Source organism: Dasypus novemcinctus, chromosome 8 (genome assembly GCF_030445035.2).
Source record: "Dasypus novemcinctus isolate mDasNov1 chromosome 8, mDasNov1.1.hap2, whole genome shotgun sequence".
Lineage (NCBI taxonomy): Eukaryota > Metazoa > Chordata > Mammalia > Cingulata > Dasypodidae > Dasypus > Dasypus novemcinctus.
In genome coordinates, this window is record NC_080680.1 from 16004363 (window position 1) to 16076451 (window position 72089).

At 39.7% G+C, this 72089-nt stretch overlaps 1 protein-coding gene across 5 annotated transcripts; it reads left to right on the forward strand.

The window, feature by feature from the left end:
- The first annotated feature begins 2834 nt into the window (after positions 1–2834).
- On the forward strand, positions 2835–46366 carry LOC101427525 (zinc finger protein 565-like). 5 transcript variants are annotated; one of them, XM_058301488.1, is made up of 5 exons: positions 2835–2913; positions 28872–28941; positions 29812–29938; positions 30206–30301; positions 41306–46366. In XM_058301488.1, exons 2-5 carry the CDS (start codon positions 28933–28935, stop codon positions 42544–42546), a joined length of 1473 nt encoding a protein of 490 aa, XP_058157471.1. In that variant the 5' UTR covers positions 2835–2913; positions 28872–28932; the 3' UTR covers positions 42547–46366. The 5 variants fall into 5 exon arrangements, with proteins under 5 accessions (XP_058157471.1, XP_012378315.2, XP_071072708.1 ...); XM_012522861.3 differs by having other exon boundaries at positions 2839–3051; XM_071216607.1 differs by lacking the exon at positions 2835–2913 and adding an exon at positions 2932–3051 and having other exon boundaries at positions 30203–30301.
- Positions 46367–72089: the final 25723 nt, after the last annotated feature.

A 72089-nucleotide genomic window follows, 5' to 3' on the forward strand; every position in this document is an offset into this window, starting at 1 on the left:
TATGTGTCTGACTGATTTCAATCTAAGTGGTCTTAAAGGTTCATCCATGTAGTAGCATATATCAGAACTTTATTCCTTTTAAAGGCTGAGTAATATTCCTTTGTATGTATATACCACATTTTGTTTACCCATTCATCTGCTGATGGACATTTGTGTTGCTTCCACCTTTTGGCTATTGTGAATAATGTTACTATGAACATTGATATACAAATATCTGTTAGAATGCCTGCTTTCAGTACTTTGGGGTATATACCTAGAAGTGGGATTGCTGGGTCTTATGATAGTCCTATGTTTAGCTTTTTGAGGAACTGTCACTGTAAAATGGCTATGCCATTTTATATTCCTATTAATAATGTACAAGGGCTCGTATTTCTCTGCATCCATGTTAGCACTTACTATTTTTTAAATAATTGCCATTCTAGTGGGTGTGAGGTGGTATCTTACTGTGATTTTTATTTGCATTTTCCTAATGGCTAATGATATTGAGCATCTTTTCATGTGCTTACTGACTATTTGCATATTTTTTTGAGAAATGTCTATTAAAGTCCTTGGCCCATGTTTTAATTGGGCTGTTTGTCTTTTTGTTGTCAATTTGTAGGGGTTCTTTATATATTATGGATATCAAACCCTTTCAGAATTATGTTTTACGAATATTTTCTCCCATAATGTTGTTTCTCTTTTCACTTTTTAAATAATGTCCTTAGATACACAGAAGCTTTTAATTTTGCTGAAGTCCCTCATCTATTTTTCTTTGGTCACTTGATTTTGGTATAAAGTCTAAGAATCCATGACCTAAAATAAGGCCCTGTAGATGTTACCTTATTATGTTTTCCTCCAAGAGTTTTATAGTTTTAGCTCTTATTTTTAGGTAATTTACTTTGAGTTAATTTTTTGCATATGGTATGAAGTAAGGGTCCACTTTTATTCTCTTGCATGTGATATTGTTTTTGTAACACCATTTGTTGAATGGACAGTTTTTTCTCCAATGAGTGGACTTGACCCCTGCCCCTTCAAAAATCAGTTGGCTGTAGATGTGTGGGCTTTTATCTGCATGCTCAGTTCTACTCTATTGGTGTATATGCCTGTCCTTGTTTCAGTACTATACTGTTTTGATTACTGTCTCTTAGAAATAATTTTTGAAATCAGCAAGTGTGAGTCCTCCAACTTTGTTCTTTTTCAGGAAGATTTTGGTTAATGGGGTCCCTTGCCTTCCATATGAATTTGTTGATTAGCTTTTCCATTTCTGTAAAAAAAAAAAAGACTGTTGGAATTTTTACTGGGACTGCATTAAATCTGTAAATCACTTTGGCTAGTAGTTATATCTTAGATATTATCTTCCAATTAATGAGCACAGAACACCTTTCCATTTTTTTAGGTTTCCTTTAATTTCTTTAATTAATGGTTTGAGATTTTCTATATACAAGTCCTTTATATCCTTGGTTAAGTTTATTCCTTGATATTTTTAGTTGTTATTGTAAATGGAATTGTTTTCTTGACTGCCTTTTCAGATTACTCATTGCTGGTGTATAGAATCATCACTGATTTTTTTTTTTTTTTGCAATTGATCTTGTCCTCACCACTTTCCTGAATTTGTTTATGGGCTCTAGTAGCTTTCTTGCATATATTTTTTTGGATTTGCTGTATATAGAATCATGTAATTTGCAAAAAGCGTTAGTGTTAACGTGTTCCTTTCCAATTTGGATGCCTTTTATTTCTTTCTCATGCTTAACTGTTCTAGGCTAGCACTTCTGATACGGTGTTTAAAAGCACTGGCAATAGTTAGCAAAAGGCAGAGACTTTTAAAACTAGAATTTAATCAAAGGAAGAGAACAAGTTAGGGTATTTGCAAATGAGTAAATATAATGACTGACCAAGAAATTTAAAAAGGGATAAGAGAAAGGGCTAGGTAAGGGGCTCTGAAAAGGTCAGATCAGTGCATTGGAGGTCTGGGGTGGGTGGTGGTGGAAAGACTTTCAAAGTCTGATAAAGTCCTAAAAATATAACACTAGATATAAAGTATAGGAATAACAAACTAAACCTACATGTGTTAACAACGGTTAACTCAAAGTTAGTGGGATTATGAGAGATGGTTTTCTCCTTTTCCTTTAAATGAACTTCCTAATTTTTAATCAGCATACATTTTCTTTAGGAACATTAACAAGGATGAAAAATTTTAAACGAAAAGAGTCCCAAACAGACGGGGAAATAGATACTTTAATTGACTGATATCAGATTCTTGTGCAGGACTGAAGGGCCTATCCCCTTTCCCAGGAAACTTCTCTCACTGGACAAGGCAGAGAGCTGGCATGGGTTAAAGAAAGATTGGTAGTGGAGACAGTGGTGTGGCTGGAAATTTTGCCTCGAATTCCCCAACGTCCCTAGGCCAACATTTCATCATTTAGAATCCAGGACTTGTGGCTGCCTAAGTCTGGGCCTCTTGATCAGAGCCACACGGACTTCCTGAAAAAGCCGTAATGAACATCGACAGGAACCTGCGACCTTCGCGAGTTTCCTCCGGAGCGGTGGCGTCCGGGAGATTTCCTGGGACGGCGCCCTGGGCGGCAAGTCCGAGGCTTTCCAGTCTCCGAAGTCAGGCCAGGCTCTCCCGGAGAGTGCTCCGGACCCTCAGGGACTTGCAGGCTGGAATCACCTGAAAACAGGGCCGGGCATACGTTACGACCTAGGAGCGGTTGGCTCCAGCTCAGACTGTGGAGAAATTACTTGGCTCTGACACTCCCCCATCACCCCCAACCATCTCCGACCATCAGAGACTACACTTCCCGGCATTCCCCGCGCCCTGGACTCCTTCCGCCCTGACTGGGCCTCCTGCCGCTGATTGGCTGCTGCCGCGCCTGGCGGAGGCTCCAGGGCTCAGAGATGGCGTGGTAGCCGCTTGTGTGGGGCTCGGCGCAGGTGCGGGCTGAAGAGCGTGACGGTGTGCGGATGACGACCACTTTGCGTCTGTCTGTAACTAGATGTGCGCGTGTCTCTCTGAGGCTAGCGGGCTATGGCAAACTGCTGAAGCGAGGTGTCGCACGCCGGCCTAATCAGGTGGAATGAGGGGCGGGACAGGAGGCGGGCCCTAGCACGACAGGGGGTGGGGCCTGTCGCTCGGAGACTGAGAGAGGAGGTACCGCGCCGAGCGAGCGGGGCGGGGCCTGGCCTCGCGGAGGAAAGCGGGCGGAGGGCCCGCGGCTGGCCTTTGCGCCGGGGAAGTGCTGGGGCCGTACCGTGCGCTTCCGCTGTGGCGAGCCTTGGGGCCACTGGTCTCTGTTAGTGAGGCCTGTTGGGGCCACATCCTTCTGTGGAGTTTGTTTGGGACTTGTATGGATCATGTTTTAAAAGGTCTAAATGTTTTCAGCCTCTTTAAGTAATGCCCAGGTGATCCTCGAAGTGATTCTTCAAACTCCCATAGTCAGAATTTTTAAATACTGCCTAGTTGAACGGGTATAAGAACTGATTGTGATTTTAATAATTTTAATCTTGCTTTTTCTAGTATATTTACGCACTACAGAAAACTGTATGTATAATTATACAACTTGATGAATTTTCACAAACAACACACCCTTGTAATTAGTACTGAGACTGGAAACAAAAATCCACAGGACGTTGTCAGAATGCCGGTTCTACTGCGCTCCTGCCCGGTTTACTGCGACCATTAATCACTATTCTCACTTCTAATATTATAGGTTTCCTTATTTTAATTTTATCTAATGGATGTTCACAGTAATACCATTTTCTGTCTGGCTTCTTTTGCTCAGGTTTGTTTGTGAGATTATTGTTATTGCTATTGGTGGTTTATCCATTCTCATTACTCTTGAGTAGTCGTCTTTTGGGTGATATAACCTAATTCCACTGTAATGTGCATTTGCATAGATTCTAATTTGTTGCCAGCAGTCACAAGTCTTACTCCAGGAACATTTCAAGAGTGCCCTTCAGTGCACTTAAATGTGCATTTCTGCTCGGTGTATACAAAAGAGTGAAGTTGCTGGGCTATATGTATATACGGAGTACATATTTTCTATTTTATTGGATACTGCCAAGCAGTTTTTCAAAGTAGTCGCACCAATTTACACTCTCGTCAGCAGTGTAATGAGAGTTCCAGTAACTTCGTAAACTCACCAATATTTTGTATTTTTCATGTTTTCATTTCAGACCTTCTGGCGGGTGTACATTTTCCTAATGACTAATAAATTTATCATATCTCTTATGTTTATTGGCCATTTGGATAGTTTCTTTTGTGAAGTGTCCGTGTTTTTGCCCGTTTTTCTGTTGGGTTTTCTTTTTGTTACCGATTTAAAGAGATTTAAAAATATATATTCCGGAGATAATTCCTTTGTTGGGTGTCTGTATTGTAGTAAATACCTAATTCCAGTCCGTGACTTGCACTCGTGGTATTGTTGCCGGATTTTCTCTAGGTTCCTGGCTATGTTACAAAAAAAGAATTTTAAGTACACGCCAGTTCAGTTAGGCCAGTAGTTTATTAAGAAAATGAGAAGAGAAATGGGAGAAAACAAGAAGATTATGGGTCTCAGGTATACTTGCAGATTAGTCCAGGCAGAGAGAGGAAAAGGGGTAAAAGGGGTAAGAAGGGCTGATTTACAGACTAAAAATCCCCATTATAGATTACAAATCCCCTGGTCTATTTATGTGCTAATCCAGGCAGGGAGAAAAAGGGCAAAAAAACAGGAAAAAGGGTAAAAAGGGATGATTTAGCTTCTGCGTTTGCTTTTTAAACCATTAATTACCTTGCACCTTGTTAATGTTTGGGGGAAGTGTCCCAGCTGTTTGTAGTTTTGATTGGCTACCCACATGACGATTCCCCTGGGGGTCCCAATGGTAAGGCCCCTTGAGAATATCTGGGGACTTTTCTTTGATAATGGTGGAAATTCTGTTCTGAATGGGCGTTCTCGTGGGGCTCTTCCAGCAACCATCTTGTGGGTCTCTCCACGGCCACATATTCCACGGCCATGTCTTTCTGCCAGGTCCCAGATTGTCTCTTTATTCCCTAATCTAGCCTGCCTCAGTATCTTTTGATTAATGGAAGTTCTCAATTTTAATATATTCAATTTTTCTCTTTATGGTTGGTGCTTTTAAACAGTGTCCTGTTTAACACATTTATATCTGCAGCTACCTGGAATAGAGTTATGCTTTTCCGTCCCACGTAGATATTAATCGACCCAGCACCATTTATTGAAAAGATCATGCTTTCCCCAGTATATGAAAATGAATCGGTAAATTCTTACAGATTTTCTATGTACACAATCATATCATCCATGAAGTTAGTTTACGTGCTTCCTTTTCAGTGCTTATGCTTCTTGTTTCTTTTTCTTGCCCAGCTAATGTAGATCTCTAGTTGAATAAAAGTGGTGATTCTTTTCTTTTTACCAATTTAGGGGGAAAGTTTTCAGTAATTAATTATTTAAGTGTTAATTAGGATATTTGAGGCAGCAGTTTTAGATATATTTTGTCAGGTTGATGAAATTCCCTTTTATTTTTGGTTTGCTCAGCTTTGTATTGTTTTTAAATCATGATTAAGTGTCAAATTTTGTGAAATGATTTTTCTGCACCTAATTAGATGATCATGTGATTTTCCCCCCTTTTCTGTGAATGATTGATTTTTTTCAAATGTCAAATAGCCCTTCAAATAAACCTGACATAAGTGTGATATATTATCTTTTTTATATATTACTAATTTTGATTTGCTGAAATTTTCCTTAGGATTTTTGCAGCTGTGTTCATGAATGAGATTGGTTAGTAATTAAGTTTCTAATGATGGCCTTGTCAGATTTTGGTATCAATGTTATGCTGACCTCATAAAAAGATGTGGAAAATATTATTTTTCTTTTCCCTAGAAAGGTTTGCTTAAGATTGGTGTCATTGTTTTCTTAAATGTTTGGAAGAAGTCATCTGAGCTTTGGTTTTCTTTGTAGACATTTTCAGTGGCAGGTATCTTTTTTTTTTTTTTAATTTTTTTATTTTTTATTGACTTTGTAATAATATTACATTAAAAATATATATGTGAGGTCCCATTCAACCCCACCCCCCCCACCCCCCCTCTCCCCCCCCCCAACAACACTCGTTCCCATCATCATGACACATCCATTGGATTTGGTAAGTACATCTTTGGGCACCTCTGCACCTCATATACATTGGTTCACATCATGGCCCATACTCTCCTCTATTCCATCAAGTGGGCCCTGTGAGGATTTACAATGTCCGGTGATTACCTCTGAAGCACCATCCAGGGCAGCTCCATGTCCCGAAGACGCCTCCACCTCTCATCTCTTCCTGCCTTTCCCCATACCCTTTGTCCATTATGTCCACTTTTCCCAATCCAATGCCACCTCTTCTATGTGGACATTGGATTGGTTGTGTCCATTGCACCTCTATGTCAAGAGGAGGCTCAGATTCCACCTGGATGCTGGATGCAATCCTCCCATTTTCAGTTGTAATCACTCTAGGCTCCATGGTGTGGTGTTTGTCCTTCTTCAACTCCATCTTAGCTGAGTGTGGTAAGTCCAATAGATCAGATTGTAGGTGCTGGAGTCTGTTGAGGCTCAGGATCTGGCTATCACATTGTCAGTCCAGAGATTCAAATCCCCTAAATATATCTTAAACCCCAACATTAACTGCACCTCCAGCACATTAGCATGAAAGTCTTATGAAGGGAGATCCCATCTGAGTCCAGATTCATCACACATAAACACCATTTCCAAAGAGGGGCCATCTGCCCTGGTAGTTAACCCCATCGGCCATGACCATAACTCCCATGGGTCTCTTTAGCCCTCAAAGGAACCAATATCTGGGGGTTGTATCTGCTTTATCTGTCTCTCTGACTCTAGTGGCAGGTATCTTTAAGACATAATGGATTATTCACATTTTGTATTTCTTGTTTTGACAGCTTTGCTAATGTTTCACATTGTCTTAAAGTTGTTCATAATATTTTCTTATTTTCTTTTTGATAATACCTATGTTTTCTGTCTTTTCTTAGTAAGTCTTATTAGGATTTTTATCAGTCTTCTAAAGGAACAGATTTTGATTTTGTTGATTTTTCTGTCACGATTTATTTCCTTTTCATATTATTTTTCATTAGGTTCCTTTTCTAGTTTCTTGAAATGGAAACATAAACACTTGATTTTTAGCCTTATTCTTTTCTAGTGCATGCATTTAAGGCTATAATTTCCTCTATGCAATGAGTTCAGTGCATCCCATAAGTTTTGTTACATCATGCATCATTATTTTTCAGTTCATAATATATTGTAATTTTTGTTTTGATTTCTTCTCTTATGCATGGATTATTCTAAATGTACTGTTTAATTTACAGGCAGTTGGAGATTTTCTGGTTTCTTTTCATTAATGACATTTAGTTTTCTTTCATATAGTCAGAGAATATACTCTGAATGATTTCCTTGTTGAAAATTTTAGAGCCTTTCCTTAGGATGCAGATTATGACCAATTTTGGTAAAAATACCAAGTACACTAGAAAAGAATATGAATTCAGTTACTTGATTATACTGTGCATTATGTCAATTAGGTCAACTTCATTATTTATGCTTCTCAGCTCTTTAATCTTTACTGATTTCTTTTTCTACTTACATCAGCTATTGAGACAGATGTATTAAATCTTCCACTATAAATGAATTTTTGTCTATTTTTTCTTTTATGTCAACTTTTATATTAATTTTATATATTTATGTATTTTGAGGTTATGTTTCTGAGTGCATATAGATCTAGGATTTTGTGATTTTCTTGTTGGACTGACCTCTATGTTATTATAAAATATTACTGTTTAAGGCCAGAATAATTAGTATACATAAATTCTATTTTTGCCTTTTATTTCTGTAGTTACACCTGATGTTTTTTTGTTTAGTATTTACATGCTATATCTTTTTCTATCCTTTTACTTTCAAGCTTTCTCTACCTTTATATTTAATAGACGTGTTTTGAAAACAGCAAGTAGTTGGGTTTTGTTTTTAAATGTACTCTGACAATTTTAGTATTTTCATGGCTTATATTATCATGTTTATATTAAATATATTTATTTATATAGTTGAATTTATATTTACCCTCTTATTATTTGTTTTCTATTTAGTACATTTGTTTTATGTTCTCTTTTGCCTTACTTTGGATTGATTATACTTTCATATTTCCATTGTTTTTCTTCTATTAGTTTGTTGTATATTAGTTCATGTTTCTTTTTGTGTTTACCCTAGAGATTATAACATTGTCTTCGTTTGCCACAGGGTTGTCAATAGAAAGTACCAGAAATGGGTTGGCTTTTATGAGTGGAAATTTATTAGGGTAAACGCCTACAGTTTTGAGGTTGTGAAAATGTCCAAATCAATGCATCATTAGAGATGCTGTCTTACTAAAGCCAGGTACTGGTGATCCTGGCATCCTGCAACATGGCAAGGCAAGATGGCAGCCAATCCCTGCCTAGGTCCCTGCTTTCCACTTAAGACTCACCATCTCTCAGAGCTCACTATGGGTGATCAGACATGGTTCATCTCCTCACCCTTAAGCTGCACTGTGGGCCCAGCCTCTTGGGGGCTTCATGCTTCAGCTTCAGCTGCTAGTGATCCTCAAATCCTCTTTCATATGTCAGGGTCAAAATGGTGGCTTCCTTTTTCTGCTCTCTCTGTGTGTTCTCAGTTTATAAGCCCCAGCAAGAGGACAGAGATCCAAACTGTGTTGTGTCTCAGTGGTGCAGTCCAATCAAAAACCATCTAATCAAGTAATCTATCTAATCAAATTCCCTTAAATGAATCTACACAATAGACCCCATCTGTACCGCATTTACAGGCACAGGAATGGGTTAGCTTAAGAACAAAATATTCTGGGGTCCACAAAAGACAAACCAAGACAAACATGTATCTTTACAGTATTCCAGCTGACTACAAATTATTTTCACTATTTCCCAGTAGTACTAGAACCTTGGAAATTGTTAAACTCCATTTTCTAGCTTCTTCCAACCCTCCTTACTCCTGAACATTTCTTGGTAATGAACTTTTTTTAACTAATTTTTTTTTAAAAGAAGCTTCAGATTACATAAGTGTTATATAAAAAAATATAAGGGAGCCCCATATTCCCCATTCCCTCCCCCTCCCACACGTTCCCCACATTAGTGTGGTTTATTTGCTACAATTGATGAACACATATTGAAGGATTGCTACTAACCATGGACTGCAGTTTACGTTATAGTTTACACTCTGTCCTGCACAATTTTTTAGGTTATGACAAAATTTACAGTGGTCTGTATCCATCACAGTAATGTCATGCAGGTCACATCCAATGTCCCTAGAATGCTCCATATCATACCTATCCTTCCCTCTCCCATCCCTCAGAACCTCTGGTGGCCACTGCCTTTATGTCAATGATAAGAGTTCTTCCATTGCTGGAATAATAAGTCTATAATATAATTTAATTCTATATTTACTTAACCATGCAAATTTGTGTCTCATAATCATGTATGCTTTTTTGTCTGGTTAATGCTGAATTAAATTTACCCTCAAGGTTCAACAGGGAGCCCCTGAAGCTAATGACTATACTTGTGAGCTGATAAACCTAAAATAAGAACAAGGCCTAGAGCAACATTGTGCCTGGGAATTCCCTCCTGTCAGCCTTCATGTTACTCAAATGTGGCCAGTCTCGAAGCCAAACTCAGCATGTAAATGCAATGCCTTCCCCCCAGCGTGGGACATGACACCCGGGGATGAGCCTCCCTGGCAACGAGGGACCACTATCAACTACCAACTGATGATGCAACTGGAAAATGACCTTATACGGAAGGTTCAATGCGGATCGGCAGAATATCCATGTCTACATAAAATACCATGACTTTAAAATGCTGTTTGACCTAAAGTAAGGGGGAAATGGAAAGGAGAAATGAGTTTATATGGCTACGAGTTTCTAAAAAAGAGTCTGGAGGCTGGCAGAAGGATTGCCCTCATGCACAACTGAGCAGAGTCAGAGAGACAGATAAAGCAGATACAACCCCCAGATATTGGTTCCTGTGAGGGCTAAAGAGACCCATGGGAGTTATGGTCATGGCCAATGGGGTCAACTACCAGGGCAGATGGCCCCTCTTTGGAAATGGTGTTTATGTGTGATGAATCTGGACTCAGATGGGATCTCCCTTCATAAGACTTTCATGCTAATGTGCTGGAGGTGCAGTTAATGTTGGGGTTTAAGATATATTTAGGGGATTTGAATCTCTGGACTGACAATGTGATAGCCAGGTCCTGAGCCTCAACAGACTCCAGCACCTACAATCTGATCTATTGGACTTACCACACTCAGCTAAGATGGAGTTGAAGAAGGACAGCCACCACACCATGGAGCCTAGAGTGATTACAACTGAAAATGGGAGGATTGCATCCAGCATCCATGTGGAATCTGAGCCTCCTCTTGACATAGAGGTGCAATGGACACAACCAATCCAATGTCCACATAGAAGAGGTGGCATTGGATTGGGAAAAGTGGACATGGTGGACAATGGGTATGGGGAAAGGCAGGAAGAGATGAGAGGTGGAGGCGTCTTTGGGACATGGAGCTGCCCTGGATGGTGCTTCAGAGGTAATCACCGGACATTGTAAATCCTCACAGGGCCCACCGGAAGGAGTGGAGGAGAGTATGGGCCATGATGTGGACCATTGACTATGAGGTGCAGAGGTACCCAGAGATGTACTTACCAAATCCAATGGATGTGTCATGATGATGGGAACGAGTGTTGTTGGGGGGGGGGAGAGGGGGGTGGGGGGTGGGGTTGAATGGGACCTCACATATATATTTTTAATGTAATATTATTACAAAGTCAATAAAAAAAAATTAAATTAAATTAACAGAAAAAATAAATAAATAAATAAATTTACCCTCATATTTCCCTTTATGTTTCTCTTCACTCATATCCAACCAGTATCATTTTCCTTCTGCCAGATGAACCTATAAAACTTTATTTTATATGGGTTTGGATCAGCAGTTGATAGAATATACAAAAGCTTTCAGTACCAACAAATGATAATAGAGCCTTTCTAGTGGACTGTTTACAATTCCTGTGTCAAAATTTAAATTTTAAAATACATAGCTCCTCACAGTGCTACAAATACATTTGTACATGTATAATAAAATATAAATAACAAAAGCTTGGGAACAATGTAAATATGGACTTTTTTTTAAGATTTATTTATTTATTTTTATTTCTCTTCCTCTTCCTGGCCTCTCCCTACTTGTCTGCTCTCTCTGTCCATTCACTGTGAGTTCTTCTGTGTCTGCTTTGTATTCTTATCAGTGGTACCGGAAATCTGTGTCTCTTTTTTTGCGTCATCTTGCTGCATCAGCTGTACATGTGTGCGGCGCCACTCCTGAGCAGGCTGCACTTTTTTCGCGCTGGGTGACTCTCCTTATGGGGTGCACTCCTTGCGCATGGGGCTCCCCTACACAGGGGATGCCCCTGTGTGGCACGGCACTCCTTGCGCGCATCAGCAGTGTGCATGGGCCAGCTCATCACACGGCTCAGGAGACCCTGAGTTTGAACCCTGGACCTCCCATGTGGTAGGCACATGCTCCATCCATTGAGCCAAATCCGCTTCCCATAAATATTGGTCATTAAGCAGCTAATTAAATAAGTTATGGCTCATTCTTAAAATGGAATATTTAATAGCCCATAAAGTTACTGTTTATGTACATATAAAATGATGTCCCCCTCTCCAAAATATATGGTTAATGAAAAATAAAGCAAAAGAAGACACTTCTGTATCTTGTAATAAGGGACTAGGAAATTATAGCTAATATTTAAAATTAATTATTGTGGGATGCTAAACAGAGTTAAAAACACAAGTATAGAAACCTAGATTTCAAGAAATTTCCTGTGGGGAGGTTAGAATTAAGACTTTTTGCTACAACACCTGAGGAAGATTGTGTCATTCCAGCTTTAGCAGAATTCTTAGTGTTTTCCTTAAATAAAATTTTATTGAAGTATATCATTCATACATGAACATTCATAAGCAATTTTATAGTAAAAGTTGTGAATGTACAAAACAAACATACATATCATCATAAAGAGCTCCCATAGATCACCCCACCATCGTTTGTTAACAACTATGAAAAAGCATTGTCAAAATAGTACTACTAACTGTAGCCCATACCTTATATTTGGTGTATTTTTCTCCAGCCCACCTGATTATTAACACTATTAGTATTATGTATTTGCATTAGTTTATGAGAGAGCATTCTCATATTTGTTCTGTTAATCACTGTTCATCTTTCGCCATTGGATTCCCTGTGCTATACAGTCCTATGCTTTGTACAGTCCATTCAAGGTGAACATTTAGTTGCTCTCAATTTTGTTCAGAGTTGTGCTGTCATCACCTCAGTCAATTTTAGAACATTTTCATTACTTCAAGAGGAAAATCCCATACCTGCTTATACCCTTGTATTCTTGCACCTTAGAATTGATATATCTTCTTTGCCATTGCTTAAAAAAATTACAGTATTATCGTAAATAAGTCCATAAGTTACATTAGTTGTAATTTTCCTATGTATCACCGTATTTTTAGCACTTTGTAAAAGAAGAGCATTCTTATGTTTATAGTATTAACTGCACTCTTCACTATGTTATGCATTCCCTAGTTTCCTCTCAATTGACATTTACATCCACCACCCTTTCAGCCACAATCTCATTTATAAATCAGCAGTGTAAGTTATATTCACTATAATGTGTTACCATTAATTCTCTTCATTTCCACACTTTTACAGTAAACCTTATTAAAAATTCATATATTAAACATCAGCTCCAATTCTCAACCCACATTTTATCTCCTAGTAGCCTATAGTCTAGAGTTTACCTCCAAGGGTTTACTCATCCTATTTAGGTCATATTAGTGAGACCATACAATATTTGTCCTATTGTGTCTGGCTTATTTCACTCAACAGTGTCCTCAAGTTTCATCCATATTGTCATAAGCATCCCAATTTCACTTGTTCTTACAACTGAAAGTATTTCATTGTATGTATATGTCTTATCAGATGATGGACACTTGTGATTTTCTGTATTTTAGCAATTGTGAAAAATGCTTCTCTGAACATCAGTGTGAAAATGTTAGATTGCATTTTTTGCTTTCAGTTCTGAATATATTCCTTATAATGGGATTGCTGAATCATACAGCGGTTCTATATTCAGCTTCTTGAGGTACTGCCAAACTGTCTTCCACAGAGGTTGCACAATTCTACATTCCCACCAACAGTGAAGGAGTGTTCCTATTTCTCCATATCCTCTCCAGCACTTGTAGTTTTCTGTTTTTTTTGTTTGTTTTTTAGTAATGGCTATTCTATAATGTGTGAAATGATATTTCATTGTCTCAATCTACATTTCTGTAATTGCTAGTGAGAATGTTTTTTCATGTGCTTTTTGGCTATTGTATTTATTTCCTCTTTGGATAAATGTCTATTTAAAAATTTAAAAATAGACATTTGGATAAATGTCTTTGTCCATTTTTAAATTGGGTTCCTTATGTTTTTATTGTTGGGTTGTATGATATCCTTATATAACATTGATACCGAACCCTTATTGGATATGTGGTTTCCAGATAACTTCTTGCATTGAGTAGAAGTCTTGACGAAGTCTTTTGAAGAGCAAAAAGATAAGGGAATCTCTTATATTTTTTAATGTAACATTTTGTCCAATCTATGTATCTTTAAAAAAAACACAGTTAAAAATTTGCTGAAAAAAACCCGAAAAGGCTTAATTTTGAGGAGGTCCCATTTATCTATTTTTTTTTCTTTTGTTCCTTCTGCACTGGATGTAAGGTTTAAAACTACCACCTACTATAAGATCTTGAAGATGTTTCCTTAAATTTTCTTCAAGAGAATTTTATGGAGTTTTATGGGTGTAGCTTTTTTTTTTAAGGTTTATTTTATTTATTTCTCTCCTCTCTCCCCCATTATCTGCTCTCTGTGTGCATTCGCTATGTGTTCTTCTGCATCTGCTTGCGTTACCAGGTGGCACTGGGAAACTGCGTCTCCTTTTTGTTGTGTCATTTTGCTGCGGCAGCTCTCTGTGTGTGTGGTGCCACTCCTGAACAGGCTGGGTTTTTTTTCACGCAGGGCAGCTCTCCTTGCAGGGCGCATACCTTGCGCATGGGGCACCCCTACACGGGGGCGCTCCTGTGTGGCACGGCACTCCTTGTGTGGGGCAGCGCTGCGCGAGGGACAACTTACACATGGGTAAGGAGGCCCTGGGGATCAAACCCCGGACCCTCCCCTCCATATGGTAGACGAATGCTCTATCAGTTGAGCCACATCCACTTCCCTATGGTTGTGGCTTTTAGGTCCTTGATCCATTTTGAGTTAATTTTTGTATAAGGTGTGACATGGAAGTCCTCTTTTTTTCTTTTGGATATGGATATCCAATTCTCCCAACACCATTTGTTGAATAGACTATTCTGGCCCAGCTAGGTAGGCTTGGCAGTCTTGTCAAAAATCACTTGACCATAGATACAAGGGTCTATTTCTGAGTTCTCAATTCAGTTTCATTGGTCATTATCTTTATGCCAGCCAGTACCATGTTGTTTTTACCACTGTAGAAGTAATATTACTTAAAGTCAGGAAGTGAGAGTCTTCCAACTTCATTTTTTAAAAAGGGATTTTTGGCAGTTTGGAGCTCCTCATCCTTCCAAATAAATTTGATAATTGGCTTTTGCAAAGTACCCATTTGGATTTTGATTGGGATTGCTTGAATCTGTAAATTAGTTTAGGTAAAATTGATATCTTAACAATATTTAGTCTTCCAAATCAGGAACATGGAATGTATTTCTGTTTACTTAGGTCTTCTTTGGTTTCTTAAATAATGTTTTATAGTTTCTGAATACAGGTACTTTATGTCCTTGGTTAATTTTATTCCTAAATATTTGATTCTTTTAGTCATTATATGAATGGAATTTTTTAAAAAATCCTCCTTAGGTTGCTCATCAGTAGTATAGAGAAATGCTACTGACTTTTGTGCATTAATTTTGTATCCCACCACTTTGCTGAACTTGTCTATTAGTTCTAGTAGCTTTGTTATAGATTTTTGGGATTTTCTAGATATAGGATCATATCGGCAAGTAGCGAAAGTTTTACTTCTTCCTTTCCAATTTGGGTGCCTTTTTCCCCCTTTTTTATTCTTTATTTTTAAAGAAGCTTTAGATTACATAAATGTTACATTGAAAATACTGGGGATTCCCATATATCCCACCCCCTCCTGCACTCTTCCCTATTAATAACATCTTTCATTAGTGCTATACATTTGTTACAATTGATGAACACATATTGAAGCATTGTTACTAAGTATGGTCTATAGTTTACATTATGCTTTATACTTTTCACAGCACAATTTTATAGATTTTGTATAATGACTTGTAGCCGTCATTCCAATATCATGCAAAACAATTCCAGTATCCCAGAAATGCCCCACGTTACACATATTCTTCCCTCTCCCCCTCAGAACCTCTGGTGACCACTGCCTTTATATTAATGTTACAAGATCTTACGTTGCTAGAGTAATAATAAGTCTACTGTGGTCCATAATTGCATTCCCTCCTTATGTTTGTTCATTCCTCAACCTTAAGGATTTTGGGGTGATGATGCATACCTCTGCTTCCATTTGAAAGGGAGCTTAGATCCCATGGGGCAGATGGATGGATCTGTCTAGCTTGCAGTTGTAGGTACCCTCTGTTTTTTGGGATGACATTGTCCCCTATCATCCTTTTGCTAGTTTTCCTGGGTGAATCCATTGAACTGAGAGTAGGTGTTGGCTGCAGCTCTGCTAAGATTTGTGGCTCAACCTGCATATGAACTGCCAAATTTAAGTCTCTGGGACATATATTTAATGAGTATAGTGCTAATTATGGATTCATATAAATGGGGTAGAAGAACTATGTGTAGGAAAACTATAAATGAGTCTATCTCTAATACATTGGGTAGATAGGTTATCATATATTCCAAGGTAAGGCCCACCAATGCCAGTGTCTGAGCTGCCTATAGTGTCTAGATGTCTCTAGAGCCCTCAGGAGCTCCCCTGCTTGAGGCAGTATTTACTGTGGCAGTCAGTGAGATCTTCCTGAGATATGTATTAGTGTAACCTCTGGAATGACCTCCTAATTCACTTTGAAATCTCTTAGCCATCGAAACTCATTTGTGTTTAATATTTTCTCCTTTTGGTCTAGGTCTTTTTCCAAATGCATCGTTAGTTGATGCTTGGTTATAATTCTTCAGTGCCAGGAAGGCTCATCCCTGGGAATCATTTGTCGTGTTGGGGGAAAGGTAGTGAATTTACATGCTGAGTTTGGCTTAGAGGGAGGCCACATTTGAGCAACAAGAGGCTCTCAGGAGGTAACTCTTAGACAATATATAATACTAGGCTAAGTTTCAGTTTCACAGGAACAAGGTTCATGAGTATAAACATCAATATCAAGGGCCTGGTGTGTTGGTCTGTCTTTCTTCACTAGGCACTGCCCGTGTACTCTAGATATTCTTGCCACTCTATTAGAGAATGTAGCAGGATCTCAAGGATGGGAATTCAATATTCTGTTGGTTATTCTATGGGTCTCCACCCACTGAGACAACACTCCATGACCATATGAACTCATTCATATTCCATAGAGGCATGCCTCAGGTGCACCCCTACCCACACATCCCCCTTCCACCAATACCCTGCCCCAGTGATACACTCCTCCCACAGTTGCAACCTTTGTTTCCATCTCTCCTCCAGTCAGCCAGTTTCTCCTGGGGAATCCATCAAAAACAACTGGAGTTCCCTGCTTGCAGTCTGCCCTATGGAATTTGGACTTGTGTATCCCCACAGTTGTATGAGACAATTTTTATAAAAATCTCATAATATTTACAGGTATCTCCTGTCAGTTATGTTTACCTAGAGAACCTAACTAATACAACTATTGTAGCATTTTGATATTTTTATGAATTCCAAAAATAGATAATGGATTATGTTTTTAAATGGGTCTGTTCCACTGGGCATATTAGATTGTATTAATTTCAGAGGTTTTACTTTTACTTGATTAAATTATGATTAGGGCTTTGACTGGGCCGCAAGAGTAGAACATTGAGTCCCCACCCCCTTAGTGGGAGGGGACTCACAGAAAATGAGATGGCAGAGGAGAAAGTTGAGAGATGTTTTGATGCTGGAGTCCTGGGAAGTAAATACACAGAGAAGCAGATATGTGAGGAAAGAAAGAGGGCTCTATTAGATACTGCAGGAGTCCCAAGAAGAGAATGAGCCTGATAGTCTACAGCTGACCTTGTAAAGGGAGCAGAGCAGCTGAGCCTGGAAAGAAACAAGCCTTATGCTAACCTACAGCTAAGGAAGGAAGGAGCTGGGACCACGGAGCCTTAAGAGGAAGAGGAAGTCTGAACCCTCCCAGAGACTGGCAGCCATCTTGCTCCAACACATGGCAACAGACTTTGGTGACGAAAGTAACTTAGGCTTTATGGCCTGGTAATCGTAAGCTTCTACCCCAAATAAATACCCTTCACAAATGCCAAAATAAAATAAAATAAAATAAATAAATAAAACCTCTCCCAAAACAAAGCCAACAACAAAATAATAATAAAAAAATAAAAGTAAATAAATAAATTTTCTTTGCAATGTTCCTTTCATCACTGTAAGATGTTGTCTTTTATGTGTATTGACAGTTCTTTTGTGTGATTCCCCCAGTGTTTTTTTTTTTTTCACTTTATTTTCCAAAATGCTTAGGTTACAGAAAAGTCATATAGAAAATATAGAGGATTCCCATATGCCTCATCCACTCCCCTCCTATATCTTCCCCTGCCAGTAACATCTTACATGAGTATGGTACGTTTGTTACAATTGATAAACAAACATTGAAGAATTGCTTCTAACCATGGTCAGTGCATTACATTATGGTTTACCTTTTGTACTGTATGCTTTTATAGGTTCTGTGTAATGGCCTGTATCCATCATTAAAGGTCATGGAGAATAATTCCTGAGCCCCAAAAATGTTGGGTGCCTTTCATTTCTTTTTTTTGCGTCTAGATAGAACATCTAACAAAATACTGAATAGCAGTTGTGACAGTGGGTATCCTTGTCTTGTTTCCATTCTCAGTGGGAAACTTTCAGTCTTTCACCATTGAGTACAATGCTAGCTGTAGGTTTTTCATACATACACTGTTAAGAAACCTTCCTTCTATTCCTGTCTTTTGGAGTGTTTTTATCAAGAAAGGATGTTGTATTTTGTCAAATGCCTTTTATTCTTCAGTTGAGAGGATCATGTCATTTTCCTTCTTCAGTTTATTAATGTGGTTCATTACACTAATTGATTTTCTTGTGTTGAACCACCCTTGCATAACTGGGATAGAACCCACTTGATCATGGTGTATAATTTTTTTTTAATGTGCTTTTCTTGGGATTTGGTTTGTAGGTATTTTGTTGAGGAATTTTACATCTATATTCATTAGAGAAGTTGGTCTGTAATTACCCGACTTCATAGTATCTCTACCTAGTTTCGTTATTAGGGTGATGTTGACATCATAGAATGAGTTTGGTAGCTGTAGTAGTTTGAAATTATTTATGACTTCCAAAAAGAAGGATTATGTTTGTCAACTGGTCTCTTCCTTTGGGTGTGATCTCCTTTGATTGTATTAGATTCAGCTGAGATGTCTTTATTATGTTAAGATTAGGGCTTGATTCCCACCACATCAGTAGGGCATGACTCATTGTTTGAGTTCCCACCCCTTTGATTGGCTCTATAAACAGACAATCAAGAAGACACACAGAAGAAAATACAGAAGAAAAGAGAACTTTGTCAGTTTTGAGTTCTGGAGAGAGATGAGCCATTTGCCTGATAGTTTACAACTGACCTTGTGAAGAGAACAAAGCATCTGAGAAGCCCTGAGAGAAGAGCCCAATATCAGCCTACAACTGAGATCAGAAAAAGCTGGGCCCATGGAGCCTTAAGAGGAGGAAGGAAGGAGAGACCAGGTGAGATTGCCTGCCATCTTGCTTTAACATGTGGCAACTGACTTTGGTGAGAAATCAACCTTGAGTTGGACTCTTTAGGACCTTGCAACTATAAGCTTTTACCCCAAATAAATACCTTTTAAAAAAGCCAACAGATTTCTGGTACTTAGCATCACCATCCTTTTGGCTGACTAATAGAGTTGCGTTCCTTCCTGTTCAAGTTTTTGGAAGAACTTGAGCAAGATTGGTATTAGATTTTCTTTAAATGATTGGTAGAATTCACCTGTGAAGCCATCTTCTCCTGGGCTTTTCTTTTTAAGAAGGTTTTTCATGACTTTCAATCTCTTAACTTGTGATTGGTTTGTTGCCCTCTTTTTTCTAGAGTCATTGTAGGTTGTTCATGTCTGCTATCTAGGAATTTGTGCATTTCATCTATGTTGTCTAATTTGTTGGTGAACAATTGTTCATAGTATCCTCTTATGATCTGCCTTATATTTGTGGGGTCAGTGGCAATGTCCTCCCTCTCTTTTCTGATTTTGTTTAATTGCATCTTCTCTCTTTTTCTGTCACTCTAGCTAAGGTTTGTTGATTTTGTAGATCTTCTCAAAGAATCAAATTTTAGTTTTGTTGATTCTCAATTTTTTTCTTTTTAGTGTAGGCAAGTGAGTAGAGTTTATTAAGAAAGAACAAAAAGGAAAAGTACATACCCCAGACATGACTGCGGGCAGGCTACAGGGTGAGATGCATGTGTGGGCCCCCAGGGTAGGACTTTTTAAGATCTTTCCTTCTCCCCTTTCCCCATATTAAGGAGGGTTTTCAACTTTTTGCTGTCTTGATTAGTTGCCTTTCTACCTTCCTCTGTCAGCTTTTAGGGAACCAATGGGGAGGCTTTTCTGTTTGGAGTTATCTGGGACTTATTTTGAGCTCAGGAGTTCAATGGGACCTCATGACTGGAGTCTTTTGCAGGCTTTGGGGCTGCAAAAAGAGACCAGTTGACAAACATAATCCTTCTTTTTGGAATTCATAAATAATTTCAAACTACTACAGCTACCAAACTCATTCTATGACGTCAACATCACCCTAATAACAAAACTAGGTAGAGATACTATGAAGTAACAGTTACAGAAGTAACTCCCCTCAGGGGGGTTCCAGGCAGGGTCTCGTGGCTATGTTCTTAACAGGGACGTCCTAACTGTTACAGCTTTTTTTCTGACCAGCTGCCTTCCCTGCTAGCTATACTAACCTCTCTCAATGCCACCCTCAGGATTTTATACTCTTATTCTTAAGGAGGAGCTGAAGTGCAATGGTCATTATTCGTAGCTGCCTCCTGCTGATCAGGGTCAGTACTACCTGCCTGATGGGGTGTGAAACTCTCTGGCTATTCTACTGAGGTTGAGGGAAGGTGGGTCCAGCACCATGGTTGGAACTGGATGAAATCCCCAAATGTCTAATAGCTTTTTTTGGAAGGCACTGATTCTGGAAGAAATAAAGTTAGTTAGAGTTTTTAGTATACAAGGTCCTACTAAAATGATAAAGAAGATGGTGGTAAGAGGCCCCAAATGGGGGACCAACTATGGCATACTGGACCATGGGAGTGAGAAAGTCCAGATAGCTCCAAGAGGCTACATCCTCCTGAAGTTACTGGGCTTCATCTTGTAAATTTCAAATGCTGAGTAGCTGTTTGCACAGAAACAGCATTTCTCCTTGAGGAACAGGCAGGTTCCTCCCTGTGCTGCTGTTAGCATATTCAGGGTTCTGCAATTGTGCCGCACCGTGGTGACCAGGGAGTCCGTTTGCTGTCTAAGAGCTTCTAAGGCATGGCTAATTTCTTCTATGCTGTTGGTTAACTCTAGGGTGAGACTGTGGTAGACCTGCTGCATTTGGTATAAATTGCCAACCCCAGTTCTCACAGCAGTGGTTATGCTCAAGACAGCTAGGAGAGGTATGCGAGGCACTGCCCTAGACATAAATTCACAAAGACATTATAGGCAACAACAAGACAAGCAGAATGGCAAGCAAAATAAAGATAGTACTTAAGAAAGCCATTCTTTTATCTTATAGGCGTTAACTACTTAACTTGTTACCAAGACTTTTAATAGATTCAATATTTCTCTGCATATGTTCTAGAATAGAAGATATTATGTTCACCAGGTATATAGGTACAATACTTAATGCACAGGTTCCTCTTTGAGCTGAAACCTCAATCAGAAACCTTCGGCTTTATTCCTCTACGGAAATCCCCAGGCAGCTGCTAGGCATGGAGCTGAGCGATCTAGGGAATCCCTGTGGCCATTGAGACACTAATTGGGTCTGCATCCCCATTAGCTACCTCTTGCAAGGGGTAAAGTCCTGCATGTTTTTTTTGCTGGGAGGTATGGAGTGTTGCAAGGGGTGGGCAGGGAACTAGGAGGCCATTTTCCGGGAACTTTTTAATCATGAACTGGAGGCCTTTAACAGCTTCCTCCTTGAGGGGATACTGCTTGATTGATGGCTTATGAGGAGGTTTTTTTATTCTATAGGGGAGAGGTTGAGTAAATGGCCTAGATCTTGATTTCCCATTTACTCCCCTTTTTAGGCATGACAGAGGCTAGAGAGGTCCAGAGTGGCAGTTCATGACCAAGTGTTTGGTCATGAACTGGCAGCAGTCTTACCTGCCATGTCAAGGTCATCTAAGGCTCCTCTGTAGATGGTTCACAGTGTTGGCCAGGGAGCCACACTTGGCTTCAACCCCCTCCATCCTTCCCTGGGGTACAGCCCTGGTGGGTCCCGGCAGCTAGGCAACTTGGGATCAGGGGCCAGCCTCTCCACATTTGAAGCAGGTTCCTGCTGATGTGGAGCCTTGATTTGGGTAGCCCCAAGGTGACAGGATGCCCTTAATGGTGACAGGTAAATTTCTGGGCCCTGGGCCTACCCCTGCTCATCTGTTTCTCCTAGGTGGCATGGTCTCAATTGTGGAAAACTGAGAAGGCTATTTCTAAAAGGAAGTTCCTGGAAGTTTGGAGACTCAGGGAAAGTTTTTACAGCTTCCTGTGGATATTTGAGGCAGACTGGCTAATATAGGGAATTCCTAGGAGGATCTGTTCTAATCTATAGTCAGGACCTACCAGAGGGTGTGTTTATTGCCTCTGCTAGCTTTCCTTGATGTAAGGCTGGGTTTTTAGGTTCTTCCTCTGAGTAATTTCCCTGAACTTATTATAATTGACTGGCTTGGTAGTGCATCTTCTCATTCCTTTGAAGAGACATGGCCACTTGGTCTCTGATCCTCAGATCTTCCTGGCCCTTTGTATTAGCCAGCCAAAGATGTACTCATGCAAAATACCAGAAATTGGTTGGTTTTTGTAAAGGGCATTTATTTGGGGTAGGAGCTTACAGATAGAAGACCATGAAGTATAAGTTACTTCTCTCACCAAAGTCTATTTGTACGTGTTGGAGCAAGATGGCTGCCAACAGCTGTGAGGATTCAGGCTTCCTGTGTTCCTCCCTTCTGGGGTCTTGCTTCTCTCTGGGCTCAGGCTTCCTCTCTTCCCAGGGCTTGCTTCTCTTTCCTCTGTGAGCTTACTTCCCAGGGCTCCAGCTTCAGGCTTCAGATCAAACTCCAACATCAAAAATCCCCATCTCTGTCCTTTGCCATGTCTTTTATCTGTGAGTCCCCATCCACCAAGGGGTGGGGACTCAATGCCCTAATGATGTGGCCCAATCAAAGCCCTAATCATAACTTAATCATGCCCAGGTACAGACCAGATTACAAACATAATCAATATCTGTTTTTGGAATTCATAACTATATCAAACTGCTACACTCCACCTTCTGAATTCCAAAAAGACATTCCAATATTTAAAAAAACCTTAAATCAGTAACAATGCAAGTACTAAATCATATCACAATCAATCTAAAGAAATACAGTCCTGTCTGCTATAGACCTCTGAAACTTACAAAACAATTTATGTTTCCAGTACCCAAATGGGCACACAAAGGATAAACATTTTCATTACAATAAGGAGAAATTGGGAGGGAAACATGAGGGATGGGTCCTCTACAGTTCAGTAAACTGCACAGCATCCTCCATTCAATTTCAGTCTGAGAGTCATTCTTAAGATGATGGATTCTTCCCCTTGGTGCCTTATGGGAACCTCCCTTTCCACATGCTTGCCCAATGGCCATTTTCTTGGTTCCACCCTCATCAAGCATCTGAGTGTCAACCACACTCCAGATCTCACCCTCCAAGAGTGTTGGGGTGATTGCCACACTTTACTCAATCTTTGGGTTAGAGTCTTAACCCCTCTACTACAGTGACATGAAGACAACACTCCCCCTGACCTTTGACAAACAGGCTCAACCCTCTCAGAGCAATGAGTTGACCACCTGGCCTTCCCTAACCTTTGGCATGCCAGCACAACCCTCTCAGAGCAATGAGTTGACCACCTGACCTTCCCTAATCCATGGGGGACAAGTCCACCGCACTCAGACCTGTGAGGTGCTGATCTTAACTGCCCTAGTCCTTGGGGAATGTGCTCCACCCCCTCTGTACCCTGGGGCAACAAAACTCTCCCAGAACATTGGACAGGAACATGCACCCTCTTCATCTGCTGGGGCAAACTCACCCTCTCTGTACACATGGATGGAATTCCTCTCTTGGCCCAAAGTGATGTCTCAATTCCAGATCTCAGCTTCCATGGTTTTCCGCTTAAAGCTGTTTCTCCTTCAATATCTCCTTTCCATGTCCTTTTCATTCCAGACTTGACAGTGGTTTTGTTCATGCAGCTCTCTCAAAAACCTTGTTGGTTTAGCATGCAAGAAGCAGGGGTCCAAGCAATCAGACAGTAAGACTTTCCACAAGTCTTTCTGAGATAACTACATCTTCAATCCTGATTTACCAGTGCCTAATTTAGTTAAGTCCTCTAATGGGGCACTTTCATCTGGGAGCTTGATTTCCAGAGGCTAGAACTTTCCAGAATCAGTTTCTGTTTTCCTTGTGCCCAACAGTTCAGTCCTCAGCTTATCTCTCTCTTCTAGCGTTTTCCTAAGCCACAAGCAGAAGCCAAGCCGCATTCCCTGAGTTTACTTTGGGAAGTTCTTCAGCTAAATGCCCAGCCTTGCCATTTTCAAATTCTGTCTTCCATACAACACCAGGACTTAATCTTGCTAAGTTCTCTGCAACTTTAAAACATGGATCACCTTTCTTCCAGTTTCCAATAATAGTTTCATTTACTTCTAAGGCATCATAAAATGTCTCTTTAGCATTCATATTGCTATCAGTAGTCTCTTCAAAGAACTCCAGGTCTTTTCTTCCAAGCATCTCACAAGTCCTCCAAAAAACACCCTTTACCCATTGACAAAACTGTTCCAGCATCTGGTAATTGCAAAAGCACAATCCCACTACTGGTACTAAATTCTGTATTAGTCAGCCAAAGGGGTGCTGATGTAAATACCAGAAATTGGTTGTTTTTTTATAAAGGTTATTTATTAGGGGTAGGAGCTTATAGATACCAGGCCATAATGCATAAGTTACTTCTCTCACCGAAGTCTATTTTCACATGTTGGAGCAAGATGGCTGTCAATGTCTGTGTAGATTCAGGCTTCCTGGATTCTTCCCTTCCAGGGTCTTGCTTCTCTCTGGGTTCAGGGTTCCTCTCTTCCCAGGGCTTGCTTCTTTCTGGGCTCAGGGTTCCTCTTTTCCTGGGGCTTGCTACTCTTTCCTCTGTGAACTTACTACCCAGGGCTCCAGCTTAAGTCTTCAGCATCAGATTTCTACATTAGAACCCCTCAAACTCTGTCCTTTGCCATGTCTTTTATCTGTGATGCCCTAATGATATGGCCTAATCAACGCCCTAATTATAACGTAATCATGCCCAGATACAGACCAGATTACAAACATAATCCATATCTATTTTTGGAATTCATAAGACCAAAGCTAAAAAGGTGGACTTCCTCCATAGGAGAGGGATTAACTAGGGACTCTGCTTTTGGCCAACTTTTACAGAGGTCTTAGGAAATGGCTGAGAGAGAACTCATTCTATGGACACTGCCAGGGACAGTTTTGCAGTTAAACCAGAAATTAAGAGGCATATTAAGAAGCAAATAGCCTCAGGGGCCTCAGAGGTCATGGATTAACAGTACTCTCAAGGTCTGGGGACTGAGGAGGGAACCTGGCTAATAAGGCATAGACTGACTCTGATTAAAAGCCTAGTCTCACTAGCTTTCACTGGGTATTGGGGAGAATTACTCACCTCTTTGTCTCTTGCCATGGCTCCCCACATATGTTGGCAGAACACTCTAGGTTCTGGGTTCTTGGCTATGTTACATAAAGGAATTTAAGGACATACCATAGTGTAGGCAGGCAAGTAGAGTGTATTAAGAAACAGGAAAAAGGGAAAGTACACACTCGAGACATGGGTGTAGGTGGACTACAGTGTAAAAATGTGCCTCTATTGTTTTTTTGTTCTCAATTACATTTCTTTCTGCTCTGATCTTTATTATTTCTTTCCTTAGGCTTGGAATTAGTTTGCTGTTCTTTTTCTAGTTCCTTATAGTGTGCATTAGGTCTGCTATTTTAGCTCTTCTTTTTAAGTAGAAGCATTGAAAGGGATAAATTTCCCTCTTGGCACAGGGATAAATTTCCCTCTTGGCACTGCCTTTGCTATATCTCACATGTTGTGTTCTCATTTTCATGTGTTTCAAGATATTCACTAATTACTCAAGAGTGTGTTGTTTAATCTCCATATATTTGTGAATTTTCCCTTTTTCTGCCTGTTATTGATTTTCAGTTTCATTCCATTATGATTTTAGAAAGTGCTTTGCATAATTTCTATTTTTTAAATTTTATTGAGACCTGTCTTGTGACCCAGCATATGGTCTATCCTGGAGAAACATCTGTGAATACTTGAGAAGAATGTATATCCTGAGGTTTTGGTGTGTAATGCTCTATAAATGTCTGTTAGGTCTAGCTCATTTATCATATTATTCAAGCTCTGTTTTCCTTATTTATCTTCTTTCCAGATGTTTTATCCAATGCAGAGAGTGGTGTATTGAAGTCTTCAACTATTATTGTAGAGATGTCTATTTTTCCCTTCAGTTTTGTTAGTGTGTGCCTCATGTATATTGTGGCATCCAGGTTAGGTGCATAAATATTTATGATTGTTACCTCTTCCTGATGATTTGCCCCTTTTAAAAATATATAATGACCTTTTTGCATCTCTTATAACAAGTTTGCATTAAAAATCTATTTTGTCTGAGATTAGTATTGCTACTCCAGAAGTTGCTATTTGCATGGATTAACTTTTTCCAACCTTTCACTTTCAACCTGGTTGTATCCTTATGTCTGAGGTGAGTCTCTTATAGACAGCATATAGACAGCTCATATTTTTATCCATTCTGTCAGTGTATGTCTTTTGATGGGGAATTCATCCATTAATATTCAGTGTTATTACTGTAAAGGCATTACTTTCTTCATCCAATTTATCATTTGTCTTTCCATTGTGATTGTTACTTTTGTCTTTTTTACCCTTTAAGTTACTCTTACTGATAATCTTAATTTCTACACTCTTCTTCAAATCTCTCATCCTTGTATTTTCCTTTCAGGCTGTAGGATTCCCTTTAGTATCTCTTGTAGACCTGGTCTTTTAGTAACTCTCTCAGCTTTTATCTGTGAAGACTTAAACTCACCCTCCTTTTAAAAGGACAGTTTTTGCCAGATAAAACATTCTAGCCTGGCAGTTTTTCTCTTTCAGTACCTTAAAGCCATCATACCACTTCTTACCCCCATAATTTCACAGGACAGATTGCCACTTACTTTGACTGAGGTTTCCCTTGTATACGATGCATTGCTTTTCTCTTGCTGCTTTCAGAATCCTCTCTTTATCCCTGGAATTTGTCATTCTGAATTGTAGGTGTCTTAGAGTAGTTTTGTTCAAGTTTATTCTCTTTGGAGTGAATTGTCTTTCTTGGATATTGAAATTTATGTCTTTAATAAAGGTTGGAAAGTTTTTGGTCATTATTTCCTCAAATATTCTTTCCTCCCTTTTCTGTTCTCTTCTCCTTCTGGACACCAATAATGCATGTTTTTGCTTTTTTATATTGCCATTCAATTCCCTGAGACCCTGTTTGATTTTTCCATTGTTTTCCCTTTCTGTACTGTATTTTCAAGTTCAGATGCTTGGTCCTCCAAGTCACTAATTTTTTCTTCCATCAATTTGAATCTGCTGTTATATGCCTCTAATGCATTTTTTAACATATATATATTTTTGAGACGTTTTGGACTTACAAAACAATCATGCATAATGTGCAGAATTCCCATACAACACCTCTCTACAATCACCTTACATTGTTGTAGAACATTTGTTAGATTCCTCTAATGTATTTTTTTTATCCCCTCTCCCCCCCGCATGTGGCTTGCTTGCAGTCTTCTTTCTGTGTCCATTCACTGTGCATTCTTCTGTGTGTCTGTATTTATTTTTTAAATTTATTTCCCCCCGCCCCTTGCAGCTTGCTTGTTGTCTGCCCTCTGTGTTCATTCACTGTGTGCTCTTCTGTGTTTTCACTTGTCTTCCTTTTTGTTGCGTCACCTTGCTGAGTTGGCACTCCGCGGTGCTTGGGGGCTGGGTGGCACCCCGCAGGGCTTGCAGACTGGGCAGCACTCCATGGTGCCCGGGTGGGCAGCTCTCTGCAGTGTGCAGGCAAGCCTGACTTCATGAGGAGGTCCTGGGATGCAAACCCAGGGTCTCCCGTATGGTAGACAGGAGCCCAACTGATTGAGCCATAGCCGCTTCCCTCTCTAATGTATTTTTAACCTCTTCCATTGTGTCTTTCATTCCCATATCTCTGTAGGCTTTCAAATTGTTCTTTATGCTCACCCAGTGTATTCTTAATATCTTTTATCTTTTTAGTCGTATTTTCCATCAACTCTTTGATTGCTTTTGGAAATTTGTGTGATTATCTTTGATTAGCTGTGTTAAATCCTGGATTTTTGAATTTTCGTTTTATTTCTTTGGCTGCACTATCTCTTCCTGTTTCTTTAGTATGGCTTGTAATTTTTTGCTGATTACTAGGTATCTGAATATGTTGGTGAGCTTACTCTGGTGGTCAATTTCTCTCTCTTGCCTAGTGGTGGTGATTCTTGGCTCTTTGATTTTTGCCTCAACTTCTAAATCTTTAAATTTTCCCAGCTCGTGTTATGAAAATAGAGCCAGGGACTAACTAATGGGGTCCAGGTCCACTCTAACGGGTAAGAGACAAAAGACTCCTAAAAGTGGTTTTTGTCTTTGTAGTTTTCCAACTGGCCAGGCAGATGGCACTCATTGGAGACTCCTTCCATAGAGGTGTCTCATTCAACCTCCACTTGCCTATGATTCTGGTCTGGCCAGAGCAGAGATTCAAAGCGGTCTCTGCTGGCCAAATTCACTGAAGAGAAATCACTCTCTGCCCTCCACCACACCCTTCCTCTTCCCAGGGGGAAAGGTGCCTCTTCTCTTCTCAATGGGCTGCAGTGAGCCATGGGTTTTATCCAGGTTGTTTGTCTTATGGGTGATGTATAGGTGCTGTTCCCCACTGTGGGGATATTAACTCATGTTTTTTGTTTCGGCTTCTTTGTCTCTCTATTCCTTGCCCTCCTGAAGAGGATGTGCAGCACTTTCCTGTCTGCAGAGCCCTAAAGCAGCTCCCTTGGACAGTTGCCCCACCTTCATTGTTTTTATGAGAGAGTTGTGCCTGCCTACCTCCTCCAACACCATCTTCCCAGAAGTCCTTAAGATTTTCGATGAAATTATTGTATGTCTATTTTTTCTCAGAACTCCCTCAGTTAATACAGCTGCAGAAGAAGGGAGGGGATGAGGAAAGTCATTGTAGTTTAGTCAGTTTGAGACCTCTGGGGAAAGCCTGATATGTCTTGGCTTCTTTCTCTTCCCAGCTCTGCCATCTCAGGATAATCACCCAGAAGACAACAGATCATTCTTGGAATTCTAAAAGCTATGGCTCATGTGAGTGGAATTGTCATTTCCTGAGGTTTTGTTTTGTTTTTTTTTTAGGTCCTATGTGTTCATTGTTTATCCTTAAAATATTTACTCAAGTCCTAGATCTACCTGTTTTTATGAATGCCATGTCATATGACCTGGTGTTTTCTCAAAGTCCCCTCTTCTCTCTAATGTCCCCTTTGATACCCAGTCAACAGATTATTTGACATCTCTATTAGGCCAGTCTTTGGCCAGGAATGCTGATGGTACACATTCCTCAAGGGAGGTATTAAAATCTTCCCTTTATGAAAGTAGCGCTTGATAAGGCTTGATGAGGTGAGATGTGATTTTGCACATAAGAACGTTGTGATCTATTCCACAGATCTAGGTTTTTAAATTAGACATGATGGGATATTGAGTTAATAACTTTTTGATATGTGAAGACCTTGAAAAGTCTTGTCAAATCTAAAGATTAAAAATAGAAAGTATAAGAATGGTTAAGTGTAGGATATACTAGTATTCAGGCAATAAAATATTTATTAGACATTTATCTTGAGAAAGACAAATGTTTGTGATCTCATTCTGACATAAGGATGTAACTGAGTCTAGGAAATTATTATGTCAAGTTCAAATGCGACTTTCAAAACTAGAAATATAAGAAATAGTAGATGGAGTCCATCAGTTTGTTTTCTTGTTCTTCAGAAAGCTGAACGCTTTGTCTGTGCTCTTTTCATTTATTTGACAAACTCCATTTGACAATGCGTGAATCCTCTCAGGCATGTGCCTCCAGGTTTAGCCCACATCTATTCATTTCTATTACATCTTTCTCCATCTCTCCTTCCATTTTGGAAACTTGGCTTTAATTTCACCAGGGATGCATATGCTGATTTTTTTCAGAGGTTGGTGACATTTAAGGATGTGGCTATAGACTTCTCTCAGGAGGAGTGGGACTGCCTGGAGGCTACTCAGAGGAATCTGTACAGAGATGTAATGCTGGAGAACTACAGCAACCTAGTCTCATTGGGTAAGGAAAATTACTTGCAAATAACTCAGTATTTGCTCTCTGGACTTTATGCCTTTGTCCTTGTGATTTCGAGTTTTCTAAATTTCTACTCCCTGCTACTCAGGGAATTCTATAATTTATGGTTGTGGAAAAAGGCATCTCTATTGCACTGTTTTTCAGCAGACCTTCACATCTTTCTCTTGTTATTCTTGTAATGTCTCTCTTCTTTGGTGACCAAAACTGGATTCATACATCTTGGTCATATTTCTTTTCTTCTCTTGCAAGTAGGATTTTCCCTTTCCAAGCCAGATGTGATCTCCTTATTGGAACAAGAGAAGCACCCATGGCTGGTTACCAGGGATGTGATGGAAGGACCTTGCCCAGGTGAGTGGGAGCTCACAAGCAAAGGGACGCCTTGGCAACCCAGCATGCTCTACAGCTGCCACACCTTTGAGATATTGATTGGGAAGTGCTCCACCACAGTCTAAGGTCTGACAAGGAAGAGAAGACCTAAGACATAGAGAGAAAAGTAACCTTTTTCTTTCCCTTTTCAGAGACTTAGGCGCCCTCCTTCCCCATGACCAGCCACTGCAATCTTTTATCTATACATTCTGTCCCAGCTTCTTTTTTACTTTCAGACCTGTGTAAATGCTATCACTCTTAAAATATATTTTTAAAAACCTTTGTTCATTTCACCTACTATTCAATGACTTGTTTGCTCTTTGAGAAGTTTCTCATTTATTCAGTAATTCATTTTTTATTCATTCACTCTTTACAATGTATTGATGTTTAATTTATATAACACTCATTTCAGGACTTGGGATAGTTAACGTGAATAAACTATTAAGAAATGTGTTAGCTAATAAAAGAGCTAGAACAGCTCCATAAGCAATTCTTATAAAGTAGACTCTGCACAGAAGATAGAATGCTTAGATGCAAATTGGAACTAGAAATGGAAACATGGAAGCTATTAGAAAAAGGGTTTGTATGTACCTTGAGGTGGAAGGAGTGTGAAAGGAGAGATTAGGGTTCAAAGAGAACAAGCTTTAGGGTTTAGGCCCATGGAAGACAGAACCTGACCCTCAAGAAGAAATGGCACTTTCAGTGGGTGGTCACTGGTGTATTTTCTGTTTTGAGTAGAAGTCAGAGTGAAATGTCATTCAATGAATATTCTTTTCTTCCTGTAAAATATGGAAAAGATCATACATTTCATCTTTTTATTTTAAAAGTTTTTAAATTCCATTGTCAATATCAATGCTTTAATATTATTGTTCTAATCATTGAATTGATACAATTTTTATCATCCTTCTTTCACATATCACTACCATATCTTTTTAATTTTGATATAGTTTCAAGTATATATACCAGAGTCCATTAAGATTGTTTTGTAGTGTCCTGCTAATAAAAATTTCGCCCTGATACACATCTTTTATTTGCATGGATTTTTCCATATTCCATTAGTCTTATGTTGGGTGCCTGAGGAAATAGACTTGATGAAAATTTACATGCAGAAAGTTTACTGGATAATGCTGCCAGTCTCCATATCTGTTCAGGAAGCAGGACAGTTTAAGCTGTAGTATAGTTGGAAAAGAGGCCACAACTGATTCTACAGGGAGCTCTGGAACTGGGCTAGCCTTTTCGAATAGGATAAGAAGATCAGGCCTTTATACTTCACATTGACCAGCTATTGGCTGCAACTGCACCAAAGAGGGGATATAACTTGGTGAGGCTGCTCCCTTCTGCCTGGATAGTTCCTGGAGGGAGACTCAGTTGTAATCTGTTGGCTGCCAGTTCCTTGGGCAGCTGGGGGATGAGTGTCTTGATGCTGACATGGAATCTAGGCATTCACTACAATTAATTCTAAGTTATAGGATTTCTGGGCTCAAAAGGTTATAAAGCGGCGGCGGACTTGACCCAGTGGTTAGGGCACCTGTCTACCACATGGGAGGTCCGTGGTTCAAACCCCGGGCCTCCTTGGCCCGTGTGGAGCTGGCCCATGCGCAGCGCTGATGTGCGCAAGGAGTGCCCTGCCACTCAGAGAGCTGACACAACAAGATGACGCAACAAAAAGAAACACAGATTCCCGTGCCGCTAACAACAGAAGCGGACAAAGAAGAAGGCGTAGCAAAACAGACACAGAGAACAAACAACTGGGGTTGGGGGGAGGCTAGAGAAATAAATTAATAAATCTTCAAAAAAAAAAAAGGTTATAAAGCTCTTTAATCCTTGTCCTTGACAGTATTTAAGATGTCACTTAACCATAAATAACCCATTTAGGACTAAGAGTTTGCCAGTTAATTTAAAAAGTCAAGTGAAAAAATATAAAGTGTATGTATCTACAGAAAAAAAAAGTCAATTGAAGTGAAGAATCATAAAAAAAAAATCAGACTTAAATACTTTAGTTTAACTTGATAATTCATTTACCAAGCTTGTGATGTCAGGCTAAGGACTTGAGTATTGATTCACTTGGCTTAAATTCTGTTTCATCTTTTTTGACTAAGCCATTGCCATACATTGCATATTTCAGTTTCCATTTTTTTAAAGGGAAATGAAAACTTTGATTCATCTAGAGCATTTGAACACAGAACTTCCAGGGTTGTTTTTTCCATCTTTATATATATCTTACTTTCAAATCTTTTAATGATTTTTTTAAAAGTGATTGACTTTTTTTAAGTGTTCTTAAACCATTCAATTTAGTCTTCAATAAACAATTTTTGTACTTATAGTTCATGTATATATATGAATTCCATAATCTTCAAATAAATTTAAACATTATAGGTTTGTTAATTTGAGAACAATTTCATAAATATACAACTCAGCAGGACTTAGATAGATACCAACAGGTGACATTTGAGGCCATTTGGCGCTCATTGCATCAATAAGGAAGTTTAGAGGGTAATAGAGGGCCCTGGTTATTCTCATCAAGTCAGGGCTATTTTTTAATTAAAACTCCACTAACTGTACTAGGTTAAAAAATCATACTTGATTGGTTAAGTTTGTATCTTCTTACTAGGGAGGATATTTTCCCAAATTTTGTTTGTGTGGGTGTTTCTTTGTGAATTGTCTGTGTTCTTTACCCATGTTTAACATTTTTGTTTTTATTTTTCTTTTTAGAGTCATTTATATAAAGAGCTAAATTATGTGTGGTCATATTTGTTCCAAGTTTTTCTTTTGATTTTGTTTTAAAATCTTGTTTTATTAATAATTGCCGATTTTTATAGACAAATTCTTTATAATTTCTCTTATTTCCATTGAAATTTGTTTTATAGATATTTACTTCTTATTTTCCCTAATTTCTCTGTCAGTGTTTTACACATAACTTAAAAAAGATTATGCCAAATGTATCTTTGATATGATTTTTTAAAAGTTTTTTTTAAGATTTATTTTATTTTTATTTATACCTCCCCCTTGCTGCTTGCTTGCTGTCTGCTCTCTGTATCCATTCACTGCACATTCTCCCGTGTCTGCTTGTCTCCCTTTGTTGCGTAATCTTGCTGCACCAGCTCTCCACGGGTGTGGGCCAGCTTGCCTTCACAAGGAGGCACTGGGATCTTTATGTAATCCTACCAATTAGAGACAACCTATTAATATAAATCTCTCCTTTAAAAAGAAAAAACCAAAAATGGCATAACTGTATTTTATCAGATTTAATTGCTGCATAACAAACTACCTCAAAGCTTAGTGGCTAAAAACAGCAATCATTTATTGTTTTCCACCAGTCTAGGGTCAGTGGGGAACTTCTAATATGGGCCATGCTTTTCTGATCTTGGCTAGGCTTGCTCAGATGTCTGGGACTTTGACTGGGACACAAGTGGGCTGAATTGATTTTGATCTGCATGGGCTCTTCTCCTCCAACAGGCAACCTGGGCTCTTATTATGGCAGAAGCAGGGTTTCAGGGGACAAGTGGGCTGAGTTTACTTTGATAAATGTGATCTCTCATCCTCCAGCTGGGGGCCTGGACTCTTATTGTGGCAGAGGCAAGTTTCAGGAAAGGGTAGGTGCCTCAAGACCTCTTGGAACTTGCATTCCATTATTGATGGATTTTATGGGTTTTCTTGGCCGAGAGTGGGAAATAGACTTCGCCCCTTGATGGGAGGAGCTGCAGAGTCACTTTGCAAAGGATGGATGAAAAATTGGAGCCATTTTTGCAGGCCACCTTCTTGTCTCAGTTACTCACATGCTGCCCACATGTAGTATATGCTCACCTCCATCCCAAGGTCTCCAAACATGTAATCATGACATCTGGTTTTAAATATAAGATCCTGTTACCTATGGTTTGACTAGTTTGTCTCCTCCAAGGCAGCTCTTGTTTTTATTTTTTTATTCATGCAATTGGATAATATAGTAAAAAGAAAATGAATAAACTACAGTGCATCAATGTGGTTGATCCTTGAAAACATGTTAATAAAGGAAAACATCACAGAAAAATACCAATGCCATTGGGTCATTTTATGACATTCAGGTATATTGCATAGGGATATACACAGTGGTGGTAAAACTATAGAGAAAAGCAAGAGAATGATTAACAAATTCAAGAGAATGGTTACTTCTGTGGAGGTGAGAAGGCTTCTGAGGGACTGTTGGTGGTCTGTTTCTTAACCTGGATGGTAGTATAAGGTCTTTGTTTCATTAGTATTCATTATTACTCTTTAAATTATGCAATATACTTTTTAAAAATTCAGGTATATAATCTATCCAAAGTGTACTGTCAGTATCTTTCAGGATAATCACGGAGTTGTATATTCATCACCCCAATCAATTTTAGAACATTTTCATTGCTACATAAAGGAAAACTTTGTCCCTCTTATATATCCCTGTTATTGTCACTTAGCATTGGTGTGGTGCCTTTGTTACAATTGATGAAAGAATATTAAAATATTGCCGTTGACTACATTCCAGTTTACATTAGGTGTAATTTTTTCCTATATACCACCCTATTATTAATACCTTGTAATAGTGATAGACATTTGATCTAGCTCTTATAAGACCATTAACCACATTCATCATCCACAGGGTTCACTATGTTATAAAATCCTATATTTCATCCTCTAGCTTTCCTTCTAGTGACATACACAACCCCAAACTTCCCTTTCAACCACAGTCATACAATTCAACATTGTTAATTACACTCATGATAATGGATGCAGCTCTTCTTGGGCAGGAAACCTATGAACTAAAAGACATCTTATCTGTTACCACCCCCACTCCTGTCCAGCATACAGTGTTGAAAGAGGGACAGAATAGCCAAGTAAACAATCCCATTTGAGAAGAGGAAGAATGAAAGCCACATAGCAGTCACTGTTCTATAGCAATTCTCAAATGTCTTTGGGCAAATTTTGTCAAGTACTCCAACTTTGTAGTGGGGAGTTGTATTAAACAAAGAGGTGCTGATGCAAAATGCCAGAAATCTGTTGGCTTTTATAAAGGATATTTATTTGGGGGTGAAAGCCTACAATTATAAGGCCCTAATGAGTCCAGCTCAAGGTACCATAAGAGGTACTTTCTCACCCAAGTCAGTTTCCATGTATTGAAGCAGGATGGTTGCTGATCTCTGTGAGAGTTCAGCCTTCCTCTCTCAGCTACAGGCTGGCATAGGGCTTGTCTGTTCCTGGGGCTGCAGGATCAAAGATTCCTCCTCTTCTGTGTCATGACAAAGTTCTCTCCTTTGGCATCTATGGAGCACTCTTTCTGTGTATCTTCCGTGTGTCTTCTTGAGTGTTTATATAGCCCACCAAGGGGGCAGGGAAGCAACCCTGAGTTGTACCCTACTGGTGTGGTTGAATCAAAACCCTAATTTTAATATAATTTAATCAGAGACATCACAGCTGAATCTAACACAATCTAAGGGTATCACATCCAGAGGAATAGACCAGTTTACAAACATAATCCTTTTTTGAAATTCATAAATAATATCAAACTGTTACAAGAGTGTTCTTAGAGTACTCTCCAGTTCTTCTCCCTGAGAGTAGTTCCCCAGTTCATTGATGTCCACGGTTTTTGATTCTGGCCTTTAGGCTCTGTGATAGTTAGACTATTGTTTCAACTAGGCCAGGTACTTGTGCCCGGTTGTTTGGTCAAGCAAGCACTGGGCTAACTGTAATACAGAGGCATTTATGGACTTTAATCACCGTTGGCTTTACTGTAGTGGTAAATCATAGATAGCTGATTACAATTACATCTACCAGGGAGATTGCCATCAGCAGTGAGTGATGCTTTATCTAAACAGTTGAATCCCTTAAAAGGGGAAGTGATTCCAGCATTGAGTGAGAATTTCCCAGGTCGTCTTTGGACAGCCAGCATCTCCCAGAATTCATCAAGAACCTTCACTGGACTTTCATTGGAGCCCCTGGTTGTGGCCTGCCTGTGGAACCTGGACTTGTGCATCCCCACGGCTGTGTGAGAGACTCTTATAAAATCACATACTATTGACAGATATCTCATAGATTCTGTGACTAATACAGACTCTTTGCTTTGCTCTCTGAGTAATTTTTCTTTTTCCATCAATCTCCTAGGCTGCTGATTTCAACTCAGTCTCTTAAAAAAATTATTTTGAAATACTCTCAAAGGACAGTTTGAAAAATGATACAAGCCCCATACAAAGAATTCCAATGTACCCCTAATCCTCCAGATACCTTGATCCAGCAATATTGACATTTTACCTCATTTGCCTTATCATTTCATCCATCCATCCGTCCATCATTCTCTCTCTCTTCTTTCTATCCATCTATCCATTTTCTGAACACTTGAATCTCAGTCTCTTAGTCTAGTTTGCCAGCACCTTTACCAGTACAATACTTTAAATACTTTGTGGACTTTCCATTTATTAGCCATATCCATTATCAGTTATTTTTTAGACATACCCCTCTTTCTAGACCTGCTTACTGCCTCGAGAATTAAGTTTCCATGGGACCATGCCTTTAAGCTTTCTAAAGTCCCTTTGGTCCAGACAAGAAACTAAGATAACTAAGACTGCCTCAATACTTTCAGAAGTCTTAATAAATTATCTATAACCACATCCTTGATTTGATCTTTGTGTTGAGCCCTTGTCTTTCTGATGGTGTTTTATATTTGATCCATTCCTGACTTGAGAAGCTAGAGATTAGAATTAGTTGTATTTTCCAACATAGCAATTCTTAAATCTTCTACATGCCCTCTAAATTTTATTTGCAAACTGACCAGTTCTTTCTTTTTTTAAGTACCTTATCATGTGGAGCTAGGAACAATCAGTAGATACTTTTAACTTTCTGGCTAGAAATAATCTTACTCAAGTTCAAACCTTTGAGATTTTTCCTGTCTTCCAGGCTACCAGTCCCCCTCTTTTTTTTTTGAATTAGAGAACATACAGGTTTACAAAAAAATGATGTACAAAATACAGAGTTCCCATATACCACCCCATTACTAACACTTTGCTCTAGAGTGGCACATTTGTTACAATTCAAACATTTTTATATTAACTATAGTCCATCATTTACAATAGGGTTCATTATGTTTTATAGTACCATATTACTATGGCAGAGTTATGTTTCAAGAGAGAGAATGGAAACACACAAATTCCTTGAGTCCTAGGTGTATACTGACACATGACTCTTTGGCCACATTCTCTTAGACAAAGCAAGTCTCAAGTCTAGCCTGGATTCTGGAGTAGAGAAATAGTCTCTAACTTTTAATGAGAGGAGCTTCAAAGTCACATTGCAAAGTAGGGGTGGAGAATTTTGGCTAATAACACTCTTAATCTACCATATACAACTGTTTTGTAGACTTCCAAGGCAATAAAAGATTTAGATCATTCTTAATGTCTTCATGGTATTCCAGGTGTACATATAGAGCAATTTATGTAGCTAAGCCCTTTTAGATGAAAATTAAAGTCTCAGTGGAATAAATACATCTAAATATGCAGCCACAACACTGTCAGAAAGATGGACTCAACATAAAGATCAAGGATATGACTGTTAAGATTTTTATTAAAACCTCTGAAAAAAGTAGTATAAACTGAGCAGAAGTTTTCTAGAAACTTAAAGTCATGGTCTTATGGAAATTTAGTCTCCCAAAGCATCACAAAAAAGGGGCACATCTTGAAAATAAATTATCTTAATGAGTATACTTTTTGGAGCATGGAGTAGAGTATACTTAGTAAATAGCCCACAAAATGTTTAAACAATTGTACTGGTAAGGGCCTGCACTAAAAGAGACTAATTAATATTTGCATATTTTACTTTTAAATATTTTATATTTAAAAGTACATTAAAATCTAAGTTTGAAGTTCACCTTTACCACCTCCCTGCCATGCCACTTTCCTTGCATAGAAACCACTGTTACCTGTTTGTTTATTTAAAGATTTATTATTATTTTTATTTCTCTCCCTTTCCCCCTCTCTCCCAGTTGTCTGCTCTCTGTGTCTATTCGCTGTGTGTTCTTCTGTGACTGCCTCTATCCTTATCAGTGGACTGGGAATCTGTGCTTCTTCTTTTTGTTGCGTCATCTTGTTGTGTCAGCTCTCCGTGTGTGCGGCACCATTCTTGGGCAGGCTGCACTTTTTTTCACGCTGGGCGGCTCCTTATGGTGCGCACTCTTTGTGCGTGGGACTCCCCTATGCGGGGGACACCCCTGTGTGGCACGGCACTCCTTGCATGCATCAGCGCTATGCATGGGCCAGCTCCACACGGGTCAAGGAGGCTGGGGTTTGAACCACGAACCTCCCAAGTGGTAGGCAGATGCCCTATCCATTGGGCCAAGTCCGCTTCCCTGTTACTTGTGATACACTCCTTTACAGACCTTTTTCTATTCCATTGCACTATATACAAATACCCATAGAAAATCTGCAGTATTGTTCTGGTTTGGTTTATTTGTATTTTTGTTTACTACTACATACACACACATATATACATACAATCAGTGTATACAGCATCCTATTTTCACTTAATCTTTGTCTTATGTCCATTCTAATTCCACACTTAGTTCTATAACTTTCTGTACACTATGTATTGATATATGTATATGTACTTTATGGGTGATTATAGGTTTTATACTTGGTAGGGGGAGTCCACTCCCTGTGTTAATTCTAAATAAATTTGCCCTTTTTTCCCTACCATCACTTCTTTTCTATTCTATTGACAGTTATTTCTTTTTCTGAATTTTTATTTTTTCTTATTTTATTACATTTACTAGAACCTCCAGTATAATTGGAGTAAGAGCAGTACATGTGAGTATCCTTGTATTGTTCCATTTTAAAAATGGAAGTGCTTGCAACATTTTTATATAACATTTTAATTCAGATCTTAAATTGTCTTTTAATGGTTTTTAAAAATTATTTTTATAGTAAGGTTTTTAATCATCTACAGTTTAATTATGTATATGGTATGAAGTAAGAAATATTTTTTTTAAGTCACCATTTCCCACCTTTATTTACTTGAATATTCCATCCTCTGCCTCCAAATGTGTCACATACTAAGATCCTATGAAAACTTGGATTTCTTTCTGGGCTTTCTTCTATAGGGAAACTTGTACATCCTATGTCTCTACTTCATGGATTTTAATTGATCAAGAAAATGAAGTAAAATTGCTGGTCAGTGCTGAGGCCACAATTTGGAGTTGTGTTCTTATATTGAAAAGGGACTGTTTATCTTAGTGGTATGTATTTTCCCAACGATGTTCAGGTACTCAGGTACAGACACAGCGAAAGTAGAGCATTGGGTTAAAACAGAGTTGGGGATTGATTCAAGATTTATAGTGATAGATCAAAAAGTAAAAGCTGAATAAGCAAAAATGAGAACAAGACATAGGTGATGGTCTGTGAAAAAGTGGTATTGTCAGTGGATTTCAGGAAAGAACAAGAGAATAACTTGAATGATTTTTACTTTTCTGGATGATACTATTCCTGAGGGAACCTATTTTAATGTCCTCAATCCACATTCCTTCAGTATTTTTCCCAATTCTGCTGTAATAAGATTAATAACTACCATTTACTGAGGTACAGTAGTGCATGTGAGAGATGGATCTAAATAAAATAATGTGCATTGCATAATTCTCATTGTTGTCAAACTTCTATAGTTTAGCAACTAATACTACTAATACAATGAAATATAATTCCAATGAAATATAAAAAGTAATGAAGTCCTGATGCATGTGACGTGAATGGAGTTTGAGTACCTTATGCTGAGTGAAATAAGCCAGACACAAAAGTACAAATCTTGAATGATCTCATTTGTGTTTTATATATATATATAATAAGCAAACTCATAGAGTTAGAATTTAGAGTATAGGTTACCAGGGGATAGACTGGAGTTAGAGAATGGGGAGTTGGTGCTTAATTTGTACAGAATTTCTATTTTGGTTGATTATAAAGGTTTGGAAATGGATAGTGGTGATAGTGACACATTATTGCAAGTGTAATTAACAGCACTGAAATATATAGGTGATTGTGGTTAAAAGGGGGAAACTTCAGGTTGTATATGTTACTAGAATAAAAATTAAAAGACAAAACAGGACTGTATAATGCTGTGAACATTATTTTAAACAATGGACTATAGTTAATAGTACAGGTATAAGAATGTTCTTTTATAAATTATAACAAATATATGACACTAATACAAGGTATTAATAGTGTGATATATGGGAAAAATATATCTAATGTAAACTGGACAATAGTTAATTGTACTATTTTGATAATCTTCCATAAATGATAGCAAAGGTAACTACTGTTAACAAGTTAATACAATTATAAAAACTGCTATCATTAATTGTAACAAATGTTCCACACCAAGATGTTTGTGGTGGGGCAGTGTATGGGCGTCCTGTATTTTATGCACAACTTCTCTAATAAAAAAATAAAAATAAATACTACTTATTGAACACTTATATTTTGCCAAGAACCTTTAGTCTTAATCCTCAATTCCATAAAAATTTTATCCACTAACACATGAAAAACTGTGGGTTCAAGTTAGTTAAATAATTTGCTTAAGACTAAAGGAAATAGAGTTGGAATTATGGTCTACTTAACTGAGTCTGGTCTTTTTCCCTGTGCAACTCAGTGATGTATCCTCTCTGAACCAATCTATTCTACTTTACCATTGCTGGAACTCTCACTGAATTCCTCCTCTCATCTCTCTGTCATGTTATAGTACAAGCATATAGTAGTTTAAAATTCCTGTAAATACACTATATAGTATTCATGGCTTTCTGATAATACACTCATCATAGATTTATTTAGCACCATAAACATTTTTTATTCCTCTCCCTGATTTTCTGTCCTCAATATCTGATAATGTTTTAAGCATTTACTTGTATAGATAAATAAAGCATTGTTTTCACTTATCTCCAGTTTCTGCCATAGCAATTTTATTTTTCATGGAACAGAAAAATGATATGCGTATTTTCTTGTTATTTTTCAGATTTGCAGTGCATGTGTGATAATAAGTTATTTCTGAAAAAGAGTATTTTTGAAAAAGAATCATTCCAATGTTGTATAATAGAAAGAATAAAAAACCACAGCCTTGATGGAGCCAATTTCAGAGGTCTTTATGGAAAACAACCAGCAACTGAGGAGGGATATTTCAGACAAGGGAAAATCATCTATGAAAAAATTCCTACTTTTAGCCAGCACCCAGCAGGAGCACATATTCATAAGCTTTCTCATAAGAATTCTCAAGAACTGCATCAGAGAATTCACAGCAACAAAAGACCATATGAATGTAAGGAATGTAAGAAGACTTTTAGTTGTAAGTCACAGCTTACTCGACATCAGAGAATTCATACTGGAGAGAAACCCTATAAATGTACACAATGTGAGAAGGCCTTTGGTCATGGCTCACAACTTAATCGACATCAGAAAATTCATACTGGTGAGAAACCCTATGAATGTAGAGAATGTGGGAAGGCTTTTATTCAGCTATCACATCTTATTCGACATCTAAGAGTTCATACTGGTGAGAAACCATATGAATGTAAGGATTGTGAGAAGGCCTTTAGTTGTGGCTCAGAACTTACTCAGCATCAGAGAACGCATACTGGCGAGAGACCCTATGAGTGTAAGGACTGTGGGAAGGCCTTCAGTCATTGTTCACACCTTGTTCAACATCAGAGAATTCATACTGGAGAAAAGCCTTATGATTGTAAGGAATGTGGGAAGGCTTTTAGACATGCTTCACAGCTTGCTCGACATCAGAAAATTCATTCTGGTGAGAAACCCTATGAATGTAGGGAATGTGGGAAGGCTTTTATTCAGCTGTCACATCTTATTCGACATCTAAGAGTTCATACTGGTGAGAAACCATATGAATGTAAGGATTGTGAGAAGGCCTTTAGTTGTGGCTCTGAACTTACTCAGCATCAGAGAACACATACTGGCGAGAGACCCTATGAATGTAAGGACTGTGGGAAGGCCTTCAGTCATTGTTCACACCTTGTTCAACATCAGAGAATTCACAGTGGTGAAAAACCTTATAAATGTAAGGAATGTGGGGAGGCTTTTATTCAACAATCACATCTTACTCGACATCAGAAAATTCATGCTAGTGAAAACCCTTATATATGTAAGGAATTCAGGAAGCCCTTCATCTGGAGCTCTAAAGTCAGTCATCAGAGAATTCATATTAGGGAAAAACAACCACCTATGAATGTAAGCAAGGTATAGAGGTCTTTAATGGTGGCTTACAACTTTACAACAGATAATTCACACTTGTAATTCTGAATACAAAATTTTAGAAAAGCCTTTGCTGAGTGCTCACACTTAACATGAGAAAATGTATACTCACTAGAAACACTATGTATGTAAGAAATGTGGGGAGGCTGTTAGTGTTGAGTTCCAAACATAAACATCTCAGATACATACTGGAGGAATAAAAGATTTATGAATGTAAGCAATGTGGGAAGATTTAAGTCATGTTTCACCTATTGAAACCTTTTTATGAACTATGTCAGCTTTTATTCATGTCTCAGACCTATTCAGGATTACATGATTCATAATGGTAGGAAACTCTAGGAATCTAAGGAATCCTAAAAAACTTTTTTTATTCAGTATTATATAGGGAAGCTTCCACTTTTAATGATTCAGCTCTGTAATGTTAATGAATTTACATTAGAGGAAAATCATATACGTATGGCAATCCCATTTGCTTTGTATTTACATTCAACATCAGAAACTTATTCTGGGTAAATAATATTTTAATGTAGAAGACAATTCTGTTACAATTTAGACTTTCTATTAAACTTGGGAGAACTCTTTCCTATGTTACATACCTTATCTTATGATGGGTAGGTAATGTACTTGCTCTTCCAATGTTGTTTGTAAACTGGATGGAATTAAATATTTTAATCCACATATTGTCTGTCACATGTCCCCAATTTTGGCAGTTAATAAAACTATAACTGGTAATGTTAGGCAATGAAGATGAGCAGAGAATCCTTTATGTTTAATTAATATAGGAAAGCTTTTTGTCTTTTACTGCAGATAAGAAAGTTAACTCCAGGATGTATTGGATATGAGAAGGCCTTTATTTGAATCTTATCTTTTTTGCTACTTCAGCAAATTTATACTGGGAGAAAATATAATCTAATGTATAGTAAATGTGGAGTTGTTAAGGGTATAGCACTTAATGAAGGTATTTTGTGAAGTGATGTTGCTTTATCAAATCTCTAAAAGCAAAAGTTTTTTATTTTCTGCAGTAATTGTGGATGCCCAAAAAGTCTAAGCTTTTGGAAATTAGTAATATCTGTATGCATAATTGTTTGATTTTAAAAATCAAAACTGAAATAGACTCTTGAGGGGAGTGGCAATGAGCCCCTAATAGAGCAAGCCTATAGGATGTGGACAAGGCTGTTTTTCTGGAGAAGTTAATGCATACATTATATTAAGTCATGGAAAGTTATTTCATGCTGTATCCTCAGCTCTTAGTACTGAATTACTATTTATTGAATTAAGTAATATGCGTTTAACTCAGGAAACTAGGAAAAAATACAAAAAACAAACATGAAATAGTTGGAAGGACCTAGTAAATATGAAAGGAAAAATTCAAGAAATAAAGAATAGACAAAATCCAGTTTATTTGCATTTGCTAGACTAGACTATCCTATCAAGAAAAAATGGATCATATCTCTACAGCATTAAGAGTAAAAAGAACCATAACTGCAGATGTGATGGAAATTGTTTTAAAAACTACAGTAACTTTATTAAACAAATTTGAAAAAGAGAAAACATTTACCCTTCTAGACAAATATGTCATCAAATCTAATTCAAGAAGATATGAAAGACTTGGAAGCAGCAATTAACAGAATAAAAAAAACCTTTAGAGATGTTTGTCTTAGATATTAGAATCAGGTAATTTTACAGAAGACTCCTTGAGGGAATGAAATAGCCCATTTTACAAGGCTTCCATGTCCTTTTAAAAATGCTAGGCCAGTGGTTCTCAAATGGGGGTGATTTCCCCCCTCAGGTGACATTTGGCAATGTCTGGAGACATTTTTGGTTGTTAAAACTTGGGGGAGTGGTAGATATGCTACAGGCATCTACTGGGTAGAGACTAGGGTTGCTGATAAACATCCTAAAATGCACAGGACTGACCCCCTACCACCACCACAAAGAATTATCTGGCTCAAAATGCCAATAGTGTTGAGAAAATCTGTGTTCACAGATAGCACCCGCAAAGCAAATGCTACATCAGTATCAAATGGAGCTTTATTGTTCTTAACATTTACATAGCATTCATTTGTTTCTTGGCCTTACTGTATAAAAGCTATATTTTGAATATTATCTTTTATATTTATTGTAAGTTTTTTCACTTTACCTTTAGTATCATTTACTATATATTTTTGCAGGTGTATACATGTGTATGTGCATATTATAAAAGTATATATATTTACATTGTATTTAGTAATGTATGTTTTTCTTCCTTTGTGGTTTCTCACTTCATCTTTATTTTAGAAATATTCCCCACACCGTGGTTAAACAAAATATCACTTTTTGTTTTATATTCAGATTTTTTTCAGTTAAATTCTATTTCATTGGGAGATTATGAACACAGAGGGTAATACATTAAGATAGGCATGTACCTACTACATCAAATTAACATTCTATCAGTTTAATTTTCTTTCATGTTTTTCTCGTTCTGTTCATTTTTACTTACTTTTCTACTTAACGCTATAATTCCTGCTTGTCCCAGAGACAACCACCATTAATTTCATATTTATCCTCCCTGGATATGCCTGTATGCACCAAAAAACACTATAGAGTTCTCCTTTAATGTGTGTATGCTGTTTTAGTATCACTGTTGTTCTGAATTAAAAAGTTAATTTGTATTTTAAATTTGAGTCCAGGTAGAAGTCAGGTGTGACACAATGGAAAACTGAGGCCATAATGCATGAGAAAATATTGTTACAGGATTCAGAGAGAGGGGTATCATGAGGGGTCAACCAATGAGCAGGGTGCACACTAGCAGAGCAAGAGGGGCCCTTGGTCTTTTGCCTTTATTGTGGTCCAGGGTCCCACAGGAATCAAGGATTGGTTAGCTTAAAGTAAATGTGTGTGGTGAAAAAGGAGAGGGACTGGGGGTCCAAGGGCAGTGGGGAGGGTTAGCTTATCATTTGAGGACAACTATGGTTTTTGGTTGAGGTGTGTGGGTGGTGCCTAAAGATATGGGTTTGGGCTCTTGTGGATTTATGCCCCAGGGCTGGAAAGCTGCTTACTATGCCAAAGGTCACTGGCTTAGCCAAAGTCAGATGGTTGCTGAGGCAGCGTATGCAAAATTTTGATAGCTATAATAACTGATGTTTAGATGTGGCCTAATTTTTTATTTTACCATTTAGGATTCTTTGTAAATTTTGGGTCTAAAGATTCTTGTCTTTCAATTCTGTAGAAATCTAAGATAATTGCTTTTCACCATTTGCATTTTTGTCTACTTGGGAACTACAATTAAATATCTATTGGACCTTCACAATCTCTTCTCCATGTGTCTTAGCTTTTTTTCATTTTTAACGTCTTTTCTTTGCCCTGTTTGCTGCCTTCTTTATAATTTTTAAGTCTGTTTTGCAATTCACTAATCTCTTCTTCAGCTAAATCTCATCTGCTATATAATACTTCCATAGAATTTAATATCATTCTTTGTTTTCCTAGAAATTTTATTTGGTTATTTTTCAAATGTAAATGTACCTAGTCATTTTTAAAATACTTTTTATGCTTTCTTATGTTTTTAATTGCCTCTTCATTTTTAAAACTTTTTATTGTAGTAACATATATGCAACTCAAAATTTCCCATTTTAACTACTTTCAAGTGTATGATTCAGTAGTGTTACACTCAAAATATTGTGCTTCTATCACCAACATCCATTACCCCAACTTTGTCATCACCTTAAACTGAAATCCAGTAAAGCAATAACTTTTTCCCCTCCCCATCTCCGTAGTAACATATAAATTTATATGTTATGCTAGATAATTCATAAAAGTGAGATCATATAACATTTCTCTTTGTGTCTGGCTTATTTCACTCAACATCAAGTCTTCAAGGTCCATGTTATAATGGTTCTGAACTTCATTCCTTTTTATGGCTGAGTAATATTCTATTTTTGTGTATATACCACATTTTGTTTATCCATTTATTGGTGAACCCTTGAGTTGGTACCACTTTATGGGGGAGGAAGAGATGGTTGGGCACTGATTTCAGCTACTGATTAGTAAATTCAGCTGGCTAAAGTTCAGTCCTACGAACAGCTAAAGTTTGAACCTATCCCCTACATTCTATATGTGGCTTTACTGTGACCTAAAACTTCTTTGAAGACATAAAAAAATAATGTACAACACTGAGGAAGAAATGGAAGAGATTGCCTTGCCACTGTACATAACAGGGCAACACCTATTACAGTGATGAAAGGCAAAACATCAAAAAATTTTTGTATTTTTCATTTTATAATACCCTGGTATATTTTTACGTTAGTTTTTCTAAATTATTATGTATTTTATTTCTAATCTTTAAATCTATCATTACTATTTCATTTTCCTATTTATTGAATTTGGCAATATATTAGACTTCATTTTTTAAGAAGTTTTGGATCACAAAGGCGTTCAACTATGGCAGGGGAGGAGCATTGGTGTGGGGCATAATTGGTGGTGGATACATGGGTGGGAGCGTGCCATGGGAATGAAAGACTCGCACACCAAAACATACAGGGAAGGCTCTGTCAACTTTATTCCTCTTGCTTATATATCATGTTTTTCTTTTTAGATTTCTTTCTTTCTTTCTCTCCCCATCTACCCCCCCACCCCAGTTGTCTGTTCTCTGTGTCTGTTTGCTGCGTGTTCTTTGTCCACTTCTGTTGTTGTCAGTGGCATGGGAATCTGTGTTTCTTTTTGTTGCATCATCTTGTTGTGTCAGCTCTCCGTGTGTGCGGTGCCATTCCTGGGCAGGCTGCACTTTCCTTAACACTGGGCGGCTCTCCTTACGGGGTGCACTCCTTGCACGTGGGGCTCCCCTGTGCAGGGACACCCCTGCATGGCAGGGCACTCCTTGTGCGCATCAGCACTGCACGTGGACCAGCTCCACACGGGGCAAGGAGGCCTTGGGGTTTGAACTGCGGACCTCTCATGTGGTAGATGGATGCCCTAACCACTGGGCCAAGTCTGCTTCCTATATCATGCATTTTTTAAATTCAGCCAAGGGTGGTAGTTAAAGTTAAATTTCTTAAGGATGTTTTGTCTTGGAACAAGAAACATTGTTCCTAGGCTCACATCCTATTTAGCAGCAGAAATGCAAGAGGAAGTTTTTTTCAAACTTCCAAGTGAAAAGAGACAGCTTGTGCAGAGATAAGCAAGGAGAGCTAGTGCTCTGATGCAAGAACAGATGGCACTTATAAATCATTTAACCATGCCCTTGCCAAGGTGGTGGAACTAATCCCCACAGGAGGGAGTTCTCCAGGGCATACATATAGGATATATAGATATGTTTGATGTTTGTTGGGTATTGACATAGTAGGTAGAGTTTCATATGACAGCTGAGGGAGTGCTGAGTTCCCATCCTGGGGAACTCTGTCGCATTCCCTAATGGAACAGCAACAATCCCCCAAGTGCAAGAGCAAAGACTAGTGAAGAGTATGGTCCAATGATGGCCCATTGATACTGATGACAATGCTTATGAGCCTGTGCACTTGAAATTTCAACTTGGCCTAGAGTTTTAGGGTGCCTAAGAATTACCTCCTGATAGCCTCCATGTTGCTCACATGTGGCCACTCTCTAAACCATACTCAGCATGTAAATGCATTACCTTTCCCCCAGCATGGGACATGACTCCCAGGGATGACTCCGTGGTGCTGATGGATTACTACCAAGCTCTGGCTGGTGATGCAACTAGAAAAAGGCCTTGAATAAAAGGGGGAAATGGTAAAGACACATGAGTTTATATGGCTAAGAGACTTCAAAATGAGTCAGGAGGTTATCAGAGGGATTGCACTTAGGCATATCTCAGCAGAATCTCAGAGACAGCCAAAGTAGATACAAGCCCAGGTAGTGGTGCTCCCGAGGGCTATGGAGACACCCAGGTCCTATGGTCATGGCAGATGGTTCTGGAGTTTAGTGTTTTGCCAGTGGACCCTACATCAGAATTCATGCTCCCGAGTGTGATGGAGTTGTACCCATATGTGACTTCTCTATACATGCCTCTTCTGTCACTTTTACTGAACCTGTGGTTGGCACTGGGGTTGGTGTATGCCCAGGAGACTTGAATCTCTGGGTTGTCCATGTGCCACTGGGCCCTGAGCCTCAGCAGTTGCAATACCTACTCTCCAGTCCATTAGACTCAGCCATAACATGTAACAAGGAAGTAAGGATGGACAGCCACCACACCCAGGAACTAAGAGAGTCTACAACTGCAAGGAGGAGAGTCCCATCCATCAGCCATGTGGGATCTAAGCCCCCTCTCAATTAAGAGATGGAATGCACATCACCATCCCAGAGTCCTCAGGATTGGGGAATAAAATATGGCCTAGAGTGGACTTATTAGTATTTTGCTATAGAATTACTGTGATTCTTATGGAAGAAATTGTATCACTGATGTGGAGACAGTGGCCACTGGAGTTGCTGAAGTCAGAGAGAGGGAAAAAGAGGGTGATATGGGGGCATTTTTGGGACTCAGAGTTGTCCTGAATGATATTGCAGGGACAGATGCAGGACATTATATATCCTGCCATAACCTAATGAATGGACTGGGAGAGGGTGTAAACTACAATGTAAACAATAATCCATGCTGTGTAGCAGTGCTCCAAAATGTATTCATCAAATGCAATGAAGATACCACACTAATGAAAGAAGTTGTTGATATGGGAAAAGTGGGGAGTGTGGGGAGTGGAGCATATGGGAATCCCCTTTATTTTTTATTTTTATTTATTTATTTATCTATTTATTTATTTCTCTCCCCCCCCCTTTGTCTGCTCTCTGTGTCCACTCACTGTGTGCTCTTCTGTGACCGCTTCTATCCTTATCAGCGACACCAGCAATCTGCGTCTCCTTTTGTTGCATCATCTTGCTGCACCAGTTCTCTGTGCGTGCGGTGCCATTCCTGGGAAGGCTGCACCTTCTTTCATGCTGGGCAGCTCTCCTTACAGGGCGCACTCCCTGCGCATGGGGCTCCCCCACGTGGGGGACACCCCTGCATGGCATGGCACTCTTTGCGTGCATCAGCACCGTGCATGGGCCAGCTCCACACCGGTCAAGGAGGCCCTGGGTTTGAACCATGGACCTCCCATGTGGTAGGCAGACGTGCTATCCATTGGGCCAAGTCTACTTCCCCCCTTTATTTTTTTAGTATAACATTTTGTGTAATGTGTTTCTTTTAAAAATAAATTAAAAATATATTTTAAAAAAAGAAATAAAGAAACTAAGGAGAAAATAGGAAAAAAGAAGAGAAAATGGAAACAAAGGAGAAAGAAACAAAATAAAACAGGCCTCCCTATCATGCCACTAGCAACTCTCTCAGGCTGCCAGTTCTCACTAATGAATCACCCTACAGCCTATCCTCCACAGGTAAGGTACCCAGATGTGGAGAAAAAAATAAAGAAAAAAAAAAACCACTAGAAAATATAGCATTAAAAAAAAGAAAGAACAATCTAAATTCCCTGTCATGAGGCTGCTTGTCCCTCACCTCCACCGCCCTCCCACCGTGGGAACTGGCTGGGTGCCTGGCAACCCACTGGATTGCTCTCTAGATCCCTCTTCAGACCTGGTTGTGCACCTGACAGCTTGTGGGCTGCTCTTCCCTTGTCCCTCAGGCTGGCTGGGCATCTGAAGGCTTGCCATCTGCCTTTCCCCGCCCCCTCTCCCTCAGGTCACTTAGGTTTCTAATGGCATATTATCTACCTCTCCCTCCCTTCTTATCCCTACAGCCATTTGGGCTTCTGAAGGCTTGCAGGCTGTCTCTACTGCCTTTTGTCTTTCCAGGGTTGTTTGGTGCCTGTCAGCCCACCCCTCACTGATCCTGTTCCCTCTCTCCCAGGGCAGGTGGGTGTGACAGTCTGCCTGATCAGCTGCCCCCTTCCCTCTCCCAGCACCAGCTGGCATCTCCTTTTCCCAGGAATGGGTTGAGATCCAGTCTGCCAGCCCTATCTCGCCTCACCCCCTGAGCCGACAGAGCGCTGGTCCTACACCTGTTTACCCTGCAGCTTTCCCATCTGAAGAGAAACTGCTGGGCACCAAATACTCCCCTGGTCCCCCGGGGGCTTTCCTCACTCTTGGAGCCAACTGAGTGCTGATATTCTACCCAATTCACTTCCCTGGCTTCCTTCTCCATCTGAGCCAGCTGTGTGCTGGCTTGCATGTTCTATTTCCCATAGCTTCACTTTTCCATGGCCAAGTGTGTCACCCCCTCTCTAACTGCCCTCTCCCATTGCCCCCGTAGTCCCATGGGTTCCCTTCTGCCAGGTAAACCTGCCTACCTTCCTGCAGTTTCTGGAGGAAGAATGCAGCCTGCCTTTCCTTATTCCACTATCTTCAATCTTTTCTCCCCTCTTTGATACTTGGTTCAACTTAATTTGGAACTTTATAGTGGCTTGTGTTTAGCCAACTTGAATTTTTTTCATCTCTTTTTCATCTGTTTCTTGCCCTTCTCTCCTACTGGTTGTGGAATGGGAACCCGGGGTGTGATTAGTATTGTAAGCCATGGAGGCTGGAGCTGCCTGAATTACCCCAGGAATGACGAAGCTTCTCCCATCTTTCTCCCCTGCTGGGGTAGAGACAGAGCAACAGCCATGTGTAGTAATCCAAGCCATGCAGGTCAAGACTGCAGTTGTCTTCAGAGACAGATGAAGTTCCACACCCCTTCCTCCCTTGCTTGGGGTGGGGATAGAAGCACAGGAGTAGACAGGAAACTAAGCCATGAGATGGTAAGGGAACACTGTTTTTCCTCCTGTTCTGTCAGGGGTGTGGATGGAGCCACAGATGTGTCCAATAATCTAGTTTGTGTAGGCCAAAATTAGCTGCAGTTGCCTGGAGAGGCTGAGGGAACCCTCTCCCTTCTGCTCTATCAGGGGCAGGGATGGATCCATAGGAGTCTGCAACATTCTAGTCTGTGTGAGCCCAAAGCATCTGCAGTTGCCACGAGAGGTTGAGGAACCACTTCCTCCCCTCCTATCCTACAGGGGGCAATGATGTATCCACAGGTTTGCCCACCAGTGTAGTATGTGTGGGCCAAAAGTGAATGCAGTTTCCAGGAGAGGCTTTGGGCACACTATCCCTCCTCTTGCCCTGTCAGAGGCAGGGATGGAGCCAGACATGTGTCCAACAATCCAGTTCATGTGGGCCAAGAGCACCTGCAGTTGCCCAGAGAGGTTGAGGAAACACCACTAACCCTATCCTATTGGGTCAGAGATGTATCCACAGGTTTGCCTACCAGTCTAGTCCATGCAGGCCAAGTGCACCTGCAGTTGCCCAGAGAGGCTTGTGCAGATCCCCCCAGCTTCCTCCCTTCTGGAGGTAGGGCTGAACTTAGGCTAGGGCACAAATCTGACCTGGTTGGAAAGAAGTAGGTCCCTACCTTTACTGTGATTTTCAATTAGCCCTGCTCCCTCTTATGCCAGTGACAGTTTAAAATGGAGGGTACCAGCCTCTTCCCAACTTGGATATGTTCAAACCTTAGCTGTTCTTAGAATTGGACTTTAGCCAGCCCAATTTACTAGCCCACAGCTCAAATAGGTGCCTGTCTCTTCCTCTCCCAATTTTGGGAAATGGAGCTTCCAAATCCAGCCAGGGATTAGCTCCTGAGGCTGCTCAAGCCACCAGTGAGGGATGATGTAGCAGTTTGATCTTGTTTATGAATTCAAAAAATAGATATTGGATTATGTTTGTAAACTGGTCTGTTCCTCTGGGCATATTAGATTGTATTAACTTCAGAGATTTCACTTTTACTTGATTAAATTATGATTAGGGCTTTGATTGGACCATGTCAATAGGAAACTGAGTTCCTGCCCCCTTGGTGGGTGGGGACTCATGGAGAAACAATAGGCAGAGGAGAGTTAGAGTTTTGTTGCTGAAGCCCCAGGAAGTAAATGTATGGAGAAGAACACAGAGGGGAAAAGTTCATTAGAGAGGATCCTGTGGCCCTGGGAAGAGAGATGAGCCTTCTGCCTGATAGTTTGCTGCTGCAAAGACCAGAGCCCTGAGCGGCTGAGCCTGGAGACAAATGAGCCCTGGGGAAGAGAAGAGACATATCCCAGCCTATAGTTGATATTGGAAGAAGCTGGAACCATGGAGCCTTAAGAGGAGGAAGGTGTGGTGGACTTGTCCCAGTGGTTAGGGTGTCTGTCTACCACATGGGAGGCCCATGGTTCAAAAACCCTGGGCCGCCTTGACCTGTGTGGAGCTGGCCCATGTGCAGTGCTGATGCACACAAGGAGTGCCGTGACACACAGGGTGTCCCCCGAGTAGGGGAGCCCCACATGCAAGGAGTGTGCCCTGTAGGGAGAGCTGCCCAGCACGAAAGAAAGTGCAGCCTGCCCAGGAATGGCATCACACACACAGAGAGCTGATACAAGATGATGCAACAAAAAGAAACACAGATTCCCATGCCGCTCACAACAACAGAAGCAGACAAAGAAGACACAGCAAATGGACACAGAGAACAGACAACCAGGGTGGGGGAGGGGGGTGGAAGGGGAGAGAAACAAATCTTAAAAAAAAAAAAAAGAAGGCTGAATCCTCACAGTCATAACCTGCCATCTTGCTCCAATACATGGTCAACAGCTTTGGGTGAGAAAGTACCTCTTATGGTACTTTGATTTTAACTCTTTAGGGCCTTGTGACTGTAAGCTTCTACCTCCAATAAATACCCTATGTAAGTCCCAACAGATTTCTGGTATTTTGCATTAGCACCCCTTTGGCTGGATAATACAGATGGGCTCTGGCGTCCTCAGCATGGAAGGGCTCTACTCATGAATCTTCACTGTAGATGGGCAGTCTCCTCCTTCTGCTCTTCCAGGGATGTTTCAGGATCTCTTAGTCTTCTGAACCCCACAAACAGGTGATTTAGATAGCTCTGTCTGATTACTAACTGCCCTGTAGGATGAACTGAACCTTGGAGCTCCTTATTTTTCACATGTTAGAGGTCCTGGGGATTGAACCTGGGACCTCTTATGTACAAAGCAAGTGCTCAAGCACTGAGCTACATCCATTCCATTAATATTCTGTCAACAATTTTATTGGGACGTACCAAGGATTGAACCCAGGACCTTGTATGTGGAAAGCAGGTGCTCAACCCACTCCCCGTCTTTCTTCTTTTTTAATGTAAGCATTGAGGGCTATACATTTCCCTCTCAGCACTGCTTTTGCTGTATCCCATAGGTTTTGATGTGCTGTTTTCTGGTTTTCATTTGTCTTGAGATATTTACTCATTTTTCTTGCTATTTCTTCTTTGACCCACTGATTATTTGAGTGTGTTGTTTATTTAATCTCCATATATTTGTGAATTTTCCCTTACTGCCTGTAATTGATTTCCATCTTCATTCCATTATTTTTTTTTAAAGATTTACTTTTAATTTATTTAATTCCCCTCCCCTCCCCCAGTTGTCTGTTTTCTGTGTCTTTTTGCTGCGTCTTGTTTCTTTGTCTGCTTCTGTTGTCAGCGGCACAGGAAGTGTGGGCAGCGCCATTCCTCGGCAGGCTGCTCCCTCTGGGAGGCTCTCCTTATGGGTGCACTCCTTGCGCGTGGGGCTCCCCTACGTGGGGGACACCCCTGCGGGGCGTGGCACTCCTTGTGCACATCAGCACTGTGCATGGGCCAGCTCCACACGGGTCAAGGAGGCCGGGGGCTTGAACCGCGGACCTCCCATGTGGTAGACAGACGCCCTAACCACTGGGCCAAAGTCCGTTTCCCTTCATTCCATTATGATCATACAAAGTGCTTCGTATAATTTCAATATTTTAAAATTTATTGAAACCTGTCTTGTGACCCAATATATTGTCTATCCTGGAAAATATCCATAAGCACTTGAGAAGAATGTATATCCCATTGTATTGTGGTGCAGTGTTCTGTATATGCTAGTTAGGTCTCATTCATCATATTATTCAAGTTCTGTTTCCATATTGGTCCTTTGTCTAGAGGTTCTATCTACTGATGAGAGTGTTGTATTAAAGTCCCCAACTATTATTGTACAGACATCTATTTCTCCCTTCAGTTTTGCCACCAGGTGCCTTATGTATCTTGGGGCACCCAGGTTAGGTGTATAGTATTTCTGATTATTATTTTGACTTGGTAAATAATCTCTTTATTAACATATATCAATAGTGACCATCTTTATCTCTTATAACAGTTTTGCATTCAAAGCCTATTTTGTCCAGATCTTTTTTGGTTCTCATGTGCAGAGAATATCTTTTTCCAACCTTTCACTTTCAGTCTGATTGTACCTTTCTGTCTAATAAGGTGATCCTCTTCTAGACAGCATATAGATGGCTCATGTATAGATAGATAGATAATCAATTCTGTCAGGAATTGATTCAGGAGTTCAATCTATTAACATTCAATGTTATTACTTGTAATGGTTAGGCTATTGTGTCAACTCAGCCAGGTAATTGTGCCCAGTTGTTTGGTCAAGCAAGCACTGGGCTAAATGTAATACAAGGGCATTTATGGACTTTAGTCACCATTGACTTTACTGCAGTGGTAAATCATAGATAGCTGGTTATAATTACATCAATCAGGGAGATTGCCTTCAGCAGTGAGTGGTGTTTAACCCAATCAGTTGAATCCCTTAAAAGGGGAAGCTATTCCAGCATTGAGAGATAATTCCCTGGCTCCTCTTTGGACAGCCAACATCTCCTAGAACTCATCAAGAACCTTCACTGGACTTTCATGGAAGCTCCTGGTTGCAGCCTACCTGAGGAACCTGGACTTGTGCATCCCCACAGCTGTGTGAGAGACTCTGATACATCTTTTACTATTGACAGATATCCTTGTTGATTCTATTTCCCTAGAGAACCCTGACTAATACAGCTTGGTATTGGGAATGGTTCTTGAGGACCAGAGTCTTAAACATGGGATGTCTGAGGTGGTTCTGGGAGTTTTGCAATTGTCTTTCTACTCTAATTGGACTCAAGGGTACTGACGACTCCCTTTCCAATAATGAAGAGGCTGCTAACAGTCCATGGTGTGAGTTGGCAATCAAGATCTGCAAAATAGCATCACTGGATTTCCCTACATTCATGCTTGTAAGAAGCAAGGATCTGGGTGAGAGTGTTTTCAACACCTTAACAGAGTTTTGTGGGTAAGTGGACTTGGCCCAATGGCTAGGGCATCCATCTACCACATGGGAGGTCCATGGTTCAAACCCTGGGCCTCCTTGACCCATGTGGAACTGGCCCATGTGCAGTGCTGGTGCGTGCAAGGAGTGCTATGCCATGCAGGGGTGTCCCCTACGCAGGGGAGCCCCACGTGCAAGGAATGCACCCCGTAAGGAGAACTGCCCAGCATGAAAGAAAGCTCAGCCTGCCCATGAGTGGTGCCTTACATACAGAGAGCTGACATAGCAAGATGACACAAGACAAAGAAACACAGATTCCCAGTTCGGCTGACAACAACAGAAGCAGACAAAGAAGAACATGCAGCAAATGAACTCAGAGAACAGACAAGTGGGGGGGGGGAGAAGGGGAGAGAAATAAATAAAGTAAATCTTTTAAAAAAAACAAAACAGAGTTTTGTGAAGTAAAACAGTATAATGATTTTGGCTGGCTCCTCCTAGATACTCTGGATACTGTTACCAAAGAAAGAGATGAGTTAAAGGCCTCGATTTTGAAACTTAAACACGGAATGGATGATGCAAAAGTTTCTAACTGTGCTCTGAAAGAAAACCTTGTCTCCTGTAGCCACAGGCTTGAAATATCTGAGAACCAAACTCGGACTTTCATTGTTTGAGTAGCGGAGCTACAAAGGAAATTAAAATCTTAACTGTTTTCTCCAGTGAAAGTGAAGGCATTGATTGGAAAAGAGTGGAATTCAGACAATTGGAATGGTGACATATGGGGTGATGGTGATATTGATGGAGACATTGGAACCCTGAATTCTGCTGAGACTTTACCAGATAAGCCTGCCATGGCCTGCCCCGTCCAGACCACATCTTGTCATCCTTGTATCATCCAGCCTCCTCCTTGCCCAGGGGAGTCTGAAACAACTTCCAGCCCTGAGGTGGGTACCAACCAAACTGAAGCTTGCCCTGCCCAGCCTCCCACCTGCTCCAGGAAGTCTGGACCTCCTCCTAACACTGAGGTACCAGCCAAACTCGAGCATTCAATGCTGAGCCTCCACTCTGCCCAGAGGAAACTGCCTTCCAACCCCTGCCTGAAGAGATTAATCCTGTCTCACCAGAAGAAAATGCAAGGGAATGCCCTGAGGTCAGTAGATTTCAAGGCATTTCTAATCCTTCTCCTTACACACCACCACCACCTCTTTTGTCTTTGAAACCTATTACTAGACTAAAATCATGACAAGCCCCCAAAGGTGTAATACCCATGAGGTGTGACCCATGAGGAAGTAAGGTACACTCAGAAAGAAGTGCATGAGTTTTCCAACTAATATAGACAGAAATCAGGGGAATATGTGTGGGAATGGATAGTAAGGGTATGGGATAATGGTGGAAGAAATATGAAGTTGGATCAGGCTGAATTTTTTTATATGGGGTCACTAAGCAAAAATTCTGGATTCAACCTGTAGCTCTAGGGGTTAGAAAGGGCTCTAACAGTTTGGGCAGCTGATTGAAACATGGGCCAAAAGATGGCCTAGGATGTCTGAGATTGAAATGCCAGATTTGCCCTGGTACACAGTAGAAGATGGAATTCAAAGGCTTAGGGAGATTGGAATGCTAGAATGGATTTACCAATTGAGAGCTGCCCACCCACCCCAGGAATGTCCAGAGAACACACATTTAACCAGGACTGTAGGAATAAATTTGTAAGACAAACTCTCCATCTTCCCTGAAGAGCTCTGTGGTTGCTCTTCTCTGTAGTCCAGATATTACTGTAGGGAGGGCTGTGATGGAATTAGAATCCTTAAACATTATGGGGATGGTTGGATGTCAGTCTGGTAAAAGTCAAGTATCAGCAATTAAATCACCAAGTCAAGGTGGCCGTGGCTACCGCAATGAAAGGCAGATTCAAAAAAGCACTCAAAAGAGTCTTGAGCCAAGTAGATTTATGGCATTGGCTAATTCACCTAGCAGTGAAATATATGGGCAGTCTACTAAATTTCTTTGGGATCTGTATAAACAGAAGAGTTCTAGGTTGAGTGAATGAAACCTTAACTCAAATTACAGATGCAGAGAATCACAGCCCCTTAATCAACTCCCAGACTTGAGACAGTTTACAGATCCAGAGCCCCTTGAATGAGGAGGAGGCCAGGTCTCCTTGGGGAAGGATCCTGTTAAACTGCCAAAAATGTATACTCTTAATCTTCCTCCCACCTTTCCCCAAGGAGATCTATGGCCTTTTACCAGAGTAACTGCATTGGGGAAAAGGAAATGATCAGATATTTGGGGGATTATTAGATACTGGCTCAGAAATGACATTAATTCCAGGAGACCCAAAACATCACTGTGGTTCACCAGAGTAGGGGTTTATGGAGGTCAGGTGATTAAAAGAGTTTTAGCTCAGGTCAGTCTCACAGTTCCAGAATGCATAATTGGAATAGACCTACTCAGTAACTGGCAGAATCTCCACACTGGATCCCTGACTTGTGGAGTGAGGGCTATTATGGTTGGAAAGGCCAAGTGGAAGCCACTAGAACTGCCCCTACCTAGCAAAATAGTAAACCAAAAGCAATGCTAGATTCCTGGGGGAATTGCAGAAATTAGTGCCACCATCAAGGATTTGAAGGATGCAGGGGTGGTGATTGCCATCACATCCCCATTCAACTCTCCTACAGAAGAGTGTACAGAAAACAGATGGATCTTGGAGGATGACAGTAGATTATCATAAACTTAACCACGTAATGACTCCAATTGAAGCTGCTGTCCTAGATGTGATATCATTGCTTGAGCAAATTCAGCATGTCTCCTGGTACCTGGTATGCAGCTGTTGATTTGGCAAATGCTTTTTTCTCAGTTGCTATTAGAAAGGACCACCAGAAAGAGTTTGCTTTCAGCTAGCAAGGCCAGCAGCATACCTTCACTGTCCTGCCTCAGGGGTATATCAACTGTCCAGCCCTATGTCATAATATTGTCCGCAGGGATCTTGATCATTTCCCCCTCCCACAAGACATCACAATGGTCCATTATATTGATAATATCATATTGACAGGACCTAGTGAACAAGAAGTAGCATAGACTCTAAACTTATTAGTAAGGCATTTGCATGAGAGAGGATGGGAGATAAATCCAACTAAAACACAAGGTCCTTCCACCTCAGTGAAATTTCTAGGTGTCCAGTGGTGTGGGGAATGTTGAAATATTCCTTCTAAAGTGAAGGACAAGCTGTTGCATCTGGCTCCTCCTACGACCAAAAAGGAGGCAAAAGGCTTAGTTGGTCTCTTTGGATTTTGGAGAGAACACATTCCTTATTTGGGTGTGCTAATCAGGCCCATTTACCCGCTGACCAGAAAAACTGCTAGTTTTGATTGAGGACTGGAACAAGAAGAGGCTCTGCATCAGGTCCAGGCTGCTGTGCAAGCTGTATTGCTACTTGGGCCATATTATCCAGCAGATCCAATGGTGCTGGAAGTTTCTATGGCAAATAGAGATGCTGTCTGGAGCCTTTTGCAGGCCCCTATAAGAGAATCACGGGGTGGAGGACTTGGCCCAGTGGTTAGGATGTCCGTCTACCACATGAGAGGTCCACGGTTCAAACCCCAGGCCTCCTTGACACATGTGGAGCTGGCCCATGTGCAGTGCTGATGTGCATAAGGAGTGCCCTGCCATGCAGGGATGTCCCCCGTGTAGGGGAGCCCCATGTGCAAGGAGTGCACCCCATAAGGAGAGCCACACATCATTTGCTGTGAAATAGGTTCCTTGATCAGAAGCAATGCTGTGTGGAATGCCATCTTTGATACTTGATATTCTGAATAGATATTTGACCCGGACCCGCCCGCAGGCCAGGCCAATACGACAGGCCGTCTCCCGTCCGACCAAGCTCGGGGATCTAGAAACAAAGCAAACAACACAGAGACGGGGACAATAGACACAAAGAATGGAGGCAAGACAGGATTCTGATCAAGCCTCGTTTATTGGGGGTAAAACATGGGAATATATAGTGAGGGAAGGGAACATGTCCACAGGTGATAGGCTAGTCTCGCAGGTGACAGGCGTCCAAGGAGGGGATTGGCCGAGTGTTCGCGCCAAACCTGCGGAGTTTAGCGCCTCACACATGTGTATTGCTGTGATCACCTGAGTTGTAGCGGGAAGGGGAGAACAAAAAAGCAGGGAGGAAGAATAATAAGGAAATGACAGGGCAGATTTGTGAACTCTGCCATGTTGTGAGATCCGCCATGTTGTGGGATCCACCATGTTGTGGGAGGCTGTGGGTGGCCCCCTACAGATATTCTCAGTGTAGATCTATTCAGATTTATTCTGTTTGGGGCACATTATCCTTCTTGGTTATTGATATTTATGTATTTCATAAGGGTTGTGAAGTTTGCAGTCATTATTTCCTCATATACCTTTTCTGCCCCTTTTCCCATTTCTTCTTTAGGAACAGCCATGATGTATATATCTGTGTGCTTTGCATTGTCATTCAATTCCCTGAAATCCTGTTCCATTTTTCCCATTCTTTTCTTTTTCTGTTCTCCTGTCTTTTCATGTTCAGTTGATCTTTCCCCCAATTCACTAATCCTGTCTTCCATCAATTTTAATCTATTGTTATATGCCTATAATATATTTTTATTTCTTTCATTGTAATTTTCATTCCCACAAGCTTGGTTACTTTTCTTTCCTTTTTTTTTATTGCCTTTTTTCTTAAAAGATATATGGATTACAAAAAAAGTTACATTAAAAAATATACAAGGTCCCAGATATACCCTCACCCACCCCCACTCCTCCCACATCAACAACCTCTTCCATCATTGTGGCACATTCATTGCATTTGGTGAATACATTTTGAAGCACTGCTGCACTGCATGGATTATAGTTTACATTGTAGTTTACACTCTCCCCCAGTATATTCAGTGGGTTATAGCAAGATACATAATGTCCAGCATCTGTCCCTGCAATATAATTTAGGACAACTCCAAGGCTTAAAAATACCCCCACATCACATCTCTTCTTTGCTCTCCCTGCCCTCAGAAACTACCAAGGCCACTTTCTCCACATCAGTGATACAATTTCTTCCATTGCTAGTCGCAATAGTTCTATAGTAGAATACCAGTAGGCCAGCTCTCATCCATATTTTGTTCCTCTATCATGCGGGCCCTGGGATGATGATATCCACTCCACCTCTAAATTGAAAGGGGGCTTAGATCCCACATGGCTGATGGATGTGATTCTCCTGCTTGTATATACAGGCACTCTCAGTTCCCTGGTTTGGTGATTGACCATCTTCAACTCCCTGATAGATGATCTGGGTAAGTCCAATGAACCAGAGTAGAAATTGCAACTCTGCTGAGGCTCAGGGCCCAGCCGGCACATGGCCAGTCTAGAGATTCAAGTCTCCTGAGCATACACCAACCTCAGGGCCAACCACAGATTCAGTAAAAGTGACAGAAGAGGAATGTGTAGAAGGGTCACATCTGAGTCCAACTCCATCACATTCAGGAGCACTAATTCCAAAGTAGAGCCCATTGACATGGCACTGAACTCCAGAGCCATCTTCCATTATCATAAAACCTGTGTGTCTCCATAACCTTCAGAAACACCACTAACTGGGGTTGTATCTACTTTGGCTGTCTCTGGGATCCTGCTGAGTTGTGTGTAAGTAAATCACCTCTGATGACCTCCTGACTCTTTTTTAAGTCTCTCGGCTATATAAACTCATTTGTCTTAACCATTTCCCCCTTTTATTCAAGGTCTTTTTCTAGTTGCATCACCAACTGGTGAATGATAGTAATCCCTCAGTGCCAGGGAGGCTCATTCCTGGGAGATATGTCCCATGCTGGGGGGAAGGTAATGCATTTACATGCTGAGTTTGGCTTAGAGAGTGGCCACATTTGAGCAACATGGAGGCTCTCAGTAAGTAACTCTTAGGCATCCTGCAGCTCTAAAATTTCAGGCACATAGGCTCAAAAGCATAGTCATCAGTATCAAGGGCTCATCATTGGACCATCCTTCTTCACTGGTCTTTGCCCTTGCACTTGGGGGATTGTTGCTGTTCCATTGGGGAATGTGACAGAGCTCCCCTGGCTAGGAACTCAGCAGTCCCTCAGTTGTCATTTGTAACTGTAACTGCTATGAAAATATCCAATGAATATCTGAACATTTCTATATACCCTATACACATGCCCTGGACAACTCCCTCCCAACCATGTGTCCCCATCAATAACACCCCACACCAGTGTTCCTCCCCTGCCATAGTTATCCCCTCTGTGGCCCATAACTTCTTAAAAAATAAAGCCTAATATATTGAAAATTCATTTAGTAGGGAAATGAAATAATAATGATAGATTTAAAGATTAGAAATAGAATACAAACTAATTTAGAAAAACTAAAATAAAGTAAAAAATAAATTGGGGTATTAAAAAATTAAAAATATCATAAAACTTTGTTTTTGACATTTTGCCTTTCATCACTGTAATAGGTATTGCCTGGTATGTACAGTGGCAAGGCAATTTCTTTCATTCCTTCCTCAGTGTCTACATTCTTTTTTTTTAATTTTTAATTTTGTCTTCAAAAAGGTTTTAGATCACAGTAAAGTCACCTTAAAATATAGAGGATGCTTATATATTCATCATCAAACACTTCCCCTGTTCCCCAGCAATAATCCTTTTACATGTTCATGTTATATTTGCTGCAGCTGATGTACAGATATTGAAACATAGCTACAAAGCATGGTTACATTTTGGCTTACATTATGGTTTATATTTTAGAGTGTACAATTTTCTAAATTTTTAGTCACATAATGATTTAGATTATGGTTTACATTTTAGCTTATACATGACTACAAATTTTTGGTGAAATTTAACATGTCTTATATTCATTATTGCACAATCTTGTGGAACACTTCCATTGTCCCTGAGTTACCCTGCTTCCATCTATTCTATTCCTCTCTCCCCCTCCCTTCAGGGTCCACAGTGACAACTGAGCTTCACTGCTTGAAGGACCAGATTCACAGATACTTGCAGCAATGCTGAGGGCTTGACACAGTAGACTGTCCTCCCCCTTTGGGAGTCACCAATTCTCTCAAGAGACACCATTCCCTATGTTTGAGAACATCAGGCCTCCTCAGGTTGGGGGTATAGCTTCCCACTCATTGTATGGGTCTCCACCCAATGATATAACACACTAGGACAAGATAAGGAGTCACTCTCAAGATGCCTGCCAGATGCCCTTCATTAAGCACCTTAAACAAGTAACCCTTACTTATTATATTTTCTAAAGAGTTTTCTCAACATTATAGTTTCAACCACATACCCAAGAATTTCCCATGTTCATCTGTCTTCCCTAGCCCTCCTCCCCAATTCTCCAGGTCATCTGACCCATCCTCCCAACCCTAAACCCTATCAAACCTGCAAAGCCCCACCCAATAGTATCCCTATGCCACCATCTTATCCCTTCCCTGTACAGCTACTTACCTCCACTTTATCATAGATTTCACCCATGTAGGCATCAGCTCACAACCTTCCTCCCCCCTACCCAATTTCCTGTAAGTCTATCATCCAGTCTCTAGCTTTCTGAGACAGCTTGGTTTGCTTATTTCATATCAGAGAGTTCATGTAGTATTTGTCCTTCATACCTGGCTTGCTTCACTCAACATAAGGTTCTCAAGATTCATCCATGTTATCCCATGTGTTTATAGTATATTCCTTCTTACAGCTGAGTAATATTCCATTGTATGTATATACCACATTTTGTTTATCCATTCATCTGTTGATGGGCATTTAGGTTGATTCCAATTTTTGGCAATAGTGAATAATGCAGCTATGAACATTGGTGTGCATATATCAGTTTTTGTCCTTTTTTTTCAGTTCTTTTGTATATATACCCACCAGTGGAATTGCTGGGTCATATGGCAAATCTATAGTTAGTTTTTTGAGGAACTGCCAAACTGTACTCCAGAATGGCTGGATCCTTCTGCTTTCCCCCAGCAGTGGATGAGTATTCCCATTCCTCCACATCCTCTCCAACACTTGTAGTCTTCTGGGGTTTTTTAATAGCCACCAGTCTAATGGGAGTGAGATGGTACCTCATTGTAGTTTTAATTCACATTTCCCTAATAGCTAGTGATTTTGAGCATTTTTTTCATGTGCTTTTTACTCATTTGTATTTCTTCTTTGGAGAGGCATCTGTTCAAATCTCTTGCCCATTTTTTAAAATGAGTTGCTTGTCTTTTAATTTTCAAGATACAGGATTTCCTTATATATGCAGGATGTTAGTCTCCTATTGATGTGGGCTATGGGTGGGAGGCTCTTCATCTTTTTGTAGATAACCTAAGCTGTCTGTGACTTGTGGGTGTGGGACGGTAAGAGACTGCAGTCCTGCCCTTGGTGACCATGGCAACGACTCCAGTCCCAGGAAACAGTTTAGCAATGCAAACTCTATACACTTTAAATATTCAAGGAAAATACAAACCAAATGTGCTAAAAAGCTTATCTAAAATGTATAAGGTCCATGCTAAAAGCTTACCTAGGATGTGGATGATATATGCTAATTCAAGCCTATTGAGCACTGAAACAAAGAACAATTTGACCCTTCCTCTCTGTATAAAAGGAAGTCAAAATTCTTGTTCAGGGCTCAGGTTTGAAACAGAAAGCTCCTGAGTCCAGCCAACTGTCAATAAACCATTTTTCCTTCTCAAAATCATTCCTGAGTCCTGGCCTTTCTATACGCAAATAATTGAACCTCTCTCAAATTCTACAACACTATCAGATATATGTTTACCAAATGTTTTCTCCCATTGAGTAGGCTGTCTTTTCGTTTTCTTGACAAACTCCTTTGAGATGCAAAAGGCTTTAATTTTGAGGAGGTCCCATTTATCTATTTGTTCTTTTGCTGCTCGTGCTTTGGTTGTGAAATTCAGGAAGCCATTTCCTATTACAAGTTTCTGTAGATGATTCCCTACATTGCCTTCCAAGGTCTTTATGGTCTTGGTTCTTATATTTGGGTCTTTGGCCCATCATGAGTTGATTTTTGTATAAGGTGTAAGATGATAATCCTCTTTCATTCTTTTGCATACAGATATCCAGTTCTCCAAGCACCATTTGTTGAAGAGACCATTCTCTCCTAGTTGAGTGGGTTAGTGGCCTTGTTGAATATCAGAGGACTGTATATGTGAGGATCTATATCAGAACTTTCAATTCAGTTCCATTGGTCAGTATGTCTATTCTTGTGCTAGGAACATACTGTTTTCACCACTGTAGCTTTGTTTTATTTATTTTTTAAAGCTTAATAATGGGGATTTATTCACTTACAGTTAGAATCTGAAAAATATCCAAATCAAAATATCATCAAGGCAATGCCTTCTGCTCGAAGACTGGCTGCTCATGATTCTTGACTCCTCTTAAACATGCTAAGACATATAGTGGCATCTGCTTGTCTCTCCCTTCTCTTCCAGGTTTTATTGCTTTCGCTTCTTGCTTTCATGGCATGTGCACACACATACATTCTCTCTACATTCATTCTACTTATAAAGGACTCCAGCAAGAGGATTAAGACCCATCATTAGTGGGATGGGTCATACCTTAACTGAAGTAGCCTCATCTCAAGATCCTACTGACAATGGGTTTACACTGACAGGAATGGATTTTATTTAAGAACGTTTTCTAATGGTACCTACAGCTTCCGACCAGCACAGTTGATGGCACTGTTAGCATTCCAATGAACCAGACACTGTCATTTGGAGACTTTGGATGATGAGGCAATGAAAGAAGTTACTCTATTTGTAATTTTTCCTTTTCAATCAATGCTTTATTTCTCTTTTCCCTTTTTATAGTATGTTTTTAAGTCAGGTAGTGTGATTCCTCCAATTTCATTTTTCTTTTTCAATATGTCTTTGGCTATTCAGGGCCTCTTTATTTTCTGAATAAATTTCATAGTTAGTTTTTCTAGTTCATTTAAAAAAATGCTGTGTTGATTTTTATTGGGATTACATTAAATCTGTAGATCAGTTTGGGTAGGATAGACATCTTAATGATATTTAGTCTTCCTATCCATGAAAAGGGAACATTTTTCCATTTATTTAACTCTTCTTTCATTTCCTTGAACAGTGTTGTGTAGTTGTCTGTGCATAAGTCTTTTACATCTTTAGTTAAATTTATTCTTAGGTATTTGATTTTTAAAATTTACTATTGTAAATGGTATTTGTTTCTTTATTTCCTCTCAGCTTGGTCATTATTGGTGTGTAGAAATGCTACTGACTTTTGAACATTGATCTTATAACATGTGACTTTACTGAACTCATAATTCTAGAAACTTTGTTGTAGATTTCTCAGGCTTTTCAATGTATAGGATCATGTCATCTGCAAATAGTGAAATTTGACTTCTTCCTTTCCTATTTGGATCCCTTTTATATCTGGTTCTTGCCTCAGTGCTCAAGCAAGTACTTCTAATACAATGTTAAATAGGAAGCGTGACAGTGGACATCCTTGTCTTGTTCCTGATCTTAAAGGAAAATATTTTAATATTTCACCATTGTAGATGGTGTTAGCTGTGGGTTTTTCATATATACCCTTTATCATGTTCACAAAGTTTCCTTCTATTCCTATCTTTAGCAGTGCTTTTCATCAAGAAAGGGTGCTGTATTTTATTAAGTCCTTTTTCTGCATCTGTAGATATGATCATGTGATTTTTTCCCTTTGATCTGTTTATGTGGTGTATTACATTGATTGATTTTCTTATGTTGAACCATCCTTGCATACCAGGAATGAAACTTGGTCATGGTATATAATTCATTTAATTTGTTGTTGAATGTGATTAGCAAGTTTTTTGTTGTTGTTGTTGAGGATTTTCACATCTAGGTTCGTTAGAGATTGGTCTGTAATTTTGCTTTCTTGTGGTGTCTTTGTGTGGCTTTGGTATTAGGGTAATGTTGGCATCATAGAATGAGTTAGGCAGTGTATCCTTCTATTTAGATTTTTTGAAAGAATTTAAACAAGATTGGTGTTAGTTCTTTCTGGAATGTTTGGTAGAATTCACCTGCGAAGCCACCTGGCCCAGGGCTCTTCTTAGTTGGGAGGTTTTTAATGACTAATTCTGTCTCTTTACTTGTGACTGCTTTGTTGAGATCATCAATTTCTTCTTTTATCAATGTAGGCTGCCTATGTATTTCTAGGAATTTGTCCATTTCCTCTAAATTGTCCTACTTGTTGGCATATAAATTTTCAAAGTATCCTCTTATGATAGCCTTTATTTCTGTGGGGTCACTGGTGATATCCTTTCTTATTTCTTATTTTGTGTATTTGCATCTTATCTCTTTTTCTTTGTTAGTCTAGATAAGAGTTTGACAATTCTATTGATCATTTCAAAGAACCAGCTCTTAGTTTAGTTTATCTTTTCAAGTGCTTTCTTATTTTCTATTTCATTTAGGTCTGCTCTGATCTTTGTTGTTTGTTTCTTTCTTCTTCCTTTGGGGTTAGTTTGTTTTATTTTTTTTACTAATTCCTCCATGTGTGCAGTTAGGTCTTCAATTTTATCTCTTTCTTCTTTTTTGATGTATGAATTTATGGCTATGAATTTTCCTCTCAGTGAAACTTTTGCTGTATCTCATAAATTTTAATATGTTGTGTTTTCATTTTCATTATTTTCAAAGTAGTTACTGATTTCTTTTGAGATTTCCTCCTTGACTTACTGTTGGTCTAAGAGTGTATTGTTTAACTTCTATATCTTGTTGCCTAATCTGGGTCTCTGTGCCTTGCAGATTTCCAGCTTAATGCTACTGTGATCAGAGAAATTATTTTGTATGATTTCAGTCTTTCTGAATTCATTGAGACTTTATCTGTGGCCTAGCATGTGGTCTATCTTGGAGAATGATCCACATGCCCTTGAGAAAATGTATAGCTTGCTGTATTTGGGTATAATGTTCTGTATATATCCATTACATCCAGCTCCTGTAATATATTTTTCAAAGTCTTTGTTTCTTATTGATTTTCTGTTGAGATGTTCTGTCCAATGGTGATAGTGGTGTGCTGAAGTCCCCCTCTATAATATTAGAGGCATCTATTCCTTCACTTAATTTTTCCAGTGTTTGCCTCACATACTTGGAAACACCCTGGTTAGGAGCATAAATGTTTATGATTGTTCTTTCTTCTTGAAAAATTACCCCTTTTACTAATATGTAGTGTCCATCTTAGTCTCTCACAATAGTTTTGCATTTAAAGTCCATTTTGTCCAATATTAATACAGCTATTTCTGCCCTTTTTTAGTTATTGTTTGCCTGTAATATTGTTTTCCAGCCACTCACTTTCAAACTGCTTGAATCCCTGGGTCTAAGATGGGTTTCTTGTAGACAGCAGATAGATGGATCATATTTCCTTATCCATTCTGCCAATCTGTGTCTCTTGACAGGTGAGTTTAATCCATTGTCATTCAGTGTTATTACTCTCAAGGAATTGCTTACATTAGCCATATTTTCTTTGGATTTGTGTATGTCATATTTTGTTTTTTCTCTCTTTTTGTCTTTTTAATTGTTCTTACACTCTCTGCAAACTTTGTCTCCCCTATTTTTTTTCTTTCCTCCTGCAGAACTCCCGTTAGTATTTTTTGAAGGGCAGGTTTCTTGTTGGCATACTTTCTTAGTTTATGTTTATCTGTGAATATTTTGAACTCTCCATCATTTTTGAATGCCAGCTTTGCTGGATAGAGTATTCTTGGTTGGAAATTTTTTTCTTTTCATGACTATGTCATACCACTGCCTTCTTGCCTCCATAGTTTCAGATGAGAAATCAACATTTAATCTTATTGTGGTTCCCTTGTATGTGATGGTTCTCTTTTCTCTGGTTGCCTTCAGTATTTTCTCTGTCTTGAGCTTTGGATAATTTGACAAGTATATGTCTTTGGTAGGTCTGTTGGAGTTTATGCTCTTTGGGTACATTGTGCTTCCTGGACATGTATATCCATCTCCTTCAATAGGTTTGGGAAATTTTCAGCCATTATTTCCTCCAACACCTCTTCTGCCCCTTTCCCTTCTTTTGTCCTTCTGGGGTGCCTATAATGTGTATGTTTGTGCATTTTGTGTTGCCACTCAGGTCCCTAAGTCCCTATTGGATCTTTTCTTTTTTAGCTTCAGTTCTATCTGTTTGTGTTTGATTTCAGATGTTCTGTCTTCCACATCACTAATTATTTCCTCTGCCTCTTCATATCTGCTGTTATTTGCTGAGAGTGTATTTTTTATTTCTTGGATTGTGCCATTCATCACCATCATATCCGTTATCCTATATGTTTACAATTTCTTCTGTATGCTCTCCAAGTGTTTTCTTAATATACTTAATCTCTTCCTTCACTTCATAAAATTGATCCATGATATATGGTTTGAGAGCTTTGATTAGTTGTTCAATGTTCTGCTCCTCTTCCTGGTTTTCAGTTTGTTCATTGGATTGGGCCATTTTTTCCTGATTATTGGTTTTGTTTGTAATTTTTTGTTGCTGTTTGGTCATCATTTTATGTTGATGGGTTTGTTCAGTTGATTATCTTCTCCATCTAGTCTCAGGGTTTACTTAGGTGCTGTTTTTATGTGTTTGTGAAGTCTTCTTTTTGACACTTTGTTCTTCTTATTCTTTTCCTTGTTGTTGTCTATACTCCCTTGAAAGAAAATATTAGGGCCAGGGAAAGCAAAAGAGGTAAGAAAAGAAAAAGTATAATAGTAGTATTGATAGTAAATGTTAGCAGAAGAACCATGTGAGACCTAGGAGAATGAACATTAAACTTATGTAAGCTGTGTAGAGTTTTAACAGTAAAAAAATGTAGTACCTACAATGAGATGGGAAACTGAATATGGAGAAGAATATAGTATGAATTAAAAGGCCAGTGTGGTCAGGAGAGAGGGAAAGAGAAATAAAGGATAATAACATAAAGAGTGAATAAAAGATAGAAAACAGAATAGAGGTGTTAGAAATAAAAAGCCAGAAAAACTACAGGCTAAACAAAGAGAGGTGCAATGTAAGAGAAACAATAGATGATGGAAGATAGAAAGATGTAAAGGAAGGGGGATAGCATTGGTAGCCAAAATCAGTACACACAGAAAAGAGGAAATTGAGAATGAGGAAGCACAGCAAACAAGAAACACTGCCTGCAGCACCTAATAGAAAAAAAGGAAAAAAGAGAAAAAAAAGTGTGGTGGGGGATAAAGAGGAAGGAAAGATAAGAAAACAAACAAAAAAAACAGTCAAGGCCTCAAGAAAGGAGTACTCTTTGCAATTGAATAAACTTCTTAGGAGTCTATTCTTTCTCCTTTCTCCCTTCCTCACTTCCCTCTCTCCTATGGCAGTAGGAAGGTCCTGTGAGAATTTTCATCCAAGATTCAAATGGGACCCTGGTGAACCATCTCACCACAGAAAATAATGACTTTGAGAGAGAGCACCCACACCTTGCAGGGAACCTGAATATGCTATTGGAAGCCTACCAAGCACATCCTACTGTCCCCCCTCCCTTAGGTGACTAGTTAATTACCCAACTTCCTCCCAGATCAAGTTTCCCTATCCAAGGGTGTTTAGGTAAATGTGCTCTCTCAGCAGATTCACCTCTCCTCTCTTCCTAGCCTCTCCCCAATCCAGCTGACATGCTACTCCAAGATTTAAAAAAAAGGGGGAGGGGGGACCAGAAAATTGAACCTTCACTCCTTGGGCCCCTTTACACCCCTCATCAGAATCTTCCCACTCTCAGAGTTTTTCTGAGACCAGAGAGATAGGGGAATGCTGGGGTTCAGAGAGTGCTGGGTTCAGGGAATGCCAGCTTGGGGGAGTGCAGGCTTGGGGAACATGGATTTGAGGAAAGGGGGTTATGGGGAGTGCAGAGTTCAGGGAACATGAGGTTCAGGGAACACCAGTTCGTGGATCACATGTTTGGGGAACAAGGGGCTTGGGAACACTGCCATGTGAACTGTTGTGTTCAGTGAATGCTGTGGCCAGCAGCCTTGGGGAAGGATTTAGTGTTCTCACAGCTTCCAGCTCTAGTGGCAGAAACCTGTGGTTTTACCTTGAGCAAGCACTCCTTTTGTCGCACTCTCTCCAGATCAATGTCCAGAAACCTCTTGCTTTGTGGGTTCCTAAAACTGCTCACTTAGGTAGGATTCTGTCTCCACTCAGCCAGTTTTTTTGTGGGAGAGATGACAAGGGTGCACTCACTCAGATGCCATCTTGCCCCCTTGGTTACTTTTCTTTGCAAGCTTTCAGATTGCTCTATATGCTCACCCAGTGTCTTCTTTTTTAAAAAGGAGATTTACTTTATTTATTTATTTCTCCCCACCCCCTTGTTGCTTTTTACTTGCTGTTTGTCTTCCTTGCTTCTTTAGGAGGCACTGGGAGCTGAACCCAGGGCCTCTGATATGGGAGGGAGGTGCTTAATTGCTTGAGCCACCTACACTCCCTGCTTTGTTGTGTCTCTCATCCCGTTTTTCCTCCCCATATCTCTTGTTGCATCATCTTGTTGCAGCAGCTCACCACACCTGCCTGTCACATCAGCTTGCTGTCTTCTTTAGCAGGCACAGGTATCCAATCCTGTGACCTCTTATGTGGTATGCAGGAACCCAGTCACCTGACCCACATTCACTTCCCCAGTGTCATCTTAATATCCTTAATTTTTTAGCCATATTTTCCTTCAATTCCTTGAAATAATTTAGGAGATTTCTAGGAACATCATTGACTAAGTTTCTTAAATCATGTGTGTCATCAGGGTTTTTTATTTAATGCTTTGACTGGACCAATATCTTCCTGTTTCTTACTAATGCTGGTATTTTTTTGCTGATGTCTAGCCATCTGATTATTTTGGTGGATTTACTCTGTCAATTTCTCTCTCTTGCCTAATGGTTTTGTTTCACGGATCTTCTTTTATTTTTCATTCAACTTATTCTAAATCTTTCCCAGCTTAAGTTATCAAAGAGGGCCAGAAATCCACTATTCCACAAAGGTGTATCTTTAAATCTCCACTTGCTGGTGATTCTGGTTTGGTCAGAGCCAGGATTCAAAACAGGCTCTGCTGGCCAAACTCACCAAAAAGAAACCACTCTCTGTCCTCCCTGCACCCTCTCCCAGGAAGGAAGATGTCCATTCCCCTCTCAGTTGGCTGCAGTGAGCCATGGGTTTTACCCAGGCTGTTCAACTTGAGAGTGGGGAATGGGTGCTGTTCCCAGGTGTGGGGTCTATTAACCCATAATGTTTACTTTGGCCTCATCATCTCTCTGAACCTCTCCCTCTTGGATGATGTGTAGCACTCTCCTGGTCTGCAGACCCCCAAAGCACCTCCCTCAGCTTTTTCCCTTCCTCCATTGTTTTTGTAAGAAATTTGAGCCCTGTCACCCTACTCTGATGTCATCTTCCCAGAAGTCTAGTTGCTTATACTTTATTATATCTAAAAATGCATTACTGAGTTACAGGTGATTAAAATTTGCCCCTATGCTATCTTCTAAGAGTTTTAAAGTTTTAGCTCTAAAATAGA

Coding starts and splice junctions, on each gene's coding strand:
- LOC101427525 (XM_071216607.1), top strand. Junction 29,939..30,202: donor CAGCAACCTAGTCTCATTGG/GTAAGGAAAATT, acceptor TTCTCTTGCAAG/TAGGATTTTCCCTTTCCAAG. Junction 30,302..41,305: donor GATGGAAGGACCTTGCCCAG/GTGAGTGGGAGC, acceptor GTTATTTTTCAG/ATTTGCAGTGCATGTGTGAT.